This window comes from Sphaerodactylus townsendi, linkage group LG08 (assembly GCF_021028975.2).
Source record: "Sphaerodactylus townsendi isolate TG3544 linkage group LG08, MPM_Stown_v2.3, whole genome shotgun sequence".
Lineage (NCBI taxonomy): Eukaryota > Metazoa > Chordata > Lepidosauria > Squamata > Sphaerodactylidae > Sphaerodactylus > Sphaerodactylus townsendi.
In genome coordinates, this window is record NC_059432.1 from 98,306,735 (window position 1) to 98,377,967 (window position 71,233).

Sequence of the window (71,233 nt, forward strand, 5' to 3'; positions counted from 1 at the left end):
TATAGCCCTATTGAGAGGGGCTCTTCAAGATGCTAGACCACAGTGAGGCATGTACTCCTCTGGCTTTACCCTACTCATTCCCTTTCACAAATAGGGTTTACTCTCGCTGCCGCCAGCAGGCCACTTATAGAATTGCGATCTGATGGCCCAACAGCCAGGTTCTCTCTTTTTTTAAAAAAACAAAAGCCAGAATCCCCTCCTTAATTCATTAAAGGTGAATTTAAAAATTTCCAGAAATCTCATTGGTGAGAGATACTCCCCATTCTCCCAGATTCCCTCGTACACTATGATAAGTGAGAGGTTTGAAAGACTAAATAATGCCGCTCTCAGAAAAAATGTTTTTAGTAGAGCCAGCGTTTTAGAGAGCCAGCATGGTGTAGTGGTTAAGAGCAGGTGCACTCTAATCTGGAGAGCCAGGTTTGATTCCCCACTTTGCCACTTGAGCTGTGGAGGCTTATCTGATGTACCAGATTAGCTTGTGCGCTCCAACATATGCCAGCTGGGTGACCTTGGGCTAATCGCAGTTCTTCAGAGCTCTCTCAGCCCTACCCACCGCACAGGGTGTTTTTTTGGGGGGGTGGGGGTGAGGGAAAGGTAAGCCCCTTTGAGTCTCCTTACAGGAGAGAAAGGGGGGGATATAAATCCAAACTCTTCTTCTTCTTAGATTTACATATACAAGCCTTCAGTGGGTATGAAGAAAAGCAAGTTGTTGAACTGCAAAAAACTACAGCATATGAGCACAGTCAACATACTCCTCTTACACCAAGAGTGCACAAAATGTTGGCATGAAGGTAAGGTTGCCAAAACTCTTGGGGAATGGATGGAGCCTAGGGGAGGAGGGGAGAGAACTCAGCTGAATGGAATGCCATAGACTAGTGGTTCCCAGCCTGGGGTATGCACCAGAGAATTGGGGGGGGGGGGGTTACATGAAAAGATATGTAATGGGTTTGCTAATGTGGGTGTACAGTTTGAGGTAAATTGAGGTTGCCAAGGGGTACGCGAATGGAAAAATGTTGGGGACCATTGCCATGGGCTCCACCCTCCAAAGCAGCCATTTTCTCTGTAGTCTGGTGAACAGCTCTATTTCTGGGAGATCTCCAGGCTCCAGCTGGAAGTTGGCAAACCTACATGGAGGTCTTATGACCATGCCCTGAAAAATCTGCCCCCTCCCCTCTCCTCATGCCAACCAAAATGACACAAAACACTGTGCAAGCTTTTGAGCTCAACAGAACACTTCATCAGCCAGGAAGCCCAATCCACGGAGGAGGGAGTAGTTCCATGATGGTGGAGACAGTGTAGTCACACTGCCTCTGATGCACAAAAAGGAAGGCAATTTTTAAAAAAGAAAACTGAACAAAGGCCAGAAAATCATGTTTTGCTGGCATAAGTCGCCAGCAGCTTAAGGGAACATTCCCCGGGCCGAAAACCCTCAGTAAGCACTTCCATCCTTGGGAACACACTGGAATTCCCGCATTGGTGCCAGTGCGAACAACTTACACCGTCTGGACTGGCAATGATGCCAGCAGCAATGTCATGCCAGTTCCACAGCTCTCCACCCCCAGTGGATTGCCCTGTAAATGCTAACATTTTGGTTGATGAAGCGTTCTGGTGAGTTCAAAAGCTTGCAAAATGTTTGTGTCCTTTTGGTTGGCCCATCAATCAAAGGTATTGCATAGATTCTGGTTTTAGATTTTGAACGGGCCAATCCAGCTCATCACAATTTGTTTCATACTTTTGGAGACAGCCAATTGTAGGAGATAGTGTTACCCACTTCCCGTTTGTGCCAGAAGAGGGCTCTGAGGATTGTGCCTTCCCAGCAAACTTTCTGGGCTGGGTTCTATCGGTAAGCCCTGATATTTTTCACACAAGCGCTCTTATCCCTGAGTGGGGACTGCTTACATTTCCCAGTGTTAAAACCAGACAGACAGCAGGTTGTTATCTCCAGCTTATAGTCATGTCAAGTTGCTTTGACCTCTACAGATAAGAAGTTCAGTGGACGTCAGAGTCTGACTCGGAGCAAGGGTTAAATCTTCCCAAGTGAAGGTCTCCCTCCATCAGGCAAACAAATATCACCCTGTCGGCCAAAAGCAGAAGGGAAACGTAGAATGCTAACCATTCCGGTCATGAGGAAGGCATTAAAGTGCCTCTTGAATCCACCACTGCCAAAACAGAGATTAGGTCTCTTTGGTCACATGATGCAAATGCACTCTCTGAATTAGATGGGAAGTGTTAAGTCATATTAAGTTAATAGCTCTTTTCCCCCTCACAGCCGCCACCCACAGCGCAGGCGTGAAATTACTTTTCCAATCTGCACATGATCTTTCTGCATCATTTAAGGGGGTCGTGGACTCTGAGCATCTGGAACGCCAAGCTGAGTTTGCAGATAAGATGCGTTCCTAATGGCAGCGCCACAGTCATCATTTCTTACGTGGGTCGCTCCGCCGACTCGCTAATTGAAGCAAGAGGAATTAAAAATTAATTGCGAAGAGAGTTCAGATCATGCGTGAATGTGTAGCAGAAAATTGTAAGGGCCGGCTAAGGGTCATTTTAATTAACTCTGGGCCTTTTGTGTTATGCTTTTGATTTATTTATCCATGTTTCGATCGTTGGTAGTGGAAATGCTTCCCTGAGATTTGGAGAATAGCTGCGGATTTACTGATTGATGTATTTTAGTTGAATATTTATACTCTGCTTTTTCCCTGTGGTCCAAGGCCATTTGCAATTCCAGCAATTTAAAAGAAAATGCCTGCAGTTTAAACCCCTTTCAAAGTCTTCAAAAATAAAGCAGACTGACAGTCTTTTTAAAATGGCAGTCTCCTCACTACAAGGGAGATTTTTCAGGGTGGTACCTGGGAAGGATGCAATTTCAGGAGGAGGTCATCACTTCTGGGTGGCGCTCTAGGAATTCCCCTGATTTCTGTTGTGAAAATCATAGACACTTGGAGAAATTCCCAGAGCATCACCCCCAATGCTGTTCTCACTTCCCCCCATTCCCCCTCTGTTCCTCAAATTATTGACAGCAGAGGGAGGGGATTGCCTGTAGCCAACAGACAAATGGCAAACATATACCTCTCCTCAGAGAGCCAGTTCACAAGTTGGAGGTTCCTGCAGAGAAGGAAATGGCTCAAGTAAATGCCAAACAGGCCACCTTAAGTGGGGGAGAAGTAGAAGGTTGTAAAAATAGAAAGCCTGGATATTAGTAGCTTCCAAGTTGGAATTTTAACCCTGGGTTTCCACAGTATTAAAATATTCAACATAAATGTTGACTATTATTTCATTTTTCTGCTTCATGATGAGACTGGGATCATTTCAAAGTTTTTATTCCTGCTGTTTCAACCTGGAAAACCCCCACATTTTCATCTAGTTTCTTCCTTTTATGAATTAAACCCCTGGGATCCCCCCCCCCCCCCGTGCTTTTTCCGTTTCCTCTATTAAAGTTTTCTTATAAGACATAAACATGGTTCAATGTTATTTCTATGACAATGGAACTAAAGTGTGCTGGAGAGTCACAAATGTCTCATGGTTCTACCTCTTGGGGTTTTTAAGGCAAATGATGAGCAGAAGTGGTTTGTCACTGCCTGTCCCCAACTTCCCATCCAAGAACCAACCCTGCTTAGCTTCCAAGACCAATCTAGGCCACTCCTGACAGTAGTATTACGTATATGCACTTTATGCATATAAATGATTCACATGACATAATCCCCTATAAAAAACATATTAAAAACATACAATACCAATGAACTGACCAAACCAACAGAGAAAAGCAGAGAGTGAAGAAGGGTGTCAAACATATACATTATAATTTAAAACAAATCGGAAATACTCTCTCATCTGCAGTCTTTATCTTGTGACCAGACACGCTTGTCATTGGACATGGCTAGTTTTGAACCCAGGACAAAGCATATGGGCTCTGTTATTGAGCCCCTACCCCATCCCTTGTGAGATGACTAGGCAACCCAAAACGGATATCTGACATACAACTGATTTCTTACTCCTGGTCTCACAAAGTGTCTGTTGTGGGGAGAGGAAGGGAAAGGAGCTTGTAAGCCACCTTGAGTCTCCTTATAGGAGAGAAAGGTGGGGTATAAATCCAAACGCTTCTTCTTCCTCCTCCTGATATTCTTACCTAACTTTGCTCTGAAAGACTGTTCCTGGAATCATTTCTTCTGCTACTGCTTCTGGTTAACCTTGCTGAAATTTTATGAGGAGAACTTCATCTCTTAAGCAAGGCAGTTGATAAAACTAAAGACCACAACTCTGCCCCCCCCCCTCCCCCGGGCACCCTTGAACAAAACCTTGACACACCGACAGGTAAACGTGCTTGCAATTGTTTTGTTTTCTTTCTATTTTTTTGCCAGAATCCTTGGCCTCTTTGGACACAAGGGATGCTGAGTTTTCTTCCCAGCTCTGCTGTGCTTCACTGGAAACAACGGCTGTGAGCCAGCCAACAAGGCAGTAACTCTGTGTACTCCAGGAAACCATCACTCCCCACGGGGAAATGGACAGAAGTGTTAGTTAAAAAAAAACAGATTGACTAAATTAAGGTGGGATTTATCTTCCGTTTATTAGGTCACAGGAGTTCTTCAGTGCAATCCTGAGTGGAGTCACAGTCTTCTAAGCCCACTTGCTTCAATGGACGCAAAACTGCAGAACTCTGCCGAGGATCACACTGCAAGCTATTTGTGCCTGAAGACTGAACACGTGGCCAAAACATCTTTATTTCTCTTTGTTCTGGCGATCTGGTTTTCTCTTTTAATCTGTACTCAGGCGGGCCCTTTGGTAGCTCCATTGAAATTACTGTATGTTAGGAGTAGCAAAATCGTGTCTGGTTTTCGGCTGCAATCCAACAAACTGTAAAATCACGCCCAAGAATACATTTGTTGTGCTTGAAACAACAAACGTGGCTTGCTTTCATATAAAACATTGGGCACAGCCTACTCATGCTGTGCAAAGCTGTGCAAAGAAGAAGTGCTCCCTATCAGAAGTCTACTTAACCCTTCCCCCTATTTTGTCTCCCAGTAACCCCTAGTGCCAGATGCATGCCTTATTGCAATATACACAACAGTTACGCCGACTGTGTGCTGCTTTCACTCCCTTCCACAGCTTTCATGGTGTCATTCAAATTCTGGTTCCTTTTATTATTATTTTTTATTGCTAGATTTATTTCATTCAACTTTTACTCTGCCCTTCCCCTTGTGGGCTCAGGGTGACTCACAACCTATAGAATTTACAATACAAAATATGGGGCCAAAATATACAATGTGAAATATGGGGCCAAAAGATCACCTACACCTCAACATAAAAGCCACGTTTGATGGCCCAAGACTTTTTCTTGGCTTCAAAGGTAAGCACCCAAACCTTGAATGTGATTTGGTACTCCACCCAAAGCCAATGCAGCTGGCGAAGCGCCTGTTGTGTATGTGCTTGCCATGGGATCCCCGTAAGGACATTGCCGCATTTTGCAAAAACTGGAATTTCTGAAGCAGTCCCCAAGTGTAGCCCTGCATAGAGCAAGTTGCAGTAGTCTAGGCTGACCAGACATCCCACTTTTGGCGGGACAGTCCCACCTTAAAACAACTTGTCCCGCAGGTTTTTTCAAGTGTCCCGGGTTTTGGAAGGCTGCCGCACTGCCTTCTGAAGCGCAAGGCAGTACGGCAGCCTCCCGCGCGGCTGCAGGAGCGCACGGCCTTCTAGGGTGCTCCCTTTTCCCGCCCTGTCACAGGGCAGGAAACGGGAGCGCCCCAGAAGGCAGTGTGCTCCTGCAGCTGCGTGCTCCTGCACGCGCGTGGCCATCCGCCCGTCCCAGATGGTCACCTTACAGTAGTCTAGTCTGAATAACCTTCACACTGAGGTCATAGAGAGGAAGAAATTGTTGAATTCCTCAATGTGAAATAGAAACATAGAAATATAGAGCTGGAAGGGATCCCGAGGGACATCTAGGCCAACCCCTTGTGCAATCAGGAAATTCACAACTGCCTTCTCACCTCCATATCCACAGTGACCCCTGCTCTATGCCCAGAGGAAGGATCCCTGGGCCAATCTGGCTGGAGGAAAATTCCTGTCTGACCTCCATCGTGGTGACTGGCATTATCTGGGCATAAAAGAAAGGGCCACAAGAACCAACCACTGACTCATGTTTCCTGCCTTCCCTCTTACCATCTGCCTAATTCTCATAGGCCTTCACATTCTTGAAAATGTCTGCCATACCATACTTCTGGCTGAGCTCCAACAGAGAGTGAGGAGGGAAAACCACAAAAGCAGAGAAACGCTTCAATAAACTCATATTGGTGATGCACCCCTGCTTTGGAAACATATATGAGTTGTGCCTCATACATTTTATAAAAGTTAGTTTTTGTTAATGGGAAGGGATGGATTTTTTTTTCTTGTTCAAGTTTTGTTTTTAAATCACATTTTTGTGGGAATTAGTTAAGTGAACCTGAAGTGGGTTGCCAAACCAGAGCGCACAAACAGTGAGAAAGCATCTTGACTACAGTCTCCAAGACACTTCTGTGTATAATGGCATGTGTTAGCTCAGGCTCTTATTGCAAACCAAGCACAGAGGGAAGCAAGCAAGGAAGAGAGGCTCACAATGGAAACAAAGAGCTTTTTCGCCGTGGCTGGAAGAATCCTTATTGCCTTTGGGATTCTAAGTTTGATCTCTGGAATTATTGCTTTCTTCCCTGTTTTCTCCTATAAACCTCAGTTCGTTGGATGGAGCGTTCGCATTGCTTCTCCCATCTGGAATGGAGCTTTGGTAGGCTGAACTAAAGAAAAGAAAAACAATGGCTGGGAAAGAATGTTAGTGCTGTTTCTTACACTCTGAGGTAAATTGACTGAGGAAAAGAGAAGAACAGAAACTAGTGTGTATTAAGCCAGGGCTGGCAGCTCCGGATTGGAAAACTCTTGGGAGATTTTGGGGTGGAGCTTGGGGAGAGAAGGGTTTGGGAAGGGGAGGGACTTCAGTGTGGTCCCGCCCTCCAAAGCAGCCATTTTCTCCAGGGAAACTGATCCCTGTAATCTGGAGATCAGTTGTAATTCCAGGATATTTCCAGGCTGTACCTGGATGTTGGCAACCTTATGTTGAACTAATTGTTAATGAGTGATCTGGAATCTTTACAGAGCTGGAATTTTAAAAATGAGATCAATGGAGCTACTTGCAGTCATCATCTGCGCATACAGTGTTTCTACGACCTAAGATTCCTATGGTTACATGCAGCGCTTACCTCACCACTGTGAGATTTGCAGTGGGTTTTTCCTGTGTTTTTTGTTTAAACAGGAAGAATCCACTGCAAATCGTCCACAACCTAGTCCAGCCAACCCACCATTTGGCCTGCCCCAACTTCCTTGTGCAATCCATGCGGGCGGAACTGTTGTTGTGTAGGCAGGGAAAGCCAGGAGGTGTGAGGAGACCCGCAGAAAGGGGAAATGCATGCTGATTCCCTTTGCTTTCCCTTTGTTTTCCCTGAAAAAGTCGCACTGTGTACCTTTGGAAATTGCAGACAATCTCAGCTCTGAGAACACAGTGAGTTCCGGAGAACCATGCATGTAACTGAGAATCCAACCCAAAGGGAATGTATGCTTAATGTGGAGTAGACCACAAGCGCATAAAAGCCCTATGAAACTGAGATCGAAGAAGAGGAGGGGCAACGAGTGTTTTAATTTTGGCTTTGGGAGCCCCATGCTTTAATCTGTGAGGTATAGAGACTATGAAAACTCTGTCAGGGAGGAAGCAAGGTCAACTACATGATAAAGGGACTAATGGTGCAATCCTAAGTGGAGTTAGACTTTTCTGAGGTGTCCACTGACACCTTTTTTGGTGCCCAAGTGGGTGGGGCCAAGTAGGATTTTGCCCAGTACTGAATTTACCACTGTAGATCAGATTGACTATGAAAATAATATCTTTTTGGTGGCATCTGCCACCACATTTGTTTAATTTTCTCTCACCCTTCTCTTCTGATGTATTTTTAATTACCCCCCTTCTCCCCTGCACTTGGGTTTTCTCTGTGTATGTATCTCTGCCTCCCATGGCAGCCATTTTGTGCTTAGACACAGCACCCTCTGTCATAATCCCAAAGGTGCCCACAAGCTCAAAAGGGTTGGGAACCCCTGGGTTAGACTTTTGGGCAAGGATCTGGGAGCCCCGTTCTGCCCTGGAAACTTGGTGGATAACCTTGAGACAGTCACCCACTCTCAGCCTAACCGACCTCATAAAGTTGCGGTAAGGACAAAATGGAGGCGAGCAGAATGACAGAAACTCCTTTGAGTCTGCACTGGGGAGAAAGTATAAATGGATGTAAACAAATAAACAAAAATGCATATCCGCTTCCCCCAAAATATGAGTTCTGGGCAGTTTACAATCACTTCAATAAAGATAGCTGGTGATAAAAACAAAAGGGCAGAACTTGGGAAGGAAAAACATGCCATTAAAAAAAACTGGAGTTATGCAAAATTTGGAGCAGAAAGCAGGATTCTCCGCCAGAGTATTTAAAGCGAAGTGGAAACTGCTCATCGAACAGCTTAAACTATCTGGCTGGAGCAGTCCCAGCAAGGATGAAACAATCACCCTACAGCTCAGCTTCTCTTTGTTCCCTCAGCCACATGTGTAAGTTGAGGGAGTCTCAATTGGAAAAGCCGATTGCACAAAAGGGTTTGGCCCTCCTTGCAGGCTACAATAGCTCATCACAGTGTTCTGATTTTGTTGTATTATTTGTTCTGGCTAGAAACCCTTGGAGCTTTCGAAGGCATCTCTCTCTCTCTCTTTTTGCCTGATAAATTTTGCCAGCAGCCACTCATGACTCCAGATGTTCCTGCATTTGTTCATGGGAACTTTTTCGCCCCCTTTGGCGTGGCCCATCAATGCCAAGATTATAATTTCAGGCTTAGTCTCATACGAAATCTATCCGAACTCCTATGTTGTTCTTGCTGAAATTTACCATGGATTTGAAAATCTGGGCCTTAAAACAAATAGCGCACTGTCAGATGCTGCTCGCAAAATACAGGCCCATCAAGCCATACACAGTTCAAGGGATTTTGTGGGACAAATATAATTCATAGTAACCAGTGAAACATCCCCAATTCCTGCTCTCTTTGGGAGTCTATCTATCTACCACAGGGGCCCCCAAGAGTGCCCACTGACACCTCTCAGAAAGTGAGGGGAGCATTTGCCCAGCACGACTTCCAACTGATCACTGAAAATCTGATTGGCCGTGCAGATTAAAATTGCTTTGGTTGCAGCTGCTGCTGTACTATGGGTTCAATGCTATCACTCACACCTGTTTCCAAGTGTCTTTTTAAATTACCTCCCTTCTTCCCACACTTTCTCTGGGTGTGTTTGTGGCTCCACCTCCCTCATAAGCCTACAGTAGTATTCACTGTACTACTATAACTTCAAGACCACTTGTCCAAGAGGCTTCAGTAAATGATTTAAGAAACAAAGCCTTGCATCTCTGGAACATTTAAACTATTTGAATTCAAGGAAAAAATAACAGATAAAAGGCTGGCATTTCCACCACAACAAAATGTGAATTTAATAAGCAACATCTGTCATTGTTGGTCATAAAACCACGTCACCAACTGAAAAAGTTCTAACACCTGGAAGCTGGATCAAGCGATGCCTCTCTGCTACTTGCAGTGGCCCACCAGGTGCCTTTGGGAGCTCACATGCAGGATGTGAAAGCAATGGCCTTCTGCGGCTGTTGCTCCCGAGCACCTGGTCTGTTAAGGCATTTGCCAGTCTCAGATCAAAGAGGATCAAGATTGGTAGCCATAAATCGACTTCTCCTCCATAAATCTGTCCAAGCCCCTTTTGAAGCTATCCAGGTTAGTGGCCATCATCACCTCCTGTGGCAGCATATTCCAAACACCAATCACACGTTGCGTGAAGATGGGGACATTTCTTTTTTAAAAAAATAAAATTTTAATTTGTATAGTCAGACCCAGTCCAGTACAAACATATATATCCATTACACTTTGTCCTAACCATACAATTTCCCCCCATTTTTCCCTCCCTCCAAAGGAGTTGAGTTCTTCTTAATTTCAAAACGAAGCAGCAGTAGGTTCATTCTTTCCAGCCTCTTCTCCCATCTTTCGTCTTTAACTCCAACTTCTTTCATCCAGTCCACAAACAGAATCCATATCTTCATGATTTCATTTTGTCTATCCTGCCAAAGTTGGTTCCTTGGCATTATTTCAAAGATTTCTAACTGTACCTGTTCCCAAATATATTCTAACCATAATGTATTGTCCATATTTTCTTATCTCTCAAGATGGTGACTGACCCCGCCCCCCTTCCTTGGCTTTGTACACCTGAGCCTCTTATCACCTCATAGGACTCGCCGTCCCTCCCTCTTAGGAGAGGATTTTATAAAAATGGGGTTGTCGGACGCCACTTATAATTATTATATCTCTTATATCTAGTTTTTCATTGTTTTTATCGCTGCTTTTATAGGTTTTAGCTATTTTATTATTGTCTTATGACTGTATGTTGTGCACCGCCCGGAGCCCTCCAGGGATATGGCGGTATAAAAATTTAAAAAATGGACGGACGGAAGGACGGACGGACGGACCAGACAGACAGACAGACAGACAGATAGATAGATAACTCAGAAATCATAATTAAAAGAAAAGAAACTTATATCATGACTAATGGAGAGTTTTATGTAATGCATATCTAATATTTAGAACTGCAGGCACTTTTTTTTTTACAAACTTTGAGGTCTGTAAAAAAACTATGATAAAGTAATGTATGTGGCAAGTACAGAAGACAATGGTCCAGGAACAGGGATGGTTCTTTAACTTACTGGGAAAGTTCCTGGTGGGTTGTAGCTTTAGAAGCCAGGAACAAGCTAAGTGGAGTTCCAGCAGCTTAGCCAGTGTTCTGAGTCCATTTTATTCAGACTAGGGGCACCATCGATGACCACAGACTTGCCTGTTGAGGTGACTATCATGGTTAGGGTTGTCAGACCTTCCACCAGCAACTATCTCTGCTCACTGCCCGGGGTTACCAGTAGAAGAAAAATAAATTGATAAAAGCACTGTTCGTGCAATGGTATTACATCACTTCCTGGGGAAACTTCCAAGTGACATCACTCTGCTCTAGGAATCTCCAAAAACTCTATAGTTTTACCGAGAACATCAGGAGCAGACACGGCGGACTGAATTACAGGCAGGTACCTAACAAAGGAACATATGATGTGCAACCTAGGTTTTGCTTCACTCCACCCTCTCCTGTGGCGGAGATGAGGCACAGTGGTTCTTGACAGGAAGTGGGACCCTAACAAGGCTATCAGGCAGGATAGGGGATTCTTCAATAGCTCCCATAATGTTTGTTGCTGTTGCCTGCCTCATGCTCTGCTCTGCTTTGTGCCTGTCCAACCTCCTGCCTGCCTGCCTGCCTGCCTGCCTGCCTTCTAGTCTGGACTTTTGCTGCTTGCCTGTCAGCTGCAAAGTAGGGCAGTGACAGCTGAGTCTATGTCTGTCTTCATGAGTCCTATCCAGAGCCAAGCCAAGTGACCTGTATAGTACTACTAGCACCAGTTCAACTTGCTCCTGGACCACTTTAGGGCCCTAATCGGCCACTGTCTGGACACTGTCTGGAACACTGAGTTCCAGAGCAGCTTTTACAACTCACTAGCTGAAATAGGTGAACAGCCCTGGAAGAAGAAGTTCTCTTTAAACCTTTCTGGTCCTAAATTGTCTTTAACTCCACTGGGGAAATTTACAGTTCCATCTCCTCATCATCACAAAAGCAGTCCCAGTGGCTGCATTTGGATAAGATAATAAAGCCACTGAAAATAATCATGGTAATACAAATAATGTACTCTATTCCTAAGCAGGTTTCATGTTAGTGTTTCTGTGTTCGTTTGTGTACATTTGGTATCTTGTTCTAAACATGGCCCCAGAGTGTGGATCAAAAAATCCACAATGGGACCAAATAGAGACAGCAGACTCCAGTTTAGAGAACTGGGTTCAATTCTCCACTCCTCCATGTGCTCCAAATGGGAAGTTAAATTCTCACTGTTTAACAATTAAAAAAATTGTTGGCAAGATCTTCTGAGATTATTGCTGGTGTCATGCAGCTGGTGCCATGCAGCAATCCCATACAACTGTATATATTTTTTAAAAGTTGAAGAGAGGTCAGAAGCATTGGCAGGAAGGAGAAGGTGGCATCCATAGTTGGGATGAGGACAGGAGGAGGACCAGCAAGGGGATGAGTGCCCCATGAATATGAACATAGAAGCAGATCAGAGCAATGGGCCAGCATCTAGTCTGGCATCCTACTTCACACAGTGGCCCATCAGGTGGCCCCAGAAGGTCTATATGCAGGGAAAGGAGACCTGTAAGCATCAAATGGGAGTAATCGTCAAAAGCATCTCCTTGTTTTCTTTCAAATGTGACTTGCATGGGAACCTGTCAAACCCCAACCCACAAAAGCTTTAATGATGATTCTTAGAAGGCAGGATGCTCTGCCAGATACCCAGTTAAGTCTCTGCAAAGGACACACTGCTGTGAGGTTGGTATTGCAATTTTGAAAAAAAGTTTGTTTTGCTACATGCTTGGGAGAGAGCAAAGCTCTATTAAGGTCACTAACTTAATGATGGCTGACCATATGTTTCCCCTTCTGTCTACAGGCTGTAATTGCAGGTACGCTGGTTGCTCTGGCTGAAAAGCAATGGACCCAGAGATACCTGGTAAGTTGGAAAAAGACAATCATGTTAGGGATAGTGGAAGGAAACAGGAAACAAGAAAGACCCAACATGAGATGGACTGCCTCTATAAAGGAAGCCGTGGCCCTCAGCCTGCAAGACCAGAGCTAGGTTGTTAAGGGTCTTTTGGAGGGCATTGGTTCATACAGTCACCATGAATCGGAAGGGACTTGACGGCACATAACATACACACACACAGGTGATTATCCTATGCTGGGTCACATTCTAGGCAGTAGGCAGGTGGAGTTAATCTAGGGATAGGCTTAAGAAGCAAGAAAGTGTTCTCCTTGCCTAGAACTAAGGATCAGATAAAGAAAGCCATTCTTAAAGCAGGCACACTTTAAAACATTCTTCCAGATTTACAAGACTGAGCAGGATTCAGTTATTTCCTGCCTTGAAAAAAAAGGAATGTTGTTAGAGCTAATAACAGGCATCAACCCTTTACAAAGTCATCTTTCTGTTTCTTTGATACATGGGAAATAAATAAGAAATCCCTACAGTTCTTACCACATTTTTAGTGCGTTTTGGCTTCCAGTGTATCTCCTTCTTAGCCAAAACGATTTACATGATTAAAAAAGCGGTTGTTCTACTTTTTCCACAACATGCCTGCGCCTGTTCTCTGCCTGTCTGTTGCTATGCTCACATATTGCAGTAACATGGAAGAATCATATTCAGAGCTTAAAGAAAGGAAGGTTGCCGGCAAACCTCTGTAATGAACCGATGCCAAGAGCCGCTACAGTCTACCAGACACAGGTTCCGTCTGGAACGCCCCGTATGATCCTGATACAAACCAAATATCATAACCAAAAAAAAATCACTTGGCTGGCTGACACCATGCATCGATAATAATAAAAGAATCTCCATGTCCATCTGTCCATCCATTTGTAGCCCGGTGTAGCTCAGAAAATAAAACCAGGAATCTCGAAACTGATCACCAGCTTTAGGCTGATCATGAGAATTCCAGGGCCAAAAATGAAAAGAATTGGACTATCCTGAGAATTTATCCCACGCTATTTGCAGTGGAAGCTAAACTACATTCTAACGTCTGTTCTTTGTGTGTGTGTGTGTGTGCGTTTTCTTTATTGAATTTTTTGATATAACATTGCAGTCGTTCATATGTAAACACAGTAAAACAAATATACAAGATATAAATTAATATTTCTCCAGTATATATATCATTAGTCCTAATATTAAACCGAAGACAACTTAGAAAACAGGACCAAATATTCAATTAAAATTGTGTCTCAACTTATCATATTACCATTTCACATCTTTCTCATTACATTACCTCAGCATACTAAAAGAGTAAATAAAGTTCTTTATAGTATGGTTGTGGTGGGTTTTCCAGGCTGTGTGACCGTGGTCTGGTAGATCTTGTTCCTAATGTTTTGCCTGCATCTGTGGCTGGCATCTTCAGAGGTGTATCACAGAGAAAAGTCTGAAACAGACTTTTCTCTGTGAAACACCTCTGAAGATGTGAGTGTCTAATGGTTCTCCGGGCTGTATGGCCGTAGGTTCTAACAACATTCTCTCACAACGTTTACATGCAACTGTGGCTGGCATCTTCAGAGGATCTGATGTGGGAAAGCAAGTGGAGTATATATCTGTTGGAGTGTCCAGGGTGGAATTGGGGAAACTTATTGGCAAGTAAAGGCTGCAACAGGTCCAATGAGTTACGAGGGCATCCTGAATGAGAAGTATGAGTAACAATGAAGACTATAACTAGGAGTAACTCCTGGCAGATAGCCAAGGTCACTGGTGGGAACATCTGAATAGAAGTATCCCTGGCCTTTGTTTCTGCTTTTGTCTATGGTCATCTCTGTGTGTTTGTGTGGAAAGCTGGTTTGGCACAGTCTTTGACTCCTAAGTATTTTTTCAACACTGGCAGCTAGAGTTGCTGTTTCATTTTTTCATAGTTTCTTCCTTCCTGTTAAAATTGTCCATGTGCTTATGCACATGTGCTTATGCACATGGACAATTTTAACTGGAAGGAAGAAACTATGAAAATGAACAGAACTTGGCTGCCAGTGTTGAAAAATACTAGGGTCAAGACTGTGTCAAACCAGCTCCACACAAACACAGGATGACCATAGACAAAAGAAACAAAGGCCAGGATACTTCTATTCAGATGCTCCCACCAGTGACCTTGCTATCTACAGGGTTACTCCCAGGCTATAGTCTTCATTGTTACTCATACTTCTATTCAGATGCCCCCTCAACTATTGACCTGGTTGCCGCCTTTGTTACTCACAGACAAGGTTTCCCCACCCACCCTGGACACTCCAACAGATATATACTCCACTTGCTTTCCCACATCAGATCCTCTGAAGATGCCAGCCACAGCTGCAGGCGAAACGTCAGGAGAGAATGCTGCTAGAACACGGCCATACAGCCCGGAAACCACACAGCACTCAAGTGATTCCGGCCGTGAAAGCCTTCGACAATACCTCTGAAGATGCCAGCCACAGATGCAGGCGAAACATTAGGAACAAGATCTACTAGACCACGGCCACACAGCCCAGAAAACCCACCACAACCAGTTGAATCCAGCCGTGAAAGCCTTCGACAATACATTCTTTATAGTATCATTCTCAACATATTATCTCATTTTTTAAAACAATGTTAACATTATTATTGAATATTACAATCAATCTCCTTCTTATGTTATAACAGTTCACTAGAAAACCATAACTGGAATTTAGATTTCCGTATGTTCTCTAATGTACCTTTTCCACTGTTCTCAATTTTTATTGTAAGTATCCATGGGCAAATTCCTTACGACTGTTCTTCATGTATTACCACTAAAGCAGATTAACATTCTATTATCATGTAAAGTATGTGGGGAGGAGGAGAATTCTTTCACTACTTTGATAGATTATGGGGAAATATTAACTCTTCCCTTCTGTTCACATTATTAACAAAGGTTTACTACAATACTACTATCGAATATAAGTTGCTAACCAGGGTGCATGAGAAGGAGTTGAGACCAAGACTGAAAAATAAGGGAGGGGGGATTAGGAGTTGGGATAGAGGAATGGCGGATCATGAAAGGAAGAAAGCAAAACCAAGGTTGAGAAAAGTGTGGGGAAAAGTTAGAGAAATTAAGAAAAAAACAAATATTTTATTTATTTTTTTATCTATCTATCTATCTATCTATCTATCTATCTATCTATCTATCTATCTATCTATCTATCTATCTATCTATCTATCTATCTATCTATCTATCTATCTATCTATCTATCTATCTATCTATCTATCTATCTATCTATCTATCTATCTATCTATCTATCTATCTATCTATTTGGGAACTGCCTACCCCCGAAGGGCTCTGGCCGGTGTACAATAAATACAAATACAACAGTAAATAATAAGTTAAAATTCATAGTTCAGTTCCATAACATATATAAAAACATAGAAACATTCAGTATAAAAATGGTGGCGTCTGAACCGAAGGCTGGGAGGGGACAGGCCGTGCTGACAAGATGTTATACCGGATGTGCCAAAGGCAATATGGCACTCAGCACGGGGGCATCCAGGGGAGGGAATCTGCGGCCGGCCTCCCCAAAAGCCCGGTGGAACAGTACGGTTTTACAGGCCCTGCGGAATTTCTTTATTTTGCCTCCACACACTGACAGGGCTGCCCCTCTGAAAGATCTGGCTGTGCAAACAAAATTGTGCAACTGGGTGGAATTAAAGGAAGAGGGAAACCATACACTGCTAGTGATGATGACCTTATTGTCCTCACTGGTCCTGCTTTGCTCCAAATCTGGCTTGGGTGGTGGCAGGATCTGAGAACCAAGGGTTTTTAGCAGGATCTGAGAACCAGGGGTTTTTAGCAGGATCTGAGAATCAAGGGTTTTTAGCAGGATCTGAGAATCAAGGGTTTTAGTAAATCTTGCAGAAATGCCCTACCAGAAAAGTCAAAACGACTCCTCTTGACTGTGCTTAGCCTTTCCTGACCCCCTGGAGGAGGTATGACTCAGGTATGCTACCCTATATGTTCCAGTTGCTTGGAGGAAGGGTGGGCAGAAATATGATGTAGATCAATGCTCATTTTTATGGTTGCATAAGTGGGCACTTGAAACCTGTTTTCCAGCTCCAAACGTAATAATTAAAATTCTTCAAGCAACGCGACCCATGATGTAGACTATGGTTGCAATCAGCCCTTAGATGTCCAACTGATTTTGTCTTACGAAGATGGACTGCCCATAAATTGGAGGATAAATAGTGCAATCCACAATGGAGTTACAGGCTGCTACAGTCAGTTTGTTGCAGCTGAAATCAATTTGTTTGGGAAGATGCAACTCTACTCAGGATTGTGTGGTAGAACCGCACTTCCACCTCAGGGAGTCGTCTGGTGCCAAGTGGATTCCAGAGCACTCAGGGTGGCTTTTTCTACTACCATCGACATCTTCTCAGTTGATGGCCTGGTTGACTTGAGGAACTTGGCCTTGAACACAGTTCCCAGATTTCATCTTTTATTCCTTTGCCTCCCTCCTTTTTAGTGGACTTAAGATATATAAAACAGGATGGGAGATAATTAGAGCATAGCCAGGCTCCCCATGCATGCCAAAGCTGGCTGATTGCATTGTAGGCCCATCATTAAGAGACTATGCTGTGCCAGTATCAGCAAAAATGCATTCTTTTTCCCCCCTTCAGCTGCTATTCTCTCTGCAAAGTGCCTTTCAGCATTTTGCAACTCCTTATGGTGCTCCCTGACTAGGATGATCCAACCAATCAGCTCAGTATATAGATGTTTTGAAGACGTGTGTGAAGGAATTGACCCACAAGCCCTTCCTGCTCCTTTCAGCTGACTCTCAGGAGGTCATCAGAAAAGATCAGGGATCATCCAGAGATGCCCCTTTCCCCTTATTTCTTGGGGTGAGGAAAATAAACTGGATAGCTGCTCCCCCAATGATTCTGAGGGGCTTTCCTGCTAAATGGCTTAAATACTCTTTACCTATCTTGCTATCAGAAGCATAGCAAGAAGGAAAAGCGCCCGGTGCACTAGTGCATCCTCTGTCCCCGCCCCACCCCAGAACGCCCACGCCCTGCCCTTGCCCCTGTCCCCTTGGAGCTACGCCTCTGCTTGCCATTCAAAGGGTCTTCCTAGTCGCTTGATGTGCCTGATTCACTCCATAAGCTACCAGAGGGGGCAATTTACAGCAACTCTGCACATTCAAACTATGATGCTTCAGAGATGGAGAGCTGTCCCATTACCCATCCTCATTACCGCACTTCAGGTTGCAAGATCAAAGGGGTGTGGTGTGCTTCCAGAGAAAAGACTTAAAGCATTCAAAGTATAAGGCAGTTTAATAAATGGATAAAAGAATGCACATTTTCTCTTGCAGTGTTTGGGGTGAGCAAGGAACAAACAAAAAAAAAGTGCAAGCATTCAGCCCTGGGTGCCTACACAATCTTCTTCTTCTTCTAGGGTTGAATTCCCCTTGAGGGGGTTAGCACTGACATTTTCTCCGCCAAATAGCTCCATTTGGGGCATTTTCAGGAGTCAGGTTGACAGCACGCATGTCTTCAGCAATGCTGTCCATCCACCGTTTCTTTGGTCTTCCATGTGGGTGGTGGCCTCCAGGGTAAAAGTGCCTACACAATGTACTTGCTTACCTTAAATACTCGTGTATAAGCCGAGTTTTTCAGCCCTGTTTTAAGGCTGAAAAATGGCCCCTCGGCTTATACGCAAGTCACTACTTACCAGCCGCTGAGGGGAAACCCCCTCAGCCAGCGGGCTCCTCAGGCCTCTGCCGAAGCTGGGGGCATGGCCCGGGACGACCTCCATGCGGCTGCACAAGCTGCTTGTTGCTGCCCCTCCTCAGAGGGTGAAGAGGGAACCCCAAGGCACCCTGGCTGGCTGGGCTTCCTCAAACCCCAGCCGGGAGGCAGAGGGAGCTCCTTATTTGGGCAGTGACTCCCCCTGATGTCACTGCCCAAATAAGAAGCTCCCTCTGCCTGCGTGCTGGCTGGGCTTCCTCAAACCCCAGCTTCCCACCCTCGGCTTATACACAAGTCAATAAGCTTTCCAAGGTTTTGGTGGTAAAATTAGGTGCCTCGGCTTATACACGGATTGGCTTATACACGAGTATATACGGTATATATGGAATATAGAATCCTTCTCCAACCCCTTTCTAGTTTGCAGCTGGGCTCTTGTACACGGACAGAGAACAGACACAATAGCAGTAATACTGGGAAGAATTCTTAGTTGGAGGCCATTTCTCCATAACTTGTTAAGACTAGTTCAGACCAGCAAGAGGGTCATGGGGAGGAACCTGCCTAGGTTAAATAGTTGAACTGGGAAAGGTGCTGAAGATTACTCACCATTTTCCAGGGTGGAGCCACCATTCTTACTAGCTATCTGTTCTTTGACACTGAAAACATACAGGGAAAGGGTGGGTGTGGCATGATCCCCTACAGCACAGGTGTCAAACTTGCGGCCCTTCAGATGTTATGGACTACAGTTCCCATCATCTGTAGTCCATAACCAGATGTTATAGACTACAGTTCCCATCATCTGGGAACTGTAGTCCATAACATCTGGAGGACTGCGAGTTTGACTTCCCTACCCTACCCTACCAGATTCTTGCATCCCAAGGAAACTAATGTGAAGTGAGCCTCCAGATGGCTGCCTCCTCCTTAAGATGGACCTAGAGAGGCAACAACATCCCTCTGCCACCACTGGCACCCACAGTTGGCCATCATGACAAACGATAAATCACCTTTTTTGAAGCATTTGCCTGGTGTATTAATAGATTTATGCCTCTATTCCAGTGGGAATTTGGTTTCACCTTCAGCATCTTCTGTATCATCAGCTCTCCAGTCCAAAGTGCCATTGCTGTTGCATCCCTCCTTCACGGACCTTATTGCTACTACTCGTTTGCTGGGATTTCGGGAACGAACTACCTTGGCCATGCTATCCTGTTTCCTTTTCCTTACGGCAAATTTCCTTCGGTCTGCAAGGACCCTCGGCACTACGAATGGTACTACGTGGCACTGCAGGTTCTAGATTTCTGCTTCAGTCTTGTCACGCTCTGTGCCTCTGTGGCCATTGTGGTCAAACTGACAGCAAGACTGCTCCAGTTTGGACGTTTAAATGTGAGTATCAACCATTGTTGCAAACATACTTCCTCACAGAAGTGCACGCTTATTTTTTTGATGTAGGAGCAAATATTCTGCTTATCAGGTCAAAGCTTTGATGCTGATTTGCAGAGCCAAATGCAGCCCACCAGTCATATTTCTCCTGACAGAGAAAATTTCAGAGGGTAGCCATGTTGGCAGTGGCATATTTGCCCGGTGACATAGGGTTACCCATGTCCCCAGGCACAACTAATATGGTCATGTAAGGGGGGGTGCCAAATCGGGCCCCCACGTGACCAGATGCCTGCGCGAGTTTCTCTCATGCTGTGGCTGCTGGGTCAGGAAGAGTGGCTGGCCGAGCTCTTTTTCACGAGTAAGTGCATTTAAAAGAAAGTTCTTACTTGTGAGTAAGCCCTGTGAGTAAGCCCGTCTTCCTGGCCCAACAGCTGGGGCATGAGAGAAAGTTGCACCTTCCTGCTGAGCCAGGAAGAGGAGCCGGCTCTTACTTACAAGCACTTTTAAAATAAAGCGCTTACTCGCGAGTAAGCCCTGCTTACTTGAGAGTCGAGCTCCAACAGCTTTTCCCAGCCCAGCAGCCGGGATGGGTTGCTGGGCCGGGAAGTGGGACTAGAGCCTGTCTTGTGAATAAGTGGGGCTCCGCACAGGGGCAGGGCGCCTGGAGGGGTTTTTTCCTCGGTGCGCTATATGGTCCCCATACGCCTCTGCACAGCCTGCCGTAGAAGAGCTAGATTTAGGTCAGCAGCACCATAGAGATCAACAAGATTTTCAGTCTATGTGTTTTCAAAGATCCCTTCATCTCAGGAGGGATAAATCGTCCATTCAGTATCACGAGCTGTAGATCCATAATATGGGTCGATTCCCCACTTACCATCTGCTGTGCGCTACTCTTGCAAAGTAGCGCGGGGTCCAGCAGCACTCCCCACTACAGGGATGGTGACAACGCAGCTGCCCTGACTCTACCGCTCTCGTGCCCCCTCAGTGCGCGTCATTTCTGGCGCTCCTCAAAACGGCGCCTTTTGATGATCCCGCACAGAGCGCGGGGCAGTGGGGAAGCCTGGGGAACACGACCCCCGCGCCAGAAGTGACGCACGCTGAGAGTAGCGTGCAGTGAACGGTAAGTGGGGAATCGACCATGGATGATTTGGGAATTGTTCACAGGCCTTACTACCCACAAGAACGTATAGCAAAAACAAGTAACCCCAGCTGAAGCCTACTACGTTGTAAACTAATGGTCAGTATAAGCTCACTGAGGGATTCCTAATTTTACTTATTTGTACTAGCTATTTTGTCCATTATGAACATAAACTGCTCGGGCCAAATTGGGAGATAATCCTTGGTCCTACTGGAGCACTCTGCCTATTTTGAGTGGCATTATATCATTTCCTTTGCTTTTTAGCATTTTGTGAGGGAGCCAGTTATGAAAACAAGACCGTTCAAAGCTTGATTAGACAGATTAATTAGAAATCCTCTTTCCTCATTAAAAAAACAGCTGAGGAATAAGTCAACCCCCACCCCCTGTCATTCCAAATGTGAAAATGTGTATTGTAGACTCTAAGAAAGTATATATTCTGTTGTTACGTTTGAAATGTTCTTGGGCGGGGAACGATATCAGCTTTTATGGAAGGCACTCACTAGCGTGCTATCCATCTCCTGCCCTCGTAAACTAAAAGAACGGGTATCTATTTTCCCTCATGATTCTTGTAATTTGAGCCACAATTAATCTGCAGGCACATCTCTGACAGTCTGAAGAACGATGTGACCCATTCTGTGTTCAAACTAAACTGGGCAGAGGAGATGGACCCTTGAAACCACCCTTTGTGTCCAGATAGTTCAATCCAGAGCTTCAGCAGAGGTCAAGTGAAATGCAACACCTACATTATCACATCGATCTTCTCCCACAACCTAAGATACATCTGGTCAGTAAGATGCTGATGGGAGCCCTATGTTAACCTTTGCCTAGTATTTGGGTATCAGGTCACAACACTGTGCTGATTTAATTCGAGTGGATTTGCTACGCAGGTTTCATAAGATATGCTGCTTCTTCAGCCCTGGTTGCACAACAGTTGGTCATCAGCAGGGAGGAGCTGTGGCTCTGTGGCAGAGCATCTGCCTGGCATGCAGAAGGCCCCAGGTTCAATCCTCAATATCTCCAGTTAAAAGGACTAGGTAGTAGATAATGTGAAATGCCTCTGAGACCATGGAGAGCTGCTGTCAGTCTGAATAGATAATACCGATCTTGGTGGGCTGATGGGCTGATTCATTACGAGGCAGCCTCATGTGTGTTCAAAGCTGAGGTCCAGGGATCAAGTTGCTGGAGCCAACAGTATTGCGTGTCGTTCCATCAAGGGCTAAAGGTGAACTGGAGAGGAAGGGGAGATACAGACCCCACCCCTCCAGGAGTAGGTTCCCAGTATTTGAAGATGCAGTGCCCTGTTACGATCAGTGGGGTGATGGGTCTGAGGTGGTCGAAGGCTTTGAGAAACTTGACAGGATGGTTGAGGAAAGATCTCCGTTGTGGCTGCAGGTTCTAGGATTGAAAGTCAAAGAGTCTCTAAGTCTTGAGTCAAACAGCAGGGCTGTTTCCCAGGATGAGTGAGTTGAGTCAGACTCTTGGGGCTTGTCCTGCCCATCAAAGGCTGCTCCTTGAGGTGTGACAGCATCATCATTCAGTGGTGGTGTTAAGTGCCCTTCGGCCTTCTCCAGTGAGTCTTTGGCCTCTTTGTGTGATGAGAAGAAATGTGTACTCTGGTCCATGATATGAGCTTCAGACTATGTATCTATGTATCTATGTATCTATGTATCTATCTATGTATCTATGTATCTATGTATCTATCTATCTATCTATCTATCTATCTATCTATCTATCTATCTATCTATCTATCTATCTATCTATCTATCTATCTATCTATCTATCCATCCATCCATCCATCCATCCATCCATCCATCCATCCATCCATCCATCCATCCATCCATCCATCCATCCATCCATCCATCCATCCATCCATCCATCCATCCATCCATCCATCCATCCATCCATCCATCCATCCATCCATCCATCCATCCATCCATCCATCCATCCATCCATCCATCCATCCACATACCCCCTCTCCTTCCCCCAGGAATGAAGAAAATAAATGCAGAATAAGTCAAATTGTGCTCATATACTAAAAAGCTCATATGCTTAAAAGAGTCACGATTTTGAGAGCAAGTATCCTGTTACAGCAAGAGACTTCCTAGCCCAGGAACTGCCACTTGAGTGAGTTCTTTGGCATTGCACCAACACATGATGTCACTTCCGGTGTAAAACTGGAAGTGATGTCATTGTGACAGCACAACACCCTAGCTTTCACCTAAAATTCTAGGCCCTGAGAAACTGATCATGCACTGCTGGACAATCACAATCCTGCCCTACAAGTTATTTGCCCTGACTTCCAATGTACTTGTCCTGGCTTCCTAGCGACTTGACAAGTGATCTTCGCAGAGCTGGGGAATAGGTAGAGGCCGAAGGTTAATCCTGCAGCTCAAACCAAGGAGCAAGAAAATGAGACTAGAGAAAAATCAGTGACCCTGTTAATAGCAAAGGGTCAGTTTACGTTCTCAGATGATCGCAGTGAGGATCAGAAGATTAGGAACCATATAAATAAGGCACTTGGGAGATGTAAACAGTTGTCTGGTTTTTGGACCGCACAGTTTCGTATATGCATCTCAGCGTCCATTCTTGCAACTCAGAGCTTTTTCATTAAATGTGTTACTTCTGCACGTGCTCCCCCAGCCCGAACAAATTTCAATAAGCAATATTGTTTTTCTTATTTAAAGAAGAACCGCTGAACAAATAAGATGAATGGACTAATAAACAAAACACAGTGAAATCAGCCTTCCTTTGTGATAAGACCAGATTTGGGATTTGATCACTTGAAGTGTGTTCTGGACTGAGAGGTTTTCCAAGAGTCGGGTTCACTGATCCAGGAGGCTTAAAACCACACAGACCCGTTCGGTGGCCCCTTTTCCAAGCGGCTTTACTTGCCTTTCCTGCTGCTATCTGGGAGCGCAAAGGCTCATGGTATTATGCCCTCCCCACAACAGCACTGAAAATGTATGGAATAAACTTCAGAATTCAGATTTGACTTTGCAAGTTGCCAAATCTACTGACATCAGTTGCAAAGCACAGCTACTCGCGTTTATTCATTTTATTGTTGAAAACCATATAATGAATCATTTTTGGTTGCAAAGAAATGCCGGGCACTTGAAGAGGTCACGACATATCTGATACTTTAACCACTTCCCTTGAAAAATGGGAATTTTCGTGGAAGTCATGGGTTGGCATTTGTACAGACGGAGCTCCATCTCTGGTAGGTTGCATGAAAGGGTTTGCAGGGCTTGTAAAACAGCAAAATCCCAGCGTTATTGTAATTCGTGGTTTTCTACACAGAGAGGTCCTCGTTTCAAAAAATATTAGGATTCAGTTAAAAAATGTTCTGGAGGGACCAGGGTGTTGAAACGGTTAATGTCATCAAAAGCAGACCACTAAAGGCAGGGACCAGGTACTAGACAGCTGCTGCTGTCACTCTAGATCCCACCCTCTGCCCAAAAAAGAGTATGCCATCATGCCTACATGGTCAAAAGTTTGAATTGGACAGAACAGCAGTAATGAGAAGAAGCAGGCAAGGTCTCCCTTCTCTTGTGCCAAGTGCAAAAACTGGTACAATCCAACCCTTTATCATAATCCTCAGGGGCGTAATGAGGCAAACTGTAGCCCTGGGCAAAACCTGATTTGGATGCCCCCCCCCCCGCCCCGCCATGGGCAGCCACTCTACCACAACCACATTTTTTTGCACCAGGGCATTGGTGCCTGCAGGGGGTGCATTTTTAGACATGTCAGCACCAAAATTTCAGCATATCATCAGAAGACTGTTCTTATGCTACCCCCCAGGTTTGGTGAGGTTTGGTTCAGGGAGTCCAAAGTTATGGACTCCCAAAGGGGGTGCCCCCATCCCCCATTGTTTCCAGTGGGAGCTAATAGGAGACGGGGGCTACAGTTTTGAGGGTCCATAACTGGTGCAGTTTGGTTCAGGGGGGCCAAAGTTATGGACCCTCAAAACTGTAGCCCCCATCTCCTATTAGCTCCCATTGGAAACAATGGGGGATAGGGGCACCCCCTTTGGGAGTCCATAACTTTGGACTCCCTGAACCAAACCTTCCACAAACTTAGAGGCTAACTTAAGGACAGTCTCCTGATGATACGCTGAAATTCTGGTGCCACTAGCCTAAAACTGCGCCCCCTGAAGGCCAAAAATGGGAATCCACTAAAAATACCCAAAAACGAACCCTGCATTTTGATGCCCCCCACAAGGTGGTGCCCTGGGCAGCTGCCCACTTTGCCCAATGGACATTACACCCCTGATAATCCTTGCAACATCCCTCTAAGGCAGATCAGAGAGAAAGAAAGCCTGCTTTGCCAAAGGCTACCCAGTGAACAGAGGCTGGATTTAAATGAGGATTTCTTGATTCACTGCTCATTCTACTGCAGCTCAGTGTGGACTCCTGAGGAGCCAATCCAAAGGGAAGTTGAATGGAGCCGGATGGACTTCTGCCAGTCCATAAATGAGGGTTCGCTGATAAGACTAAATATTTAAGTGTAAAACTCCAACACGAAGCAGTCCCGGCCAACATTGTCTGCATTCTTGGAGCAGTTGGAGCAGGAAGAAAGGTCCGGAGGCTTTGACCCAGACATGATCCAGCTGCCTGGGTGACCACCTTCTTTCCTCTTCCTCCTCCGCCATGAAATGCAATCAACCAGATTGTTTTCATTTAATTATTGGACAGGAAGAGAAAAAAAAGGATTGCTTTTAAAAGCATAAGGCTCATGTGGATCAGGAATGCTTCAGGCTGGGTTACGGAGAAGCATTTGAGCTGAAGAAATGTCGGACTCCTGCCCCCATGCCATCAAAACCAGGGTTCCCATTATGAGCATGGGGAAGAAAGAAATCCAAGGAAAGGAGCATTCAAAGGTTCTCTGGAGGGGTAGGAAACAAAAAAAAGGAGAATAAAAACCAAAGGGGAGCGGGTTCAATCCTTTCCTATCTTTCAGCACACATAGGCTGATTCCGCATGGGCCAAAAACAGAAGTGTGAAAACGGTGTGAAAACAGTATAAACCCTTTTACACCATTTTCACACCATTTTCACACTGCTGTTTTTGGCCCATGTGGAATCAGCCTTAGCGACGGTAATTCTACAGTGCTCTTGCTGAATGCCCCAGCGAGGATGTTGTCCCATTCTTTCGACTTTCAGAAGTGGAATTAATACAGGGTTAGAACCTGCCAGAGAAACCTGGGAGAAGGATGCTTGCAAAAAAAAAGGGAAAGTGTTTGTAGGAAGACCAAAGGTCAACAAAAAGCTCCAACCATCTTACAGAAAGAAGGACACGGAACCTCTTTTGACACTCTCCATTCCAGACGCTGGAAAGAGGTTCCCTTTCTCTTTGATCCTTTTTCGCCTTCATATCTAAGGTTTCCAACTCCAGCTTGGAAAATTCCTGGAGAACTGGAGGTTAGCCTGGAAAGGCCAGGGTTTGGACAGCAGAAGGACTTTGGCAAGGTATAATGCAACTCAGCCCACCCACCAAAGCTTCCATTTTCTCCAGAGGAATTGATCTCTGAAGTCTGGAGATCAGTTATAATTCTAGGAGATCTCCAGGTCTCTCCTGGAGGGTGGCAATAATATTTTATGCATCTCCTGCCTCAGCATTTGTCCCTGCCTATACTCTGGATTTCCACTCAGTTATGTCTGCTGTGGCGTAGTGGTTAAGTGCTTGCACTGCCACTCACACGGTCAGGAGTTCGAGCCCCCTGTGGGTCAGATATCCTGGCAGCTGGCTCATGGTCAACTCAGCCATCCATCCGTTCCTTGTTCGGTAAATGAGTACCTAGCACATAGCTAGGGGGTGAAGAATAGCTGGGGAAAGCAGTGGAAAATTATCCCACAAAAACGGCTTGCCTATGAAATCACTGCTTGCAGTGGTACCCCAGGGTCGGACACGACTGAAGGGGAAACTTTACCTTTTTTTATGTCTGCTCTTTCCATAATATTTTATTCTGTCAGCATTCCTCAAGTCTCTCTGCCTTGTAGATCCCTTCCAAACCTTCGGGCTCAAACAGACAAGATCATGCCATATTTGTTCCATCCACAATACAGGTTATAACCCTGTATTAATTCACTGAGCCTCAGTTAGCTTCAAGGGGATGCAGGGAAGGGAGGGGAGATCCAATCTTTTAGTCAATTTGGTTTCGCGGTTTGCAACCGACTTCACTGCTCTATTAGCCTTTTCCTTGAAAAGGTAATAGCAGGTTGGGGGAGCAAGTTTTGGACAGTAAAACTGATCGGAGGTTGAAGGGTTAACCATGCCTCATATCTGTGCTCGTCTCCAAGGCAAATCAGGGCTGCAGAAGCTGCAATTTGTGTTTTATGGATCAGGACTTGTGATCTTCATTTAGTCTGTTTTGAAACCACGGTGCCACTTGTTAGCTCTTCTCCACACTTCATGCAGGGGCAAATTGCTAGTTGGACTGCAGGTAGAGAGGGCAGAGGTCCAAAGAGATGAAGGAGGTGCTAGCCATGAAGGCAGAGGTCTGAAAGGACAAAGAGGCGGGCGAAACTGAGCTTCCTATATTGACTCAAAATAACAAGCTAATATTGAGCTGCTGGGGTCTAACTTGCATTGAATTGCATAAGTGAGTAAACAAAGTCTTCACAGTAAATACAATTTCATTTTCTTTCTCTTTAGGGAGAAAGGGATGTGCCGTGATTTGGAACTCCGAGAACACCTTCGACAAAAGTTTTCCTGATCATCATCATTTTCAGATCAGTTGTTGATTGATTTGCCATTGAATGGATGCAGTCGAAAGCTTTCTTTTTAAAGTAAACTCTTAAATTGTTCAGGATTACATTGTGCAGAATCCAGTCATTGCTGAAAAGTATAGGTACAACTGCTGGGATTCGGAGAGGATTGGATTCGAGTGCAAAGCAGTTCTACGTGTGCTTGGCAGATGGAGTTGGTTTTTCCATATGGTGGCATCCCCTTGAACTTCCTGTGAGGCTGGTTTGCGGGGCAATTGACTAGGGCGTAGGGTTGCCAGTCCCCCCTGACCACCAGCAGGGGAGGGGAAGGGGTAGTGTTGCCTGCTTCAGATTGGGGGTGGAGTTTTGGAAGGTCAGGAATCTCATTGGGGTACAATGCTATAGAGCTATTTTCTCCAGGGAAGCTGATCTCTAAAGTCTGGAGATGAGCTGAAATCAGAGGTGGGATCCAGCAGGTTCTCACCAGTTCCCAAGAGTGGGTTACTAATTATTTGTGTGTGCCGAGAGGGGGTTACTAATTGGGTCCGCTTTTCCATCTCCACGCCCTCGCCTCCCCGAGAGGCATACTGCCTTTGAACATGAAGGTTCCATATAGCAATTGCGACTAATAATGTAACTCCCTGAACTGGGTTAATCCCTTTCAGGTACTGCAATTCATTGATTCTCAGCCTTTCGTACCTTTTATCTCACCAGTCTCTATCAAAGAACCTGTGTGTTTCGCCATTGCTGTGTTCAGATTTGTGAGTTGGGGCATTTTCTATAATGTGATGATGATTTAGAAATGACCTGGTGCAAAAAAAAATTGGGGGGTCATGGTGGGGTGGCTGCCCATGGGGGGGGGGGCATCCAACTCAAGTTTTGCCCAGGGCTCAGGTTTGCCTAGGTACGCCTCTGCCTCCTTTGCTGAGGGGGGGCTGGCGAGGGAACCTGTTACTAAAATTTTTGGATCCCACCACTGGCTGAAATGCTAGGCGATCCCCAGGTCTACTGGAGGCTGGCATCCCTACTGGGAAGGGGCTGCCACCAGAAGTCGGAAGCCCAAGAGATCACATGCATCTTGACTAATAAGCTCTCACACAAGGGAAAACGTATGGTGGCCATGGATCCTACCACCACTGTTTCAGGGCTTGACAGGTGGGGGATAAGATCCCTTGTTTCTGCTGTGCCGCGACCCCTCGCAAGATTGGGCCTTTGCAGCACTGTTAAATGGCTGGACTTATCTCTAAAATGGCATCGGCGGCAATGGGTAGAAACTGTGGGCACTGCGACATCTAGGCCCACAATGAGGTGAATCATCAGTGGAATTTTGCTCATCAAAGCACTTTTTCACGATCCTCTGAAGATGCCGGCCACAGATGCAGGCGAAGCATCAGGAGAAAATGCTACTAGAACACGGCCATACAGCCCGGAAACCACACAGCACCCCAGTTTGGGTTTTAGCTGCATTTCTAGCATGCTTTTATCATATTTTGTTTTAATGGTTAGCCACCTCAGCAGCCTTTATTGGGAAGAAAGAGGGCAACACATTTTGTAAAAATTAATGAATGAATAAATAAATAAACAGTGCCCAAGTGGATCGCTGGTTTTCAAGAAACCACATGGGGGCAAGGTGCAGGGGTCTGCAATGGGAGGTGGGAACTCGCAAATGTTGCCAACCTTTTCCAGAAAGCAAGGCTAGGACACCACTTCTTTGAAAATGCATTGGGAAAGCAGCACGTGAATGGTAACAACAGAGAGATGTAGGAAGATGGCTGGACAGATTTCTCGTGAACCCAGCAGAGATTCCATTTTTCACCTTTGTTCCAGCAATGCACATTCTGTCAGAAAGTGTGTGAGACAGAGCCAGTGTATACTTTTCAAAACAAGGTTATAAACCTTCTCTTTCACCTGTCAACCACATGTTGCAAGTACACTTTAACCTAAATATTTGGGTCTGACCTTTTCAAGATCACAAGCTGCTGCCGTGTAAAAGCAAAGATCAAAGCACCCAGTGTTTTCGAAGTGTATTGTTTGACCAAGCCAACTCACCTTCCCAGATAGTTCATACCAAACTGCAGTCTCCAGAAGAGGGCCTTGGATCTTCACAGGGTAGAGTTGCCAAACTCCAAGTGGTGACTGGAGATGTCCTGGGATTTCAACAGATCACCAACAGACCTCTTCAACAGAGATCCATTCTCCTGGAGAAAACAGATGTTTTGGAAGGTGAATTATATAGTATTAAACCTTGCTGAAGTCCATCTCCTCCACAAACCCCACCCTCCCCAGACCCCACCCAAAAAATCTCCAGAAATTCCCCAACCCAGAACTAACAATCCGATGTTTATATCAGTTGAAGCCAATTGGCTAAGAAGGACATAACTGTTTAGGGTCATACTATTAGATTAAGAACATAAGAACGTAAGAACTAGCCTGCTGGATCAGACCAGAGTCCATTCTGCTACTCGCAGTGGCCCACCAGGTGCCTTTGGGAGCTCACATGCAGGATGTGAAAGCAATGGCCTTCTGCTGGTGCTGCTCCCGAGCACCTGGTGCTGCTCCCGAGCACCTGGTCAGATTTGCAATCTGAGATCAAGGAGGATCAAGATTGGTAGCCATAGATCGACTTCTCCTCCATAAATCTGTCCAAGCCCTTTTTAAAGCTATCCAGGTTAGTGGCCATCACCACCTCCTGTGGCAGCATATTCCAAACACCAATCACACGTTGTGTGAAGAAGTGTTTCCTTTTATTAGTCCTAATTCTTCCCTCCAGCATGTTCAATGAATGCCCCCTGGTTCTAGTATTGTGAGAAAGAGAAAAATTTCTCTCTGTCAACATTTTCTACCCCATGCATAATTTTATAGTCTTCAATCATATCCTCCCTCAGACGTCTCCTCTCCAAACTAAAGAGTCCCAAACGCTGCAGCTTCTCCTCATAAGGAAGGTGCTCCAATCCTTCAATCATCCTCGTTGCCCTTCTCTGCACTTTTTCCTGTCTCTTAGATATCCCTTTTTTTTGAGATGTGGCGACCAGAACTGAGCTACACATTACTCCAATTGCAGTTAGCACCATGGCTTTATATAAGGGCATGACAATCCTTGCAGTTTATTATCAACTCCTTTCCTAATTATCCCCAGCATAGAGTTTGCCTTTTTCACAGCTGCAATGCATTGAGTTGACATTCCCATGGAACTATCAACTAAGACGCCCAAATCCCTTTCCTGGTCTGTGACTGATAGCACTGACCCCTGTAGCGTGTATGTGAAGTTTGGATTTTTTGCCCCATGCGCATCACTTTACATTTTGCTACATTGAACTGCATTTGCCGTTCAATTCACTTTACATTTTGCTACATTGAACTGCATTATCTTTTGTACTTAAGGTAAGAGACTCTAGCAATCTTTTCTCATAATAGGAGAAGGTCTTATTGGTTCCTTAGAAGTGTGAATTACACATAAGGAACTGCAGTCCTACATGCTATCAGCGTGCCAGCATGGTGTAGTGGTTAAGAGCAGGTGCACTCTAATCTGGAGAACCAGGTTTGATTCCCCACTACCACTTGAGCTGTGGAGGCTTATCTGGTGAACTAGATTCACTTGTGTACTCCAACACATGGCAGCTGGGTGACCTTGGGCTAGTCACAGTTCTTTGGAGCTCTCTCAGCCCCACCTATCTCACAGGGTGTTTGTTGTGAGGGGGGTAAGGGAAAGGAGTTTGTAAGCCCCTCTGAGTCTCCTTACAGGAGAGAAAGGGGGGATATAAATCCAACTCTTCTTCTTCTTCTTCTTCTTCTTCTTCTTCTTCTTCTTCTTCTTCTTCTTCTTCTTCTTCTTCTTCTTCTTCTTCTTCCCACTGAAGAAGATGACAGTAGAAATAGGCCTGGCATTCTATAACAGACAAAAGGACTTGCATGTATCTCTGATTTGCAATCATTATTTGGCATTGCTCAGTGAATCAAAATGGATTTTCATAATTTAATTTGAACTGTTTGACTTAGTGTTATGTATCAGTAAACTTCAGTGGATGAAAATGAGTTTTAAAATATCAATTTTACGATTGATTTGTTCAATATGCCTTCAAATATTGTTCTACTTCTTAAATACTATGTTCAATCTCGCTTTTATTGTTTTGATAGGTGTTTACTGGTTTTCTTACTACAGATAACATATCCAAGGGGAAGGAGTTGATTTCATCTATGTTAATTTATCACCCTGCTCTGTTTTTAGCATTAGATTGTACCACGGCATCGTCCCAGTGAGACAGTCTTGAGCGTATCTATTCTTAGTGCTAAATCCAGAAGTGTAATGTGAGGGAAGTTTGCTGTGTGATCTTTGGCCAGGCACTCTCTATTGGCCTAACCCAGGGGTAGGGAACCTGCGGCTCTCCAGATGTTCAGGAACTACAATTCCCATCAGCCCCTACCAGCATGGCCAATTGGCCATGCTGACAGAGGCTGATGGGAATTGTAGTTCCTGAACATCTGGAGAGCCGCAGGTTCCCCCCCACCCCCCCCCCCCCCCACCCCCCCCCCCCCCCACCCCCCCCCCCCCCCACCCCCCCCCCCCCCCACCCCCCCCCCCCCCCACCCCCCCCCCCCCCCACCCCCCCCCCCCCCCACCCCCCCCCCCCCCCACCCCCCCCCCCCCCCACCCCCCCCCCCCCCCACCCCCCCCCCCCCCCACCCCCCCCCCCCCCCACCCCCCCCCCCCCCCACCCCCCCCCCCCCCCACCCCCCCCCCCCCCCACCCCCCCCCCCCCCCACCCCCCCCCCCCCCCACCCCCCCCCCCCCCCACCCCCCCCCCCCCCCACCCCCCCCCCCCCCCACCCCCCCCCCCCCCCACCCCCCCCCCCCCCCACCCCCCCCCCCCCCCACCCCCCCCCCCCCCCACCCCCCCCCCCCCCCACCCCCCCCCCCCCCCACCCCCCCCCCCCCCCACCCCCCCCCCCCCCCACCCCCCCCCCCCCCCACCCCCCCCCCCCCCCACCCCCCCCCCCCCCCACCCCCCCCCCCCCCCACCCCCCCCCCCCCCCACCCCCCCCCCCCCCCACCCCCCCCCCCCCCCACCCCCCCCCCCCCCCACCCCCCCCCCCCCCCACCCCCCCCCCCCCCCACCCCCCCCCCCCCCCACCCCCCCCCCCCCCCACCCCCCCCCCCCCCCACCCCCCCCCCCCCCCACCCCCCCCCCCCCCCACCCCCCCCCCCCCCCACCCCCCCCCCCCCCCACCCCCCCCCCCCCCCACCCCCCCCCCCCCCCACCCCCCCCCCCCCCCACCCCCCCCCCCCCCCACCCCCCCCCCCCCCCACCCCCCCCCCCCCCCACCCCCCCCCCCCCCCACCCCCCCCCCCCCCCACCCCCCCCCCCCCCCACCCCCCCCCCCCCCCACCCCCCCCCCCCCCCACCCCCCCCCCCCCCCACCCCCCCCCCCCCCCACCCCCCCCCCCCCCCACCCCCCCCCCCCCCCACCCCCCCCCCCCCCCACCCCCCCCCCCCCCCACCCCCCCCCCCCCCCACCCCCCCCCCCCCCCACCCCCCCCCCCCCCCACCCCCCCCCCCCCCCACCCCCCCCCCCCCCCACCCCCCCCCCCCCCCACCCCCCCCCCCCCCCACCCCCCCCCCCCCCCACCCCCCCCCCCCCCCACCCCCCCCCCCCCCCACCCCCCCCCCCCCCCACCCCCCCCCCCCCCCACCCCCCCCCCCCCCCACCCCCCCCCCCCCCCACCCCCCCCCCCCCCCACCCCCCCCCCCCCCCACCCCCCCCCCCCCCCACCCCCCCCCCCCCCCACCCCCCCCCCCCCCCACCCCCCCCCCCCCCCACCCCCCCCCCCCCCCACCCCCCCCCCCCCCCACCCCCCCCCCCCCCCACCCCCCCCCCCCCCCACCCCCCCCCCCCCCCACCCCCCCCCCCCCCCACCCCCCCCCCCCCCCACCCCCCCCCCCCCCCACCCCCCCCCCCCCCCACCCCCCCCCCCCCCCACCCCCCCCCCCCCCCACCCCCCCCCCCCCCCACCCCCCCCCCCCCCCACCCCCCCCCCCCCCCACCCCCCCCCCCCCCCACCCCCCCCCCCCCCCACCCCCCCCCCCCCCCACCCCCCCCCCCCCCCACCCCCCCCCCCCCCCACCCCCCCCCCCCCCCACCCCCCCCCCCCCCCACCCCCCCCCCCCCCCACCCCCCCCCCCCCCCACCCCCCCCCCCCCCCACCCCCCCCCCCCCCCACCCCCCCCCCCCCCCACCCCCCCCCCCCCCCACCCCCCCCCCCCCCCACCCCCCCCCCCCCCCACCCCCCCCCCCCCCCACCCCCCCCCCCCCCCACCCCCCCCCCCCCCCACCCCCCCCCCCCCCCACCCCCCCCCCCCCCCACCCCCCCCCCCCCCCACCCCCCCCCCCCCCCACCCCCCCCCCCCCCCACCCCCCCCCCCCCCCACCCCCCCCCCCCCCCACCCCCCCCCCCCCCCACCCCCCCCCCCCCCCACCCCCCCCCCCCCCCACCCCCCCCCCCCCCCACCCCCCCCCCCCCCCACCCCCCCCCCCCCCCACCCCCCCCCCCCCCCACCCCCCCCCCCCCCCACCCCCCCCCCCCCCCACCCCCCCCCCCCCCCACCCCCCCCCCCCCCCACCCCCCCCCCCCCCCACCCCCCCCCCCCCCCACCCCCCCCCCCCCCCACCCCCCCCCCCCCCCACCCCCCCCCCCCCCCACCCCCCCCCCCCCCCACCCCCCCCCCCCCCCACCCCCCCCCCCCCCCACCCCCCCCCCCCCCCACCCCCCCCCCCCCCCACCCCCCCCCCCCCCCACCCCCCCCCCCCCCCACCCCCCCCCCCCCCCACCCCCCCCCCCCCCCACCCCCCCCCCCCCCCACCCCCCCCCCCCCCCACCCCCCCCCCCCCCCACCCCCCCCCCCCCCCACCCCCCCCCCCCCCCACCCCCCCCCCCCCCCACCCCCCCCCCCCCCCACCCCCCCCCCCCCCCACCCCCCCCCCCCCCCACCCCCCCCCCCCCCCACCCCCCCCCCCCCCCACCCCCCCCCCCCCCCACCCCCCCCCCCCCCCACCCCCCCCCCCCCCCACCCCCCCCCCCCCCCACCCCCCCCCCCCCCCACCCCCCCCCCCCCCCACCCCCCCCCCCCCCCACCCCCCCCCCCCCCCACCCCCCCCCCCCCCCACCCCCCCCCCCCCCCACCCCCCCCCCCCCCCACCCCCCCCCCCCCCCACCCCCCCCCCCCCCCACCCCCCCCCCCCCCCACCCCCCCCCCCCCCCACCCCCCCCCCCCCCCACCCCCCCCCCCCCCCACCCCCCCCCCCCCCCACCCCCCCCCCCCCCCACCCCCCCCCCCCCCCACCCCCCCCCCCCCCCACCCCCCCCCCCCCCCACCCCCCCCCCCCCCCACCCCCCCCCCCCCCCACCCCCCCCCCCCCCCACCCCCCCCCCCCCCCACCCCCCCCCCCCCCCACCCCCCCCCCCCCCCACCCCCCCCCCCCCCCACCCCCCCCCCCCCCCACCCCCCCCCCCCCCCACCCCCCCCCCCCCCCACCCCCCCCCCCCCCCACCCCCCCCCCCCCCCACCCCCCCCCCCCCCCACCCCCCCCCCCCCCCACCCCCCCCCCCCCCCACCCCCCCCCCCCCCCACCCCCCCCCCCCCCCACCCCCCCCCCCCCCCACCCCCCCCCCCCCCCACCCCCCCCCCCCCCCACCCCCCCCCCCCCCCACCCCCCCCCCCCCCCACCCCCCCCCCCCCCCACCCCCCCCCCCCCCCACCCCCCCCCCCCCCCACCCCCCCCCCCCCCCACCCCCCCCCCCCCCCACCCCCCCCCCCCCCCACCCCCCCCCCCCCCCACCCCCCCCCCCCCCCACCCCCCCCCCCCCCCACCCCCCCCCCCCCCCACCCCCCCCCCCCCCCACCCCCCCCCCCCCCCACCCCCCCCCCCCCCCACCCCCCCCCCCCCCCACCCCCCCCCCCCCCCACCCCCCCCCCCCCCCACCCCCCCCCCCCCCCACCCCCCCCCCCCCCCACCCCCCCCCCCCCCCACCCCCCCCCCCCCCCACCCCCCCCCCCCCCCACCCCCCCCCCCCCCCACCCCCCCCCCCCCCCACCCCCCCCCCCCCCCACCCCCCCCCCCCCCCACCCCCCCCCCCCCCCACCCCCCCCCCCCCCCACCCCCCCCCCCCCCCACCCCCCCCCCCCCCCACCCCCCCCCCCCCCCACCCCCCCCCCCCCCCACCCCCCCCCCCCCCCACCCCCCCCCCCCCCCACCCCCCCCCCCCCCCACCCCCCCCCCCCCCCACCCCCCCCCCCCCCCACCCCCCCCCCCCCCCACCCCCCCCCCCCCCCACCCCCCCCCCCCCCCACCCCCCCCCCCCCCCACCCCCCCCCCCCCCCACCCCCCCCCCCCCCCACCCCCCCCCCCCCCCACCCCCCCCCCCCCCCACCCCCCCCCCCCCCCACCCCCCCCCCCCCCCACCCCCCCCCCCCCCCACCCCCCCCCCCCCCCACCCCCCCCCCCCCCCACCCCCCCCCCCCCCCACCCCCCCCCCCCCCCACCCCCCCCCCCCCCCACCCCCCCCCCCCCCCACCCCCCCCCCCCCCCACCCCCCCCCCCCCCCACCCCCCCCCCCCCCCACCCCCCCCCCCCCCCACCCCCCCCCCCCCCCACCCCCCCCCCCCCCCACCCCCCCCCCCCCCCACCCCCCCCCCCCCCCACCCCCCCCCCCCCCCACCCCCCCCCCCCCCCACCCCCCCCCCCCCCCACCCCCCCCCCCCCCCACCCCCCCCCCCCCCCACCCCCCCCCCCCCCCACCCCCCCCCCCCCCCACCCCCCCCCCCCCCCACCCCCCCCCCCCCCCACCCCCCCCCCCCCCCACCCCCCCCCCCCCCCACCCCCCCCCCCCCCCACCCCCCCCCCCCCCCACCCCCCCCCCCCCCCACCCCCCCCCCCCCCCACCCCCCCCCCCCCCCACCCCCCCCCCCCCCCACCCCCCCCCCCCCCCACCCCCCCCCCCCCCCACCCCCCCCCCCCCCCACCCCCCCCCCCCCCCACCCCCCCCCCCCCCCACCCCCCCCCCCCCCCACCCCCCCCCCCCCCCACCCCCCCCCCCCCCCACCCCCCCCCCCCCCCACCCCCCCCCCCCCCCACCCCCCCCCCCCCCCACCCCCCCCCCCCCCCACCCCCCCCCCCCCCCACCCCCCCCCCCCCCCACCCCCCCCCCCCCCCACCCCCCCCCCCCCCCACCCCCCCCCCCCCCCACCCCCCCCCCCCCCCACCCCCCCCCCCCCCCACCCCCCCCCCCCCCCACCCCCCCCCCCCCCCACCCCCCCCCCCCCCCACCCCCCCCCCCCCCCACCCCCCCCCCCCCCCACCCCCCCCCCCCCCCACCCCCCCCCCCCCCCACCCCCCCCCCCCCCCACCCCCCCCCCCCCCCACCCCCCCCCCCCCCCACCCCCCCCCCCCCCCACCCCCCCCCCCCCCCACCCCCCCCCCCCCCCACCCCCCCCCCCCCCCACCCCCCCCCCCCCCCACCCCCCCCCCCCCCCACCCCCCCCCCCCCCCACCCCCCCCCCCCCCCACCCCCCCCCCCCCCCACCCCCCCCCCCCCCCACCCCCCCCCCCCCCCACCCCCCCCCCCCCCCACCCCCCCCCCCCCCCACCCCCCCCCCCCCCCACCCCCCCCCCCCCCCACCCCCCCCCCCCCCCACCCCCCCCCCCCCCCACCCCCCCCCCCCCCCACCCCCCCCCCCCCCCACCCCCCCCCCCCCCCACCCCCCCCCCCCCCCACCCCCCCCCCCCCCCACCCCCCCCCCCCCCCACCCCCCCCCCCCCCCACCCCCCCCCCCCCCCACCCCCCCCCCCCCCCACCCCCCCCCCCCCCCACCCCCCCCCCCCCCCACCCCCCCCCCCCCCCACCCCCCCCCCCCCCCACCCCCCCCCCCCCCCACCCCCCCCCCCCCCCACCCCCCCCCCCCCCCACCCCCCCCCCCCCCCACCCCCCCCCCCCCCCACCCCCCCCCCCCCCCACCCCCCCCCCCCCCCACCCCCCCCCCCCCCCACCCCCCCCCCCCCCCACCCCCCCCCCCCCCCACCCCCCCCCCCCCCCACCCCCCCCCCCCCCCACCCCCCCCCCCCCCCACCCCCCCCCCCCCCCACCCCCCCCCCCCCCCACCCCCCCCCCCCCCCACCCCCCCCCCCCCCCACCCCCCCCCCCCCCCACCCCCCCCCCCCCCCACCCCCCCCCCCCCCCACCCCCCCCCCCCCCCACCCCCCCCCCCCCCCACCCCCCCCCCCCCCCACCCCCCCCCCCCCCCACCCCCCCCCCCCCCCACCCCCCCCCCCCCCCACCCCCCCCCCCCCCCACCCCCCCCCCCCCCCACCCCCCCCCCCCCCCACCCCCCCCCCCCCCCACCCCCCCCCCCCCCCACCCCCCCCCCCCCCCACCCCCCCCCCCCCCCACCCCCCCCCCCCCCCACCCCCCCCCCCCCCCACCCCCCCCCCCCCCCACCCCCCCCCCCCCCCACCCCCCCCCCCCCCCACCCCCCCCCCCCCCCACCCCCCCCCCCCCCCACCCCCCCCCCCCCCCACCCCCCCCCCCCCCCACCCCCCCCCCCCCCCACCCCCCCCCCCCCCCACCCCCCCCCCCCCCCACCCCCCCCCCCCCCCACCCCCCCCCCCCCCCACCCCCCCCCCCCCCCACCCCCCCCCCCCCCCACCCCCCCCCCCCCCCACCCCCCCCCCCCCCCACCCCCCCCCCCCCCCACCCCCCCCCCCCCCCACCCCCCCCCCCCCCCACCCCCCCCCCCCCCCACCCCCCCCCCCCCCCACCCCCCCCCCCCCCCACCCCCCCCCCCCCCCACCCCCCCCCCCCCCCACCCCCCCCCCCCCCCACCCCCCCCCCCCCCCACCCCCCCCCCCCCCCACCCCCCCCCCCCCCCACCCCCCCCCCCCCCCACCCCCCCCCCCCCCCACCCCCCCCCCCCCCCACCCCCCCCCCCCCCCACCCCCCCCCCCCCCCACCCCCCCCCCCCCCCACCCCCCCCCCCCCCCACCCCCCCCCCCCCCCACCCCCCCCCCCCCCCACCCCCCCCCCCCCCCACCCCCCCCCCCCCCCACCCCCCCCCCCCCCCACCCCCCCCCCCCCCCACCCCCCCCCCCCCCCACCCCCCCCCCCCCCCACCCCCCCCCCCCCCCACCCCCCCCCCCCCCCACCCCCCCCCCCCCCCACCCCCCCCCCCCCCCACCCCCCCCCCCCCCCACCCCCCCCCCCCCCCACCCCCCCCCCCCCCCACCCCCCCCCCCCCCCACCCCCCCCCCCCCCCACCCCCCCCCCCCCCCACCCCCCCCCCCCCCCACCCCCCCCCCCCCCCACCCCCCCCCCCCCCCACCCCCCCCCCCCCCCACCCCCCCCCCCCCCCACCCCCCCCCCCCCCCACCCCCCCCCCCCCCCACCCCCCCCCCCCCCCACCCCCCCCCCCCCCCACCCCCCCCCCCCCCCACCCCCCCCCCCCCCCACCCCCCCCCCCCCCCACCCCCCCCCCCCCCCACCCCCCCCCCCCCCCACCCCCCCCCCCCCCCACCCCCCCCCCCCCCCACCCCCCCCCCCCCCCACCCCCCCCCCCCCCCACCCCCCCCCCCCCCCACCCCCCCCCCCCCCCACCCCCCCCCCCCCCCACCCCCCCCCCCCCCCACCCCCCCCCCCCCCCACCCCCCCCCCCCCCCACCCCCCCCCCCCCCCACCCCCCCCCCCCCCCACCCCCCCCCCCCCCCACCCCCCCCCCCCCCCACCCCCCCCCCCCCCCACCCCCCCCCCCCCCCACCCCCCCCCCCCCCCACCCCCCCCCCCCCCCACCCCCCCCCCCCCCCACCCCCCCCCCCCCCCACCCCCCCCCCCCCCCACCCCCCCCCCCCCCCACCCCCCCCCCCCCCCACCCCCCCCCCCCCCCACCCCCCCCCCCCCCCACCCCCCCCCCCCCCCACCCCCCCCCCCCCCCACCCCCCCCCCCCCCCACCCCCCCCCCCCCCCACCCCCCCCCCCCCCCACCCCCCCCCCCCCCCACCCCCCCCCCCCCCCACCCCCCCCCCCCCCCACCCCCCCCCCCCCCCACCCCCCCCCCCCCCCACCCCCCCCCCCCCCCACCCCCCCCCCCCCCCACCCCCCCCCCCCCCCACCCCCCCCCCCCCCCACCCCCCCCCCCCCCCACCCCCCCCCCCCCCCACCCCCCCCCCCCCCCACCCCCCCCCCCCCCCACCCCCCCCCCCCCCCACCCCCCCCCCCCCCCACCCCCCCCCCCCCCCACCCCCCCCCCCCCCCACCCCCCCCCCCCCCCACCCCCCCCCCCCCCCACCCCCCCCCCCCCCCACCCCCCCCCCCCCCCACCCCCCCCCCCCCCCACCCCCCCCCCCCCCCACCCCCCCCCCCCCCCACCCCCCCCCCCCCCCACCCCCCCCCCCCCCCACCCCCCCCCCCCCCCACCCCCCCCCCCCCCCACCCCCCCCCCCCCCCACCCCCCCCCCCCCCCACCCCCCCCCCCCCCCACCCCCCCCCCCCCCCACCCCCCCCCCCCCCCACCCCCCCCCCCCCCCACCCCCCCCCCCCCCCACCCCCCCCCCCCCCCACCCCCCCCCCCCCCCACCCCCCCCCCCCCCCACCCCCCCCCCCCCCCACCCCCCCCCCCCCCCACCCCCCCCCCCCCCCACCCCCCCCCCCCCCCACCCCCCCCCCCCCCCACCCCCCCCCCCCCCCACCCCCCCCCCCCCCCACCCCCCCCCCCCCCCACCCCCCCCCCCCCCCACCCCCCCCCCCCCCCACCCCCCCCCCCCCCCACCCCCCCCCCCCCCCACCCCCCCCCCCCCCCACCCCCCCCCCCCCCCACCCCCCCCCCCCCCCACCCCCCCCCCCCCCCACCCCCCCCCCCCCCCACCCCCCCCCCCCCCCACCCCCCCCCCCCCCCACCCCCCCCCCCCCCCACCCCCCCCCCCCCCCACCCCCCCCCCCCCCCACCCCCCCCCCCCCCCACCCCCCCCCCCCCCCACCCCCCCCCCCCCCCACCCCCCCCCCCCCCCACCCCCCCCCCCCCCCACCCCCCCCCCCCCCCACCCCCCCCCCCCCCCACCCCCCCCCCCCCCCACCCCCCCCCCCCCCCACCCCCCCCCCCCCCCACCCCCCCCCCCCCCCACCCCCCCCCCCCCCCACCCCCCCCCCCCCCCACCCCCCCCCCCCCCCACCCCCCCCCCCCCCCACCCCCCCCCCCCCCCACCCCCCCCCCCCCCCACCCCCCCCCCCCCCCACCCCCCCCCCCCCCCACCCCCCCCCCCCCCCACCCCCCCCCCCCCCCACCCCCCCCCCCCCCCACCCCCCCCCCCCCCCACCCCCCCCCCCCCCCACCCCCCCCCCCCCCCACCCCCCCCCCCCCCCACCCCCCCCCCCCCCCACCCCCCCCCCCCCCCACCCCCCCCCCCCCCCACCCCCCCCCCCCCCCACCCCCCCCCCCCCCCACCCCCCCCCCCCCCCACCCCCCCCCCCCCCCACCCCCCCCCCCCCCCACCCCCCCCCCCCCCCACCCCCCCCCCCCCCCACCCCCCCCCCCCCCCACCCCCCCCCCCCCCCACCCCCCCCCCCCCCCACCCCCCCCCCCCCCCACCCCCCCCCCCCCCCACCCCCCCCCCCCCCCACCCCCCCCCCCCCCCACCCCCCCCCCCCCCCACCCCCCCCCCCCCCCACCCCCCCCCCCCCCCACCCCCCCCCCCCCCCACCCCCCCCCCCCCCCACCCCCCCCCCCCCCCACCCCCCCCCCCCCCCACCCCCCCCCCCCCCCACCCCCCCCCCCCCCCACCCCCCCCCCCCCCCACCCCCCCCCCCCCCCACCCCCCCCCCCCCCCACCCCCCCCCCCCCCCACCCCCCCCCCCCCCCACCCCCCCCCCCCCCCACCCCCCCCCCCCCCCACCCCCCCCCCCCCCCACCCCCCCCCCCCCCCACCCCCCCCCCCCCCCACCCCCCCCCCCCCCCACCCCCCCCCCCCCCCACCCCCCCCCCCCCCCACCCCCCCCCCCCCCCACCCCCCCCCCCCCCCACCCCCCCCCCCCCCCACCCCCCCCCCCCCCCACCCCCCCCCCCCCCCACCCCCCCCCCCCCCCACCCCCCCCCCCCCCCACCCCCCCCCCCCCCCACCCCCCCCCCCCCCCACCCCCCCCCCCCCCCACCCCCCCCCCCCCCCACCCCCCCCCCCCCCCACCCCCCCCCCCCCCCACCCCCCCCCCCCCCCACCCCCCCCCCCCCCCACCCCCCCCCCCCCCCACCCCCCCCCCCCCCCACCCCCCCCCCCCCCCACCCCCCCCCCCCCCCACCCCCCCCCCCCCCCACCCCCCCCCCCCCCCACCCCCCCCCCCCCCCACCCCCCCCCCCCCCCACCCCCCCCCCCCCCCACCCCCCCCCCCCCCCACCCCCCCCCCCCCCCACCCCCCCCCCCCCCCACCCCCCCCCCCCCCCACCCCCCCCCCCCCCCACCCCCCCCCCCCCCCACCCCCCCCCCCCCCCACCCCCCCCCCCCCCCACCCCCCCCCCCCCCCACCCCCCCCCCCCCCCACCCCCCCCCCCCCCCACCCCCCCCCCCCCCCACCCCCCCCCCCCCCCACCCCCCCCCCCCCCCACCCCCCCCCCCCCCCACCCCCCCCCCCCCCCACCCCCCCCCCCCCCCACCCCCCCCCCCCCCCACCCCCCCCCCCCCCCACCCCCCCCCCCCCCCACCCCCCCCCCCCCCCACCCCCCCCCCCCCCCACCCCCCCCCCCCCCCACCCCCCCCCCCCCCCACCCCCCCCCCCCCCCACCCCCCCCCCCCCCCACCCCCCCCCCCCCCCACCCCCCCCCCCCCCCACCCCCCCCCCCCCCCACCCCCCCCCCCCCCCACCCCCCCCCCCCCCCACCCCCCCCCCCCCCCACCCCCCCCCCCCCCCACCCCCCCCCCCCCCCACCCCCCCCCCCCCCCACCCCCCCCCCCCCCCACCCCCCCCCCCCCCCACCCCCCCCCCCCCCCACCCCCCCCCCCCCCCACCCCCCCCCCCCCCCACCCCCCCCCCCCCCCACCCCCCCCCCCCCCCACCCCCCCCCCCCCCCACCCCCCCCCCCCCCCACCCCCCCCCCCCCCCACCCCCCCCCCCCCCCACCCCCCCCCCCCCCCACCCCCCCCCCCCCCCACCCCCCCCCCCCCCCACCCCCCCCCCCCCCCACCCCCCCCCCCCCCCACCCCCCCCCCCCCCCACCCCCCCCCCCCCCCACCCCCCCCCCCCCCCACCCCCCCCCCCCCCCACCCCCCCCCCCCCCCACCCCCCCCCCCCCCCACCCCCCCCCCCCCCCACCCCCCCCCCCCCCCACCCCCCCCCCCCCCCACCCCCCCCCCCCCCCACCCCCCCCCCCCCCCACCCCCCCCCCCCCCCACCCCCCCCCCCCCCCACCCCCCCCCCCCCCCACCCCCCCCCCCCCCCACCCCCCCCCCCCCCCACCCCCCCCCCCCCCCACCCCCCCCCCCCCCCACCCCCCCCCCCCCCCACCCCCCCCCCCCCCCACCCCCCCCCCCCCCCACCCCCCCCCCCCCCCACCCCCCCCCCCCCCCACCCCCCCCCCCCCCCACCCCCCCCCCCCCCCACCCCCCCCCCCCCCCACCCCCCCCCCCCCCCACCCCCCCCCCCCCCCACCCCCCCCCCCCCCCACCCCCCCCCCCCCCCACCCCCCCCCCCCCCCACCCCCCCCCCCCCCCACCCCCCCCCCCCCCCACCCCCCCCCCCCCCCACCCCCCCCCCCCCCCACCCCCCCCCCCCCCCACCCCCCCCCCCCCCCACCCCCCCCCCCCCCCACCCCCCCCCCCCCCCACCCCCCCCCCCCCCCACCCCCCCCCCCCCCCACCCCCCCCCCCCCCCACCCCCCCCCCCCCCCACCCCCCCCCCCCCCCACCCCCCCCCCCCCCCACCCCCCCCCCCCCCCACCCCCCCCCCCCCCCACCCCCCCCCCCCCCCACCCCCCCCCCCCCCCACCCCCCCCCCCCCCCACCCCCCCCCCCCCCCACCCCCCCCCCCCCCCACCCCCCCCCCCCCCCACCCCCCCCCCCCCCCACCCCCCCCCCCCCCCACCCCCCCCCCCCCCCACCCCCCCCCCCCCCCACCCCCCCCCCCCCCCACCCCCCCCCCCCCCCACCCCCCCCCCCCCCCACCCCCCCCCCCCCCCACCCCCCCCCCCCCCCACCCCCCCCCCCCCCCACCCCCCCCCCCCCCCACCCCCCCCCCCCCCCACCCCCCCCCCCCCCCACCCCCCCCCCCCCCCACCCCCCCCCCCCCCCACCCCCCCCCCCCCCCACCCCCCCCCCCCCCCACCCCCCCCCCCCCCCACCCCCCCCCCCCCCCACCCCCCCCCCCCCCCACCCCCCCCCCCCCCCACCCCCCCCCCCCCCCACCCCCCCCCCCCCCCACCCCCCCCCCCCCCCACCCCCCCCCCCCCCCACCCCCCCCCCCCCCCACCCCCCCCCCCCCCCACCCCCCCCCCCCCCCACCCCCCCCCCCCCCCACCCCCCCCCCCCCCCACCCCCCCCCCCCCCCACCCCCCCCCCCCCCCACCCCCCCCCCCCCCCACCCCCCCCCCCCCCCACCCCCCCCCCCCCCCACCCCCCCCCCCCCCCACCCCCCCCCCCCCCCACCCCCCCCCCCCCCCACCCCCCCCCCCCCCCACCCCCCCCCCCCCCCACCCCCCCCCCCCCCCACCCCCCCCCCCCCCCACCCCCCCCCCCCCCCACCCCCCCCCCCCCCCACCCCCCCCCCCCCCCACCCCCCCCCCCCCCCACCCCCCCCCCCCCCCACCCCCCCCCCCCCCCACCCCCCCCCCCCCCCACCCCCCCCCCCCCCCACCCCCCCCCCCCCCCACCCCCCCCCCCCCCCACCCCCCCCCCCCCCCACCCCCCCCCCCCCCCACCCCCCCCCCCCCCCACCCCCCCCCCCCCCCACCCCCCCCCCCCCCCACCCCCCCCCCCCCCCACCCCCCCCCCCCCCCACCCCCCCCCCCCCCCACCCCCCCCCCCCCCCACCCCCCCCCCCCCCCACCCCCCCCCCCCCCCACCCCCCCCCCCCCCCACCCCCCCCCCCCCCCACCCCCCCCCCCCCCCACCCCCCCCCCCCCCCACCCCCCCCCCCCCCCACCCCCCCCCCCCCCCACCCCCCCCCCCCCCCACCCCCCCCCCCCCCCACCCCCCCCCCCCCCCACCCCCCCCCCCCCCCACCCCCCCCCCCCCCCACCCCCCCCCCCCCCCACCCCCCCCCCCCCCCACCCCCCCCCCCCCCCACCCCCCCCCCCCCCCACCCCCCCCCCCCCCCACCCCCCCCCCCCCCCACCCCCCCCCCCCCCCACCCCCCCCCCCCCCCACCCCCCCCCCCCCCCACCCCCCCCCCCCCCCACCCCCCCCCCCCCCCACCCCCCCCCCCCCCCACCCCCCCCCCCCCCCACCCCCCCCCCCCCCCACCCCCCCCCCCCCCCACCCCCCCCCCCCCCCACCCCCCCCCCCCCCCACCCCCCCCCCCCCCCACCCCCCCCCCCCCCCACCCCCCCCCCCCCCCACCCCCCCCCCCCCCCACCCCCCCCCCCCCCCACCCCCCCCCCCCCCCACCCCCCCCCCCCCCCACCCCCCCCCCCCCCCACCCCCCCCCCCCCCCACCCCCCCCCCCCCCCACCCCCCCCCCCCCCCACCCCCCCCCCCCCCCACCCCCCCCCCCCCCCACCCCCCCCCCCCCCCACCCCCCCCCCCCCCCACCCCCCCCCCCCCCCACCCCCCCCCCCCCCCACCCCCCCCCCCCCCCACCCCCCCCCCCCCCCACCCCCCCCCCCCCCCACCCCCCCCCCCCCCCACCCCCCCCCCCCCCCACCCCCCCCCCCCCCCACCCCCCCCCCCCCCCACCCCCCCCCCCCCCCACCCCCCCCCCCCCCCACCCCCCCCCCCCCCCACCCCCCCCCCCCCCCACCCCCCCCCCCCCCCACCCCCCCCCCCCCCCACCCCCCCCCCCCCCCACCCCCCCCCCCCCCCACCCCCCCCCCCCCCCACCCCCCCCCCCCCCCACCCCCCCCCCCCCCCACCCCCCCCCCCCCCCACCCCCCCCCCCCCCCACCCCCCCCCCCCCCCACCCCCCCCCCCCCCCACCCCCCCCCCCCCCCACCCCCCCCCCCCCCCACCCCCCCCCCCCCCCACCCCCCCCCCCCCCCACCCCCCCCCCCCCCCACCCCCCCCCCCCCCCACCCCCCCCCCCCCCCACCCCCCCCCCCCCCCACCCCCCCCCCCCCCCACCCCCCCCCCCCCCCACCCCCCCCCCCCCCCACCCCCCCCCCCCCCCACCCCCCCCCCCCCCCACCCCCCCCCCCCCCCACCCCCCCCCCCCCCCACCCCCCCCCCCCCCCACCCCCCCCCCCCCCCACCCCCCCCCCCCCCCACCCCCCCCCCCCCCCACCCCCCCCCCCCCCCACCCCCCCCCCCCCCCACCCCCCCCCCCCCCCACCCCCCCCCCCCCCCACCCCCCCCCCCCCCCACCCCCCCCCCCCCCCACCCCCCCCCCCCCCCACCCCCCCCCCCCCCCACCCCCCCCCCCCCCCACCCCCCCCCCCCCCCACCCCCCCCCCCCCCCACCCCCCCCCCCCCCCACCCCCCCCCCCCCCCACCCCCCCCCCCCCCCACCCCCCCCCCCCCCCACCCCCCCCCCCCCCCACCCCCCCCCCCCCCCACCCCCCCCCCCCCCCACCCCCCCCCCCCCCCACCCCCCCCCCCCCCCACCCCCCCCCCCCCCCACCCCCCCCCCCCCCCACCCCCCCCCCCCCCCACCCCCCCCCCCCCCCACCCCCCCCCCCCCCCACCCCCCCCCCCCCCCACCCCCCCCCCCCCCCACCCCCCCCCCCCCCCACCCCCCCCCCCCCCCACCCCCCCCCCCCCCCACCCCCCCCCCCCCCCACCCCCCCCCCCCCCCACCCCCCCCCCCCCCCACCCCCCCCCCCCCCCACCCCCCCCCCCCCCCACCCCCCCCCCCCCCCACCCCCCCCCCCCCCCACCCCCCCCCCCCCCCACCCCCCCCCCCCCCCACCCCCCCCCCCCCCCACCCCCCCCCCCCCCCACCCCCCCCCCCCCCCACCCCCCCCCCCCCCCACCCCCCCCCCCCCCCACCCCCCCCCCCCCCCACCCCCCCCCCCCCCCACCCCCCCCCCCCCCCACCCCCCCCCCCCCCCACCCCCCCCCCCCCCCACCCCCCCCCCCCCCCACCCCCCCCCCCCCCCACCCCCCCCCCCCCCCACCCCCCCCCCCCCCCACCCCCCCCCCCCCCCACCCCCCCCCCCCCCCACCCCCCCCCCCCCCCACCCCCCCCCCCCCCCACCCCCCCCCCCCCCCACCCCCCCCCCCCCCCACCCCCCCCCCCCCCCACCCCCCCCCCCCCCCACCCCCCCCCCCCCCCACCCCCCCCCCCCCCCACCCCCCCCCCCCCCCACCCCCCCCCCCCCCCACCCCCCCCCCCCCCCACCCCCCCCCCCCCCCACCCCCCCCCCCCCCCACCCCCCCCCCCCCCCACCCCCCCCCCCCCCCACCCCCCCCCCCCCCCACCCCCCCCCCCCCCCACCCCCCCCCCCCCCCACCCCCCCCCCCCCCCACCCCCCCCCCCCCCCACCCCCCCCCCCCCCCACCCCCCCCCCCCCCCACCCCCCCCCCCCCCCACCCCCCCCCCCCCCCACCCCCCCCCCCCCCCACCCCCCCCCCCCCCCACCCCCCCCCCCCCCCACCCCCCCCCCCCCCCACCCCCCCCCCCCCCCACCCCCCCCCCCCCCCACCCCCCCCCCCCCCCACCCCCCCCCCCCCCCACCCCCCCCCCCCCCCACCCCCCCCCCCCCCCACCCCCCCCCCCCCCCACCCCCCCCCCCCCCCACCCCCCCCCCCCCCCACCCCCCCCCCCCCCCACCCCCCCCCCCCCCCACCCCCCCCCCCCCCCACCCCCCCCCCCCCCCACCCCCCCCCCCCCCCACCCCCCCCCCCCCCCACCCCCCCCCCCCCCCACCCCCCCCCCCCCCCACCCCCCCCCCCCCCCACCCCCCCCCCCCCCCACCCCCCCCCCCCCCCACCCCCCCCCCCCCCCACCCCCCCCCCCCCCCACCCCCCCCCCCCCCCACCCCCCCCCCCCCCCACCCCCCCCCCCCCCCACCCCCCCCCCCCCCCACCCCCCCCCCCCCCCACCCCCCCCCCCCCCCACCCCCCCCCCCCCCCACCCCCCCCCCCCCCCACCCCCCCCCCCCCCCACCCCCCCCCCCCCCCACCCCCCCCCCCCCCCACCCCCCCCCCCCCCCACCCCCCCCCCCCCCCACCCCCCCCCCCCCCCACCCCCCCCCCCCCCCACCCCCCCCCCCCCCCACCCCCCCCCCCCCCCACCCCCCCCCCCCCCCACCCCCCCCCCCCCCCACCCCCCCCCCCCCCCACCCCCCCCCCCCCCCACCCCCCCCCCCCCCCACCCCCCCCCCCCCCCACCCCCCCCCCCCCCCACCCCCCCCCCCCCCCACCCCCCCCCCCCCCCACCCCCCCCCCCCCCCACCCCCCCCCCCCCCCACCCCCCCCCCCCCCCACCCCCCCCCCCCCCCACCCCCCCCCCCCCCCACCCCCCCCCCCCCCCACCCCCCCCCCCCCCCACCCCCCCCCCCCCCCACCCCCCCCCCCCCCCACCCCCCCCCCCCCCCACCCCCCCCCCCCCCCACCCCCCCCCCCCCCCACCCCCCCCCCCCCCCACCCCCCCCCCCCCCCACCCCCCCCCCCCCCCACCCCCCCCCCCCCCCACCCCCCCCCCCCCCCACCCCCCCCCCCCCCCACCCCCCCCCCCCCCCACCCCCCCCCCCCCCCACCCCCCCCCCCCCCCACCCCCCCCCCCCCCCACCCCCCCCCCCCCCCACCCCCCCCCCCCCCCACCCCCCCCCCCCCCCACCCCCCCCCCCCCCCACCCCCCCCCCCCCCCACCCCCCCCCCCCCCCACCCCCCCCCCCCCCCACCCCCCCCCCCCCCCACCCCCCCCCCCCCCCACCCCCCCCCCCCCCCACCCCCCCCCCCCCCCACCCCCCCCCCCCCCCACCCCCCCCCCCCCCCACCCCCCCCCCCCCCCACCCCCCCCCCCCCCCACCCCCCCCCCCCCCCACCCCCCCCCCCCCCCACCCCCCCCCCCCCCCACCCCCCCCCCCCCCCACCCCCCCCCCCCCCCACCCCCCCCCCCCCCCACCCCCCCCCCCCCCCACCCCCCCCCCCCCCCACCCCCCCCCCCCCCCACCCCCCCCCCCCCCCACCCCCCCCCCCCCCCACCCCCCCCCCCCCCCACCCCCCCCCCCCCCCACCCCCCCCCCCCCCCACCCCCCCCCCCCCCCACCCCCCCCCCCCCCCACCCCCCCCCCCCCCCACCCCCCCCCCCCCCCACCCCCCCCCCCCCCCACCCCCCCCCCCCCCCACCCCCCCCCCCCCCCACCCCCCCCCCCCCCCACCCCCCCCCCCCCCCACCCCCCCCCCCCCCCACCCCCCCCCCCCCCCACCCCCCCCCCCCCCCACCCCCCCCCCCCCCCACCCCCCCCCCCCCCCACCCCCCCCCCCCCCCACCCCCCCCCCCCCCCACCCCCCCCCCCCCCCACCCCCCCCCCCCCCCACCCCCCCCCCCCCCCACCCCCCCCCCCCCCCACCCCCCCCCCCCCCCACCCCCCCCCCCCCCCACCCCCCCCCCCCCCCACCCCCCCCCCCCCCCACCCCCCCCCCCCCCCACCCCCCCCCCCCCCCACCCCCCCCCCCCCCCACCCCCCCCCCCCCCCACCCCCCCCCCCCCCCACCCCCCCCCCCCCCCACCCCCCCCCCCCCCCACCCCCCCCCCCCCCCACCCCCCCCCCCCCCCACCCCCCCCCCCCCCCACCCCCCCCCCCCCCCACCCCCCCCCCCCCCCACCCCCCCCCCCCCCCACCCCCCCCCCCCCCCACCCCCCCCCCCCCCCACCCCCCCCCCCCCCCACCCCCCCCCCCCCCCACCCCCCCCCCCCCCCACCCCCCCCCCCCCCCACCCCCCCCCCCCCCCACCCCCCCCCCCCCCCACCCCCCCCCCCCCCCACCCCCCCCCCCCCCCACCCCCCCCCCCCCCCACCCCCCCCCCCCCCCACCCCCCCCCCCCCCCACCCCCCCCCCCCCCCACCCCCCCCCCCCCCCACCCCCCCCCCCCCCCACCCCCCCCCCCCCCCACCCCCCCCCCCCCCCACCCCCCCCCCCCCCCACCCCCCCCCCCCCCCACCCCCCCCCCCCCCCACCCCCCCCCCCCCCCACCCCCCCCCCCCCCCACCCCCCCCCCCCCCCACCCCCCCCCCCCCCCACCCCCCCCCCCCCCCACCCCCCCCCCCCCCCACCCCCCCCCCCCCCCACCCCCCCCCCCCCCCACCCCCCCCCCCCCCCACCCCCCCCCCCCCCCACCCCCCCCCCCCCCCACCCCCCCCCCCCCCCACCCCCCCCCCCCCCCACCCCCCCCCCCCCCCACCCCCCCCCCCCCCCACCCCCCCCCCCCCCCACCCCCCCCCCCCCCCACCCCCCCCCCCCCCCACCCCCCCCCCCCCCCACCCCCCCCCCCCCCCACCCCCCCCCCCCCCCACCCCCCCCCCCCCCCACCCCCCCCCCCCCCCACCCCCCCCCCCCCCCACCCCCCCCCCCCCCCACCCCCCCCCCCCCCCACCCCCCCCCCCCCCCACCCCCCCCCCCCCCCACCCCCCCCCCCCCCCACCCCCCCCCCCCCCCACCCCCCCCCCCCCCCACCCCCCCCCCCCCCCACCCCCCCCCCCCCCCACCCCCCCCCCCCCCCACCCCCCCCCCCCCCCACCCCCCCCCCCCCCCACCCCCCCCCCCCCCCACCCCCCCCCCCCCCCACCCCCCCCCCCCCCCACCCCCCCCCCCCCCCACCCCCCCCCCCCCCCACCCCCCCCCCCCCCCACCCCCCCCCCCCCCCACCCCCCCCCCCCCCCACCCCCCCCCCCCCCCACCCCCCCCCCCCCCCACCCCCCCCCCCCCCCACCCCCCCCCCCCCCCACCCCCCCCCCCCCCCACCCCCCCCCCCCCCCACCCCCCCCCCCCCCCACCCCCCCCCCCCCCCACCCCCCCCCCCCCCCACCCCCCCCCCCCCCCACCCCCCCCCCCCCCCACCCCCCCCCCCCCCCACCCCCCCCCCCCCCCACCCCCCCCCCCCCCCACCCCCCCCCCCCCCCACCCCCCCCCCCCCCCACCCCCCCCCCCCCCCACCCCCCCCCCCCCCCACCCCCCCCCCCCCCCACCCCCCCCCCCCCCCACCCCCCCCCCCCCCCACCCCCCCCCCCCCCCACCCCCCCCCCCCCCCACCCCCCCCCCCCCCCACCCCCCCCCCCCCCCACCCCCCCCCCCCCCCACCCCCCCCCCCCCCCACCCCCCCCCCCCCCCACCCCCCCCCCCCCCCACCCCCCCCCCCCCCCACCCCCCCCCCCCCCCACCCCCCCCCCCCCCCACCCCCCCCCCCCCCCACCCCCCCCCCCCCCCACCCCCCCCCCCCCCCACCCCCCCCCCCCCCCACCCCCCCCCCCCCCCACCCCCCCCCCCCCCCACCCCCCCCCCCCCCCACCCCCCCCCCCCCCCACCCCCCCCCCCCCCCACCCCCCCCCCCCCCCACCCCCCCCCCCCCCCACCCCCCCCCCCCCCCACCCCCCCCCCCCCCCACCCCCCCCCCCCCCCACCCCCCCCCCCCCCCACCCCCCCCCCCCCCCACCCCCCCCCCCCCCCACCCCCCCCCCCCCCCACCCCCCCCCCCCCCCACCCCCCCCCCCCCCCACCCCCCCCCCCCCCCACCCCCCCCCCCCCCCACCCCCCCCCCCCCCCACCCCCCCCCCCCCCCACCCCCCCCCCCCCCCACCCCCCCCCCCCCCCACCCCCCCCCCCCCCCACCCCCCCCCCCCCCCACCCCCCCCCCCCCCCACCCCCCCCCCCCCCCACCCCCCCCCCCCCCCACCCCCCCCCCCCCCCACCCCCCCCCCCCCCCACCCCCCCCCCCCCCCACCCCCCCCCCCCCCCACCCCCCCCCCCCCCCACCCCCCCCCCCCCCCACCCCCCCCCCCCCCCACCCCCCCCCCCCCCCACCCCCCCCCCCCCCCACCCCCCCCCCCCCCCACCCCCCCCCCCCCCCACCCCCCCCCCCCCCCACCCCCCCCCCCCCCCACCCCCCCCCCCCCCCACCCCCCCCCCCCCCCACCCCCCCCCCCCCCCACCCCCCCCCCCCCCCACCCCCCCCCCCCCCCACCCCCCCCCCCCCCCACCCCCCCCCCCCCCCACCCCCCCCCCCCCCCACCCCCCCCCCCCCCCACCCCCCCCCCCCCCCACCCCCCCCCCCCCCCACCCCCCCCCCCCCCCACCCCCCCCCCCCCCCACCCCCCCCCCCCCCCACCCCCCCCCCCCCCCACCCCCCCCCCCCCCCACCCCCCCCCCCCCCCACCCCCCCCATCTGGTCAACCTAATCATACTGCATCAGTGGCAGGTACAGAACTGGGAAACCGCAAAGGATCTCATCCCATCCTTGAGATTTGCACACAGAACAGCCTCCTGTTGGAGATTATCTTTGAGTCCAGCTCCCCCTCCCCCCAAGTTTCAGCTAAAAGCATTACCCAGGCAGGCCTGGAGAGACTCAGAAAGTTTTGTTGGGGGTCCCATTCAGTTGGGAACTAGGCTGGGAGACAAACACACTCTGAGAAATGCATGGAGAAATGGGAAAGGGCTGAGCACTCCTGGCCACATCCCAGGCTTCCTAGAATGATGGCTGGGTAGCCAGTGCCAGACCCTGATTGCTAAATAAAAGTGAGCTTTGGCAGAGAAGCAACCAATTAAAAACAGTTCTGGCTTAATTTAGAATTCAGCAGCTCTATAGTTTGGCTTCTAGATATAAGTGGCTGGCAGGCCCCTGGCTGTGAATCTAATAGGTTCTGGTTGAATTTCAAAGCAGCTAAATTGTTTAGATGAGCTTTTAATTTTAGGAGCCTGGTGTGATGTTCCTGGCTTCACGCTCACAAGGTCTCTGGTGCTCCAGCGTACACATATCGGTTCTCAGAAGGGTGGCCAGATGTCCTCTTTTTCAGGAGACAGCCCGTGTTTGTTTGTTTTGAGGACTGTCCTCTGAAATGTCCGGTTCTTCTACCATTCAGTAAAAACAGCTGAATTAGGTTTGGGGTGAAAAGGGTGCTGTAGAATTTTGTTTGTTTGTTTTGGTAAATATTTGAGTGACAGGCGGCTGTCACTGAAGGAGCAAAGCGCTGCCTGTCACCTTAGACAGCGCTGGCACAATGGTGAGTTTCATTTCTTTTTAAATTATAATAATTATATGTCAATTTGCATCTGTTAATGTAAATTATCACCTGCAAATTTTGTCTTTCAGTCCCCTTACTTGGTTATCCATAGATGGCCAACTTGATGTCCACGGAATGACTACACTCGCTGTAGCAAACGGGCAGCCCATATTTCAATAGGTATGTGCTATGAAGGCCCAGTCCTGTTAGTCCTTGTAATTAAACATTTTATGAATGAACATGGTGATGCCCTTTTAACATACCATAATTATCTAATGAAACCCAAAGTGACGTGCAACATAGGGAGACCTCCCATTCCCCCTTCATGTTGCCACTGAGAGGGCTGGTGAGAGGAAATTTTTCTTGAATGGTACTGTGACAGTGAATACCCGGAAGTGATGTCACATTACCAGTGTGACAATGAGTTGGTGCCCTATGGTTTGGGCAAAATTATGATTTTGCCAGATAGATTTGCCCAAATCCTAAAGCACTGCCTTGATGTTATGCTCGCAACATGATGTCACTTCCAGGTATCCAGTGGAAGTGACATCATGCCACCAGCTTGATGCCATTTCTCCCTGTTCCCATGCCCCCACCCTCCCTGTTCCCATGCCCCCACCCTCCCGCATTGACTAGCAACCCTATTACAACCTCATTGATCCCTCCTTCCACTTTAATTCTCACACCTACCCTATGAAGTAGGTTAGGCTGAGAATGACTGGTGCAAGGTCACCCAGCAAACTTACATGTCAAAGGGGATATGATCTTAGTTTGACACTCTAGCCATTACACTCTGATAGAAAACCTATGAAAAGGGGTGTAACGTACAATAACTAACTATACAAAGAAAAATGTGTTACACCCAACCACAAGATCAATTTGTAACCGTACAATATATTTCTTAATATTTTTCAATATTGATGCATTTAAGCCTCATCATACATATACATATTAATCAATTCATAGTATAAGTAATGTCCAGCAAATTACCAGGACTAACAGGAAGGAATTGTTACAAATGTGACTGGATCACTTGGAAACTATGTAAGTTCTATATGGAATAATAGAATTTGGATGTTATATGTATTTAAGGTCGACTGTGTAAAAAGATTAAGTTTAATACATTTAAAGAATTTAAGAATAATGCACAGACATATTTTGTGTAAAGTATACTGTACACCTTTGGAATATATTTATTGAATATTTGCAGACCTTGGGTAAAATATTTATTGAATACACACAGACCCTGTATTGTCAGAGTTTAATGGCAAAACAAGGAATCATATTACTGATGAAGAAACACGATTGAAAACGGTCAAGGAGCACGTATTCCGTCCTGATGTATTGGATGCCCATGAGGACTTTGTGGTCCTGTCAGAAGTGGGTTGCCTAGGAAGAAGAGCTCTGTCAGCCACAGTTCTGGATTTCTAAAAAAACTACGCGCTGGACGTCATCCTGAAATATAAAAGACGGTGTGCTTTTATTATATGCATAACTGGCCATTACTTATACTATGAATTGATTAATATGTACATTATGATAAGGCTTAAATGCATCAATATTGAAAAAATATTAAGAAATATATTGTACGGTTACAAATTGATCTTGCGGTTGGGTGTTAATGCGTTTTTCTTTGTATAGTTACTCTAGCCATTACACCATAATGGCTCAAACACCTTCATATGTTCAAATGCTTCTATTTGAACACATTTAGTTACCTTAGTTACAGAGCTGAGTTACTCAGGTCAGGTATTTTCTCTCAAGGTTGGTGTTGCCTGTTCATACTAGCAGTAGCACTCCAGGGTACAGGTCTTTCAGATCTCCTGTTACTTGTTCCACGTGGGGGTAGAGTTCTTTCAAAGACATAATTGCCATCCAAATTACACAATTCAGTTTCTGTGGAGGAAACAACATCTTCAGAGGGTGGATTCTATGGTACCACCTCCACGTTAAGACCCCCACCCATCCTACCTTTTGCAGGCATCGCCCTCAAATCTCCAGAATATCCCAAGCCACACCAGGCAGCCATACACATAGACTAGAGTTGGCAACCACATGGTACAGGCTCTTACCATCATTATTAATAATAATAATAATAATAATAAGAGTTTGGATTTATATCCCCCCTTTCTCTCCTGCAGGAGACTCAAAGGGGCTCACAATCTCCTTGCCCTTCCCCCCTCACAACAAACACCCTGTGAGGTGGGTGGGGCTCAGAGAGCTTCAAGAAGCTGTGACTAGCCCAAGGTCACCCAGCTGGCATGTGTGGAAGTGCACAGGCTAATCTGAATTCCCCGGATAAGCTTCCACAGCTCAAGCGGCAGAGCGGGGAATCAAACCTGGTTCCTCCAGAGGTGTTTCCACACACACACATGGAAATGGGGGAAAATATAGATAACAGTGATCTGCCTGGCACCAAGACCAGAAATCAGAAACCATTCTATGTACACAGGGAAAGTTGGTGTTGGAATAATTGTTTCTTGGGATATAAGTAATCAGCACTAGGACCTACAAAACGAAACATAGCTTCTCTCTCTCTCTCTCTTTTGGAAGGACATGTTATATCTTTATGGGAATTGCACAGACATAATACAAATGTTTACCTTTCTTTGTCTCACTCCGTAACAAGGCCCTGCGGTTGCAGCAGAATAGATATCACCCCTCTGCCAAAACTGGCAACTGACTGGAGAATTTGTGGCAGATGGGCAGGCTGAGGTCAAAGGAATCACACAGCCCTTCAGAGGTTTATGGAGGGCAAAGATAAACTGTGAGCACTTTGAAGGGCAAAGACAGCCAAGGGAAGAAGTGGGCTCTATCACAAATGAAAAACACATTGCCTTCTCCAAACCTGACCAGAGAGCTTTATAGAAACAGTATTAGTCTCTATATTTATGCAACCCGCTTGCATGGGCCATATTAAATGCACTCTCACCCTCTGGCACAGATGGTCCTTGTGCTGTGTCAGAAGCGCAATGTTCACAGATTTTCAGGAAAATATCAGGGCCCAAATCAACACACAACTGTGAGGGCAGGGCTACCAGCCTAACTTACATTGTGTTGCATGTTCTGTTCCTAATTTCGCCGTCAAATTTACACAAGCTGAGGTTGCACTAGCTTTCAAGTTCACCAGGTCATGAATTCTCTCATCTTAAACAATTAAAAGAAATCGGTAACATTCAACTGGCAAACTTCCCTCCAAACTGACCAATACAAACCCTCAGCCTTCTCTCACCCATCTCCCACTTTGCAGCTAAACAAGTCTGTATTTTTCTTATTTTCTTGTATTTAGTTAGAAGGAGGCAAGTCATGTGCCCCGTGTGAAAAATTAGCCTAAATCCGACTGCTATAGCATTGCCATGCTGGCCAGAGTTGTTTGCCCCACCTAGATTTGCTTCCCACACATGGTTTTTAATGGGCTGTTTCCATTTTGAGATATTTTGTGCATTTTAAGTAAGCAACTTATTATACATGGAGTTGGTCCATATTTTCTGTGAAGGCAGAATTGTGTGGCCAAACAAAGTTCAATAAATCCTCTTTACAGTTTCATAAAGAATGTGTTTGAAGGAAAGGGGTAAGCAGGAGTCTGCAGGGCTCCAGCAGGACAGTTTTCCAAAACAACAAAACCCTATTAATAAAAAGCAGGTTGAAATACAATGCATCTGCTGTTTGTTATCTTATCTCTGTTGTGAAAACTGAAATTGCTTTAATGCATAAGAAGGCAATTTTACAATTTAATTTAATTTTTTTAAAAATGTAAGTCCATTGCAACAATGAAACTTGGCTGCGATCAGACTTTGGCGTATTGTACTAATTTTGCACCCTTAACACAGTTGCTCTGATATGTCTAAGCCCCTCTGGCTCAGACTGAGAGACAGTGATGTATAATGAGTAGAGTGTCAGACTAGGATGGGGTTAGGGATGTCAGCCTCCATATGAGACCTGGGGATCTCCTGGAATTAAAGTTAATCTCCAAACTACGGTTCCCTTGGAGACAATTGATGCTTTGGAGCAGTGTTTCCCAACCTTTTCGACGCTGCGGTACTCTTGACCTCGCTCTTCATATCTCAGGGTACCCTTGTGGTTCGTTTGATTTTTTTTGCATTTTAGGTTTTTTTTCTGTTTTTGGCCAGTAGGTGGGGGGAGTGGCAAGCAGGGGGAGGGGAGGGAAAGCAGCGTTGACAGCCGCGTTGTTTGTTTGCCTAAATTGGGCATGGATTGGGGGGGATTTAAAGGGAGAGCTCCCTTTAAATCTACCCCCCCCAATCCACACCGAATTTAGACAAATAAAACAATGCTGTTTTTCAATGTTGTTCAAAGGGAGCCCATGAGGCTTCCAACCCCCCCTCCAAATCCATTTGATTCCAATGGGGGGGGGCAGGTGGTAGCATTGTCTTGAGACGTGCTCATGGCACCCCAGGGTGCCATGGAACCCTGGTTGGGAATCACTGCTTTGGAGGGTGCGTTCTATGGCATCGTACCCCTCTGTCCTCCCCTCAAATCTTCAGGAATGTCCAATCTGGAGCTGGTACCCCCTACTTTCCCACTCCCATCTCCCTCCTGGTGGCCAGGGGGACCTGGCAACGCTAGATCTGGGAAGCCCATATTCAAATCTCCACTCTGCCATAAAGCTGGCTGGCTGATCTTGAGCCAGACAGCCCCATTTACTGCACCCACCACCTTGACTTCCCCAGAAGGTCAGCAGGATAAACTACCGAGAATTAAAAACTGCCTTGGTCAGGATCCTTTCCCCCTGCAGTGAGTGACTGAAGGATCCAAGAAGCCCCTAAGCAAGGCATGAAAACATTAGGCTTCCTCTATTGTTTTGGCTGCTCCACATCGGGTATAAAGCTGGTTAATATTCTAGAACACAGGTGTCATCACCCCCTGCCAGCAAGGTGTCAAACTCGCGGCCCTCCAGATGTTATGGACTACAGTTCCCATCATCCCATCATGATGGGAACTGTAGTCCATAACATCTAGAGGGCTGCAAGTTTGACACCTGTGTTCTAGAAGAAGACCCATGGATTGTACCAGCATTAAGGCCTAGCTGTTCAGGAGGGCTGCATTTTAGCAGGATGACTCAGGAAGAAGTTTCAACAGAGGGAATGGGGCTGTGGGCAGTGGTGGGATTCAGCTGGTTTTACTGCCAAAGTAGAATAGTTGTTAAATTGTTTGGTCCCACCACTGGCTTTGGAGCTTCTTTCACTACTAAATTGTTTCCCCGAAAATAAGACCTACCCCGAAAATAAACCCTATCATGATTTTTCAGGCTTTTTGGAGGAGGCTTAAAATATATGCCCTACTCCAAAAATAAGCCCTACCGGTAGTTACAGATCAGGATGGTGTGATCCAGCAGGGTGCTCCCTGCCAATGAGGATGCAGCTTGCATCACACGTGACAGGGAAGCAACTGGGCTGCTGAGAGCCCACCTTAATGAATTGTGAAGGTACCGTATTTCCCCTAAAATAAGCTCTACCCCGAAAATAAGCCCTAATGCATCTTTTGGTGCAAAAATTAATATAAGACTCTGTCTTATTTACAGGGAAACACAGTAATATGAGTTATCTGTTGCTATATGTTGTAGCCCTGACCCTGTCACCCCAATCTATCTATGACAGATCTATCTATCAATCGATCTATGATAGATCTTAGATAGATCAATTAATCTATGATAGATCTAAGATTGATCGATCTATGATAGATCTAAGATCGATCGATCGATCTAAGATAGATCGATCTATGATAGATCTAAGATAGATAGATAGATCTAAGATCGATCTAAGATCAATCGATCTATGATAGATCTAAGATAGATAGATAGATCTAAGATTGATCTAAGATCAATCGATCGATCCAAGATAGATCTATGATCAATCGATCTAAGATAGATCTATGATCAATCGATCTAAGATAGATCTATGATCGATCGATCGATCGAAGATAAATCTATGGATCGATAGATCGATAGATTGATAGATCGATAGATCGATAGATATAGTTTGTGTTTAAAGCTGGACTCAGACCACCTGAAGCTAGCATCAAATGGGCTCTACGCACTCCCGAACTCCACATGGGGTTCGGGAGCAGGGTGAGTCTGACTGGCCCCGTTCCCAGCTCCATGTGGAGCTTGGGAGTGGGGCCAGCCCTGTTGTTCCTCAGCCCCAGAGTTCGGGGAAGGGGTGCAGCCAGTGGTGGGATTCATCAGGTTCACACCACTTTGGCAGAACCGGTTGTTAAAATGGTGCTTGTAAACAGCCAGTTGTTAAATTATTTGAATCCCACCACCGGGACTGGTTGCTACATTATTGGAATTCCACCACTGGGTGCAGCTGAGGGGGGCTGTGCGCAGGGTGAGCTCCAGGCGCTCTTTTCCTCAGCTACGCCCCTGATTGTAGGATCCATTACATCTTTATGGCATTAATGTGGGAACAGCATGAAGTTCCCTCAATTGTTTTCCCTCAATGGTCCACCAGAAAACTGGCTTTTTAAGATACTTTCAGACATTACGCTAGAGAGAACTCCAGCCAAATAAGCATGCAAGCTATTCATTTGCAATGGTTATTAACATTGTGATGGTTTGCTACGGAGGAAAAACAGTCTTGCTGTATTGATGTCTGGGTTATAATCTCAAAGTATGCCAAGCAGACTGTTATCCTAGAGGGGGGTGGAAACCAAATGTGGTTAAACATTTCGTTTCTTTCCGAGGAAGTGAAGGAGTCAAAGAGAACAAACCTTTTGAGATGCTGGCAGTAATTTGTATTCAACGGATCTGAGCAGAAGGAGGGGAGATCTGGCAGAAATGGCAACACTTGGGCCGCAATCCGGAACAGAGTTATACTCTTCTAAGCTCTTTGATTTAATGGATTTTAAAGACATGACTCTGTTTAGGATTGCATTGTTGGGCACTCAACCTTCTTGAAAACTAGCATCTTCTGCATCATGAATGGAAAGAAGCACATATATGGCGTGTATGGTACAACTACAATGAGAATCCTGTTGGAAACCCACTCACATGGTTTAGAAATGCCTTGCGGCAGCTCACAACCAAAAACGATACCCCTAAAAATCACATCATGAATTATCAACATCAAAACAAAACAAGCCATTAAAAACAATCATAAAAACAGCACAAGATAACTACTGAGCCCTCTAGAAATTAGACTTCAGACCAGAAGCAGACTATAAACTATAGTATTTTATGGTATAGTATAGTATAGACTATAGTATATAGTATAGTATATATAGTATATAGACTATAGTATTTTATAGTATAGTACAGCCATCTGTAGTTAGTATTTTATATATTATTTTATTGTAAATTATGTAGTTGATGTTTTAAATTGTTTTAATGTTAATGGACACCGCCCTGAGCCTTTGGGGAGGACGGTATACAAATATAAATAATATATACAAGTATACAAATATAAATAAACAAACAAACAAACAGCTAAAATGATAATTATATATATGATAATTATATATAATATTTATATATAAATATAAAGTTATAATATAATATTTATAATATAATATAATAAATTATAATATAATAAATTATAAATATATTATAATATAATAAATTTATATTTATAATATATATAAATAAACACGGAACTGCTGTGAAACTTTGAGGAAGTTCAGTACAAACAAAAATGCATACGGAAAAACAGCAAAGCCAGACTTATAAAAATAACTATCTATTTCGACCTGAAAGGGTTTTCCTGCTGGAGGAGATGACTTGTCTATCAAATGATGAAACCTTACCACTAAGTACAATAAACAGAGGTCCTACAAAGAAGAGACCCGTTGCTGGAATAAAACAACCCTGTTTTCATCCATGAGGCACCTGACGGAGCAATCTGGATAAAATATGTGCACAGAGGAGGCCTGTCCGTAGGGAAATACAGTAAGTATTTACAAGAGAACAAATTAGCATTATGCTGTGCAGGACGTGCTCTGGAGTGATCCACTTTTGCTGGGGTGGAGGGAGGTGACAGGAAGCCAAGCAAGTTATGATACCATTTCTTTGAGCAGCTGGGCCTTGGCCCCGAGGCCAGGAATGGCAATACCAGCTTCCTTATTGAGCTTAGGCTTCCTTGGCCAAAAACGGGTTTATTTTTCTTAAGTAATTTCTCTTCCTTTCTCGATCCAAGCTGTGACTGGCCTCAAAAGTATTTGGCAGCCTCTCTCGTCTCCCACTCTGGCTGTTTCTTTTTTTCTAGAAGGTAGCGATACGCTTCTCTCGGGAGAAGGGTGTTGCTGTGGCAGAAAGATTTTGGCAAAGGTTTTGCCCAAGGTCAGACTCTCTCCCTTGGGCCGGGAGGCATATCTGACTGTATCCAAAGGGCTTCCTTTTACGCCAGGGGTCTGCCTGCAAAGGATGATCCTGGAGCAAACGTGTTTCAGCGCAGAGCCAAATCTGACTTTCAAAAAGCAAATGACATTTTTCAGTCAAGGTATATCAGACAGGTATAGAGGTCTGCAACCTGCAGCTCTCCAGATGTTCATGAGCTACAATTCCCATCAGTCTTGCCAGCATGGCCAATTGGGGCTGATGGGAAGTGTTGTCCATTAACATCTGGAGAGCCGCAGGTTGCAGACCCCTAAACTAGTATGTAAATGAAATGGCAAAGAATAGAATTAATAGACTTTTTTGAGACATTTTACACAGTGGTGGGATCCAAAAATTTTACTAACAGGTTCCCATGGTGGTGGGATTCAAATTGTGGTGTAGCGCCAATGGGGCTGGGTGGGGCACGACGGGGGCATGGCCGAGCATTCCTGGGCGGGGCTGTGGCAAGGACGCAGCTGCTGCGCCGGTCCTTGGGTGGGAAACGGATGCACGCAGGCATAGGCTGCCACGCACGCCGGTGCACCTCCTGCTAGACTGCTTCAAGTTCTGAGCGCTACTGCTTCAAGGAGGGGCGTAACTAAGGCAAAAATCATGTGGCCAAATCACCAATTAGTAACCCCCTCTCGGCACACACAAATAATTAGTAACTGACTCTCGGGAACCTGTGAGAACCTGCTGGATCCCACCTCTGATTTTACAGAAAGGGAAACAATCAAAGTGAATATCAGCTAGTAATCTAGGTGAAAATCAGATGCAAAGGTACGCCAGTGCACAAAAGTAATAGCACTATGTGTACATTGATTCCTTATTGTGTGACTTTATAAGTGCCACTTCCTAATAAAGGACTTGCAACCAGCAGTGTTCGGGATGTGTAAACATTATAGATTAATAAACAATTATCACTAATGCTCAATTGTATAATTTCAGTTATACGAATAGATTTTCTTATGCTGGCTGTTCTTGGTTGATCTCTTCCTCTGAATGTGGCTAGAGTTCAGCTCTTTCGTTAAAAGTAATGAGCAAGGTAGGGAAACGCTGTGCACAAAGTCAGGTCAGTTGACCTGCTCTTCATTTACACACACATATACACAACATGCTCTCAGCATGCACAAACTCCCTAGGCAGTGTCTACAGCAAAATTAAATCACTACAAAAGGAATACCAGCTCCGTTGGTATTCAGCAGCGTTCAAACAGCCATGAATAGTGTCTAAGTAAAAAATGGCCATACAGGCTCAGAGAAGTAAAATTAGCAAGAAGATTAGTCAGTGGAATCCAGTGGCGTGCGTGATGCGGGAGGGGGGGGGGCCCGGGGCATGATGCACCAGGCATGCATCAGTGTGTGAGCTAGGAGGCATGGCGGGGGCACAGGGCGCACATGTTCCCCAGGCGCAGTTCTCCCTAGCTCTGGCCCTGGTTGAATCCATCTATGGAATCAGCATAAACCAATAACATCAGCAATAAGATCAACCAAGAGCAGTTAGGGTTGCCAACTTCTCGGTAGGGTCTGGCCTGGAGATCTGCTGGGATTACAACTGATCTCCAGACTACTGGATCACTCTTCCTGGAGAGGCTGGCTGCTTTGGAGGGTGGGCTTTATGGCATTATATACCCCCCAATAAAGGTTGGGAAATACCTGGACATCCAGAGGATGAAGCCTGAAGAAGGCGGGGTTCGGGGAGAGGAGGAACTTCAATGGACTATAATGCCATAGACTTCACTTTTCAAAGCTGCCCTTTTCTCTAAGCGAACTGATCTCTGTCTCCTGGAGATCAGTTGAAATAGCAGGAGGTCTCCAGCCACCACCTGGAGGTTGGAAACTATACCCACTGAGGTCCCTCCTTTGCCAAACGCCACCTTCCCCAGACTCTACCACAAAATCCCCAGGAATGTCCCAAACCAGAGTTGGACCCTAAGAGTATTCCACAACAGGTCTATCCAGAGATGGGATCCAGCAGGTTCTCACAGGTTCCTGAGAGTAGGTTACTAATTGTTTGTGTGTGCCAAGAGGGGGTTACTAATTGGTGATTTTGCCACGTGATTTTTGCCTTAGTTATGCCCCTCCTCTCAGCAGTAGCGCGCAGAACTTGAAGCAGTCTAGCAGGAGGTGCACCGGCATGCGTGGCAGCCTGCGCCTGCGTGCATTCGTTTCCCGCCCAAGGACCGGCGCAGCGGCTGCGTCCTTGCCACAGCCCCACACAGGAATGCCCCGCCCCCGGAATGCCCGGCCACACCCCCATTGTGCCCCGCCCAGTCCCATTGGCGTTACGCCACAATCTGAATCCCACCACCATGGGAACCTGTTACTAAAATTTTTGGATCCCACCACTGGGTCTATCCCAAATCCTACTCAGAACTATTCAGTGAAAGCAGAGGCGTACTGCCCAGGGGGACATATGGGGTCAAATGTCCCCAGACTGTGGTCATTTAGTCAAGTGGGGGGTGGGGGTAGCAGAAAATCAGCCCCACACCCCTCCTCCTTCCCCCTGGTCCATACACTGACTTCAAGACTGGTGCAAAAAAAGTTTTTTGGTTGTGGTGGGGGAGGGCAGCCACACATGGGGAAGGGGCTCAGATTTTGGACTGGGCTACATTTTCCCTTGATACGCCTCCGAGTGAAAGTATTCTTAGGATTATACTGCTAATGTCTTACAGCAATAAATTTAGCAGTGACATTTCTGCCTGCTGCATGAACCACGAACTTAGTCTGAAACAACAACCCTGATTCAAAACCACCTTCAAGACAAACCTTTGCCTTATCATTTGCGACTTGATTTGGTAATGATGACTATGCATATGTATGTGTATGATGCTTAAAGGTTTTAGAAATGTTCAATAATTTATCTCATTATCACCTTTGTAATACTGAATAAATCTATTTTTTTTGGAAACAAATAAAATGCTGTTTCTTTTACATTAGACATATCTAGAAAAACATGATAGTTCTATAACATGCTATTCACACTTCAAAACTTGCTTCACCAGTAGCAGCCTGTGAAGTGTAAGGATTTGTTTTGGGTGGTGTGTTAGAGTCCATGTTCATGTTCATGCGTCTACACAGCACATGTATTAGTAGGGTTTCCAGGTTCCCAGCGTTCTAGAACTGTGACTCATGGGGTAGGCCTTGATAATTCTACACTGCCCATAAGTCATCTTGGCTACTGTTGATGGAACTAGCCTCCATGAATTTCCTTTTAAAGCCATCTATACCTAATATATCTATATCTAATATAGCTTCGTGTTGATGTGTTTGGGGCTGTGTAGGGATGGGTGAAGGAAGGGGAAAGTGAGGATGGGGTATGAGTCTGAAATTGTGTGCATCGAGGAATGCTGCTGTAAATTTCGTTGTGCGTGCACAATGACAATAAATGCTTATGCTTTTGCTATACTATCTAATATATATCTATTAATATATCTATATGTAATATATGTCTATACCAGCACTTATCACTACACTCACTGGCAGCAAATTCCACAGTTTCACAATCTAGGAAAATTTGTAGTCATGTTCCGGTGGTTATGAAGAAGAGATTCTTCACACCCATTTTTTTAAAAAAATTGAGTGTTAAACATTAAATATAGTTGAAATATCAATGACAGATTAGTGCCTCCCTTCTACAATCTACAAGTACAATAGACAATCCGAGCAGAATTCACAGAAGAAGTCGTCATGCATGGACTAGCTGACCGCTCAAAGGCATCAACTCATCACCCTGAATCTCAGATTCCGAACCTCCAAATTAAACCCTATTTGGAGCCTCCATTCAGTTCTTCAACCTCCAGTCAGTGGCGTACCTCCCCAAAATGGTGCTTCGGGCAAGCCCCAGGTGCCACACACAGCCCCCGCTCCAGTCAAACTCCCCCACCCCTCCATCACTGTGCCACTGCCCCCACAAAAAAACCAATAACAAACATTTTCCTCTGAGGGGGTGGGCTGGACAAGCAGTGACAGATGAGTTCAACCGGAATAAGCATGGCACAAGGGGGATGGGGAGCAAGTGGGGCAGGTAAGCGGGACAGGGCGGGACAGGCATGCAACAACAGGTGAGTTTGGCTAGGCAGGGGGGACAGGGAGGCCAGCAGGGAACAAGCGGTATGGCCATGCGAGCAGGTTGCGGTTGCAAGGTGGACCAGGCAAGTGGCAGTGGGCAAGTTCGGCTGGGTGCAGGGAGGAGAGGAAGGCAAGTGGCGTGGGCCAGGTGAGTGGCTTGGGCTGGGCCGGGCAAGTGAGTTCAGCTGTGGCTGGGCATGGGGGAAAGGGAGGGGGTAATGGCCAAAATGCACCCTCCACATGACCCAGGTGAATGGCGCCTGGATCATCTGCCCCCCTTGCCCCCCCTAGATTGGCCATTGTCTAAAGTAGGAGTAATGTCTTCATAGGTCAGCATTTTTTCCAGTACTGGAGTCCAAAACATTACCTACCACTGCTCTGGAGACCTGCAGGAGTGAGCTGAAGCTCGACTACTCTAATGATTTACATTAATACTTTTTGAACGAGCACACCTGAAAGATCACCGTGGGTCCAAATAGGGACAGTGGTTTTTCAGCAAGGAGTAAAGGAAGTGTCGCCTATCCCTGGAGCTTATATGAGCATTGCATTTTCTACGCGAACTGCAAATCTTGCAGAATTCCACAGCATGCCTTAGAAATATGCAAGCGTGGCGGTTATTGCCAGCTTGAGAGAGTATCAAAGACAAGGTTCAATTTGCCTGCTGCACTTCTTGTGCAAGTGAATGTATTTGGTGCAATAAGCCCGTAGCCAGTGGTCGCCTGAAAAACTAACAAATGGGACAGGAGATTCTGCTGAGGAACCAAAAGCTAACCCCACAGAGAATGACAATATGAAGCATTCAAAGGAGATTGTGTATGAAGGCAAGGAGCCCCTCGTTGGAGTTCATATATCACCAAACCCTCCTGCTTTTAATCTGTCCACACTTGCACACTGCCTTTCTCATAGAAAACACAAGTTTGGGCCAAAGCATAGAAATGCAGAGCTAGGCAGAATATACTAAAATAACAGGACGGAACAGTTGAGGACACAGATGAAAAGTTTGCTTTGGAAGAGCTTCAGGTTGTTGGTATGAGGAACTGGAATCGATATTCGTTTTATATGAGCTGATTTTCCCTTTCCTGACTGGCTGCTGGCCTTGCCTGTCTTGGTTGTGAGGAAAATCAGAGAAAGGTGCCAGCGCAGTCCCTCTTCCCTTTCTTCCTCTGTTACCACTTCCCATCTCATTGTGGCCTGAGGCAGATAGTGTGTCTCACTGTAGTAGTGATCATAAGAAACAACAGGCCCTGTCCTGAACTGCTTTAAGAAGAAGAATTGGTTTTTATATCCCCTTTTTTCTACCTTAAGGGCGTTTCCCCACTCTCCCCTATCCCCCCTATGCTGCGCGTTGCTCTCAGCGCGCGGCATCCCTGGCGCGCGCCCGGCCGTCCCCACGACCCCACGCTCTGCGCGGGGTCATCAAAAGTCACCCTTTGCAAGAGCGCCAGGGATGCCGCGCGCTGAGGGGGCGTGGCAGCAGCAGCGTTGGGGCAGCTGCACTGTCGCCGCCCCTCTCGTGGGGAGTGCCGGGGGACCCCGTGCTACTCTCCTTAAGTAGTGTGGGACTTAAGGTAAGTGGGGAAAGGCCCTAAGAAGACTCAAAGTGGCTTACAATCACATTGCTTACCACTCCCCACAACAGAACCCCTTGTCTTAAAAGGACAACAGGGCCCGAAAAACACTGAAACCACAGGTACAAGAGTCTCTACTGAGTGGAGTGTGACCTTGTGCAGGGTTTTGCATTTTTATTCATTTTAAAAGAATCATGCCACCTTTCCACTCAACTTGGGGCCCCCAATGCAGCAAACAATCAAATACATTAAAATCAGCTTTAAAATACACCCTCGCTCATCTATATATACAATTTTAAAAAACAACAATTAAAATGTATAAAGGAAGGAGTGTCAGGGAGGCAATGCCAAAAACAAAATAGAAAATTGTTATCCTCTGGGCCCACAGGGGTCTGCAAACTACGGCTCCCCAGATGTTCATGGACTACAATTCTCATCAGCCGCTGCCAGCATGACCAGGGGGCAGGGCTGATGGAAATTGTAGTCCATGAACATCTGGAAAGCCATGGTTTGCAGACCCGTGCCCGGGGGAAGACGGTGGTGAAGGGAGACAGGCAAATGTCTTTTTGGGAGATAATTCCATAGTTTTGGGTGCTAGGATTGAGAGGGCCCTGCATGTGAATCTAACGCTAAGCAAGGAATTAGGACAGAGTTGAGTAGAGATAGTGAGGCAACTTGGTTCATTTCCCTCAACCAATGGCTGACAGCCGGTGGGAATATGAGGGTCGAGAGACATGAGGACTGCCATCAGAGCAATAGTGTTACATTACTTCTTATACCTTTTTCCACCAAAAGAACTAAGGAGATGTGTGATTAACTTGCCAAATCTCCTGAGCTCTCCTGAGGAGACAACTTGCAGACAACTTGGTGGGGGAAAGTCAGTAGTTTTGTCTCCTCAAAATAGGATGGCTCAAGCTGAAATAAGGCATCATGTGGATGTCTTGGAGAAAAAGCTGTGAGGAGTTACTCCTCAAGAGGTCTTTTTTTTTCATGAGCAGCAGTGGCGTAGGAGGTTAAGAGCTCGTGTATCTAATCTGGAGGAACCAGGTTTGATTCCCAGCTCTGCCACCTGAGCTGTGGAGGCTTATCTGGGGAATTCAGATTAGCCTGTACACTCCCACACATGCCAGCTGGGTGACCTTGGGCTAATCACAGCTTCTCGGAGCTCTCTCAGCCCACCCACCTCACAGGGTGTTTGTTGTGAGGGGGGAAGGGCAAGGAGATTGTAAGCCCCTTTGAGTCTCCTGCAGGAGAGAAAGGGGGGATATAAATCCAAACTCCTCCTCCTCCTCCTCCTCTTCTTCTTCCTCTTCTTCTTCTTCTTCTTCTTCTTCTTCTTCCTCACCATCATCATCATCATCATCCTCAGGACGTCTTCTTTGTACTGCACAGAATTGGACCTATCTCTGTTCATCTTTTGGGCCACCATAAGTCAGCCGCAACTTGATGGTACCTTCCACCACCACAGATGTAGTTACTTCCCTTGCTGTCAAGATGTGTTTGGTTCTCAAATGTGGATCATGACCTCTCTCACAGGCAGCTTGTGAGGCTCATGCTCTTGAGATGGAAGAGTCGTCACTGGAACCCTTCCTATGAATGGCATGTAAAGAAAGGGCAGAATCACAGCATTCCTTCTCTGTCCTGCCACTCTGAAGTCTGGTCCATTTTCATATTCCTGAACTTCAGGTTTCCAACTTGTAACTTGCTTAGCCCCAGACACATTGGGAATATGTACAAGCTTTTAAAACATTACGCCTGATTTTGAAAATCCCAATATGGGCAGGCAATAGTAAAGTGTTATGATGACAAAGTGGTCAAGCCGCCACGAAATGGGTGGCTACCGGAGACTCCATCTTTGCTGCTTTGAAGAAAATCAGGGACTTAACTTGAGTCATCATTTTGATACCACCCTACTTTTCAGTTTAGTCCTGGAAAATGCGCTTGTAAACACGCTTGTTTTCTGTACGTGTGTTGCTTTGAATGTGGGGTGTCTAGTTCCATTCATATGTTACATGCGGTTTGTTATCTGTTATAAATATTGTGCACATGTTCAGTTTATATTTAGTGTCATGTCATTAAAGTAGCACCTTGGTTGGCTGGCAATTAATTGTCCGTAGTAGAAGTGTAGTAGGTTTCCTTGACTCTTGGGGCCTGGAGATCTCCAGGAATTACAACCAGAGGTGGGATCCAATCAGTTCTCACCACTTCTCTAGAAGTGGTTACTAATTTTTTCTGAGTGCCGAGAAGGGGTTACTAAAGCAACCTCCCTGCCCAATAGGGACAGGGCAACAGCGCCACTGTTTGAATCCCACCACCATTGGAACCTGATATTAAAATTTTTGGATCCCACCACTGATTACAACTATCTTCGTACCACGGGATTGGTTCTCTTGGAGGAAATGGCAGCTTTTGAAGGCTGAATTATCTCCCCTTCCCAAACTCCACCTTTGTTTAAATCTCCAGGAATTTCCCAAGACAGAGTTGGCAACCCAAAATACAGATTCAACAATTGTGTACTTGTTTAATCCCTTGCCTGCCAAATGCCAACAATTTTGATTCTAATGTTCTTTCAAACATGAAAATAGCCAAAATAATTGGAGGAAAGAGGCATGAAGATTTCTCTCGGCCATATTTTAAGCCTCCCCTTTGGCCAACCGTTTTTTCCCATTTGCGCTTGTAAATCAAATTTCAATTAAGGGGCTTTCAATTAAGCAGCCAGATGGTTATACAAACATAACAATACCCATAAGAGATTAACTCAGATCCATGGACATAGAGCCATGGTTACCAGTCACTGAAATTCCTGCCTCATTCTCCCACTGGCCCCATGCTTTTGAGATGGTTTCCATAGTCATGGGAACGACAACTTGATTTAAAAAAAATTCAAGGTTTGCATTCTGTACCCAAATGCCACATTCTGCTACATAAGAACATAAGAACATAAGAACAAGCCAGCTGGATCAGACCAGAGTCCATCTAGTCCAGCTCTCTGCTACTCACAGTGGCCCACCAGGTGCCTTTGGGAGCTCACATGCAGGATGTGAAAGAATTGGCCTTCTGCTGCTGCTGCTCCCGAGCACCTGGACTGTTAAGGCATTTGCAATCTCAGATCAAGGAGGATCAAGATTGGTAGCCATAAATCGACTTCTCCTCCATAAATCTGTCCAAGCCCCTTTTAAAGCTATCCAGGTTAGTGGCCATCACTACCTCCTGTGGCAGCATATTCCAAACACCAATCACACGTTGCGTGAAGAAGTGTTTCCTTTTATTAGTCCTAATTCTTCCCCCCAGCATTTTCAATGAATGCCCCCTGGTTCTAGTATTACAAATACATCATTTTTGTATTTGTAAATCCACATTTTAATTGTATGTGGATGCGTGTGATTCCCAAAGAGATTACAGAACTGATCTGCTATTTCCCTACATGAATCAATCGCTTCTCAGTTCCCAATGGGATATTCCCCCCCTGGCTTTCCAGATGTTGAGAGAATGAGACAGCCACCATAAAAAGCAAAGTTGGTACATTGTCACCATGAGAGACTGTAAGGCATGGTTCCATCACAGAGTTCTCCAAATAATTTGGAACACTGCAGAAATCTTGTTTTCCTAATGCTGTAACTTAGTAAATAGAAACGTCTCTTGTTATACTTCCAGTATATTTTGTTCTTGGAATGCACTGTGCCAGAGCAACACAACAACTGGATTAACTCAGCCATTAATAATTTTGCAACTTGAGGATTCTCATAGGCCAGAACAGCTTTTTAAAATTCCTTCTCTCTCTCCCCCTCCCCAGGCCATGTGACACCACAGATGACCTGCGGCCACACATTGTGGGTTTGTGGGAGAGAATCGGAGTAGATAGCTGATTCGCAGGGCTCGTGACCCATGGAACAATGGCTGGGGAAGTCCTGGTTCTTGTTAAGAACCGTGCTGATAACCGCTTGGGAGAGGCATGTCCGTCTTGTAAACAGAACACCGTCGCTATAGCAACGTGGCCATTCAACTCTTCAAAAGAGAGGCAATTAGTTCTTCCCTTTTGTGTTTTTGCATTTTCATACCAGCAAAAGTATGACGCCCATTTTTGCACCCCCCCCCTTCCCCCGCACCTCCCGTCCAGCTGGACATGTTCTGGCAGTTAAATTTCCAGCTGGGCTCGGATGCCTTCCGAGCATCTTGTCATTAAAACACCCGGAAATGTGCCTCTGCCGCCACACTGCCTTTTAAGTGCTCAGGAAGGAGGGCGAGAGCAATGTTTCATTTTTACTGCCCTTAATTCTTGTTTAG

General features: G+C 58.6%; 1 protein-coding gene across 1 annotated transcript; it reads left to right on the plus strand.

Annotated features, from left to right (window-relative positions):
- The first annotated feature begins 6,564 nt into the window (after positions 1-6,564).
- On the plus strand, positions 6,565-27,737 carry TMEM212 (transmembrane protein 212). Its single transcript, XM_048506808.1, has 4 exons — positions 6,565-6,754; positions 12,630-12,689; positions 19,485-19,808; positions 27,594-27,737. Exons 1-4 carry the CDS (start codon positions 6,590-6,592, stop codon positions 27,612-27,614), a joined length of 570 nt encoding a protein of 189 aa, XP_048362765.1. The 5' UTR covers positions 6,565-6,589; the 3' UTR covers positions 27,615-27,737.
- Positions 27,738-71,233: the final 43,496 nt, after the last annotated feature.

What these genes read in the sequence shown, in the direction of transcription:
- TMEM212 (XM_048506808.1), top strand. Translation starts at nt 6,590, where the DNA reads ATGGAAACAAAGAGCTTTTTCGCCGTGGCTGGAAGAATCCTTATTGCC. An exon ending in CCATCTGGAATGGAGCTTTG is followed by an intron (nt 6,755 to 12,629) that starts GTAGGCTGAACT and finishes TTCTGTCTACAG; the next exon opens with GCTGTAATTGCAGGTACGCT. An exon ending in TCCAGTTTGGACGTTTAAAT is followed by an intron (nt 19,809 to 27,593) that starts GTGAGTATCAAC and finishes CTTTCTCTTTAG; the next exon opens with GGAGAAAGGGATGTGCCGTG.